Source organism: Lepisma saccharinum, chromosome 15 (genome assembly GCF_977018435.1).
Source record: "Lepisma saccharinum chromosome 15, izLepSacc3.1, whole genome shotgun sequence".
NCBI lineage: Eukaryota > Metazoa > Arthropoda > Insecta > Zygentoma > Lepismatidae > Lepisma > Lepisma saccharinum.
Window position 1 is genome coordinate 14729171 of NC_139243.1, and position 65883 is coordinate 14795053.

Below are 65883 nucleotides of genomic sequence, written 5' to 3' on the forward strand. Positions count from 1 at the left end.
ACACCTTCTAATTTTTACCTACACGTCAACAATATTAACTCCGTGGAGAAGGTTGCGCGCCAGACCCGTCGCCTCTCGTTTTTAGAGCGAGCTGGAGACTGGTGCGAACTACAGACTTCGGGCTCCACAAATAAACTGACGGGAGAGAGTTCGCTTACAGGTTGCGGCAAGGGCGTAACTGTGACCGGGGTCATTGGAGGTGGACTTATAATTTCAAAGACTGGGGACGTGTCTTCGTGGAGTGTCACCGTTGGAGCGGTAAAACCTGCATTTTCATATACATGCAAACTATGAAAGCTACATGCGCCTACGAGATCGGTCATACTTGAACAGGTCGTCGTCTGCAACGTTGACACAGGCAACAAGCGTACCAAACAAATAGGGGTAAATAAAGGCTTGACGAATGAATTCTTTAAAAGTTAAGGATTGCAATTGCGGGAAAAACATACTTAAGAATAATACGAAGAAAAATAACGCCATTCTGATAAGTCGGGCGCTAGAGCCCCAGTTCCACTTCCTTGAATGGAACAAAAATATCTCCGTCGCTTACTTAGTGAAGGCAGACCTTGCCGGAGTCACTATTATTTCTTTATTTTTCTTAGTCTCTGTCGTGGCACAATCTCTTTACAAAAAATAAATCATGGTCATTGATATATCGTTTAATTCAACGTAACTTGAATCGAAGCTAAGCAAGATTACTACTGGGGGGTGGCATTAAATCAAGTATGTCCGAACAAGCATTGAAAATTACCATGTACACAAGATATTCGTTTCCAGTGCCGGGTAAGGAAGGGGAAAGGAACAAAAGGGGGTGGGAATTAATTTCTTCCACCTGTAATAAAAAAAAAATAATATGCATAAAAATGTGAACGTATTTTTTAAAACCAGTTTTAGTCCATTCACACACCAAATACGGAGAATTGATTTCTCGCTATTCATTGAACGTGTGCTAAGCACACGACATAGTAACAAATCAATACAAAAGCCATTGGTGGCTTAATTCGTTCATCCTTCCTGTTTTAAACAGAAAGTGGCCCTTCAGGTTCGCGCTCGTCAGCTGGACATAGGGGACGCGTAGGGGGGGAAATAATAAGAGCCTTTTATCTGAATTGTTAACTTATCATCGTTGAGACTACTACACTGTGCACTACATATAAACACTCTTAGTGTTATTTAACATAAACTTTGCTTCTTCTGAGCCTTCTAGAATTCGGTGTGGGTGAATCACAGTGTCACACTGTGGTGATTGGCTCCAACTAATACTTTTTACAACAGTTTCGAATAATAGGTAAATAGTTATTGATTAGCCATTAATTTTTTTAAGTTAAAATGAACCGAAAAAATTGCCTGTCTGGACGGCGCTGCTTATTGACCGTTGATTGTAACAAAAAAGAGAGATGACCGGTTTGTAAGCTACGTAGGTCGGGGGGGGGGGGGGTTCTAATCCTGAATTTCGGACTCAGGCGTGGGGGAATGATACCGTTTCAGACGCTGTACGCCAATCTCCTCTTTACAGTAACGCCCCGCTTATTTGGATATTGGACACGATATGAATTGGGATTAACGCATTCTATTACAGTACCAGGCCCAGTGAAATGTACAGAAAATTTTCTAAACGTTCCGATGCGCTGGGTGACATCAAAAATAAGGACTTCATCGCCCTCATTAAAAGAGATTTGAGAATGTCGTCGGTCATAAGCTGGCTTAACGGCTTGATAGCGTGCTTGGAGGTGTTCCGCGGCCGGAGCACGAGCTTTGTTTAGGGTTTTAAGTCTCGTTTCATTCTCCACGCTTGCACAGACGCTCCTGTGTAACATTGCAGACCAAGGAGTGCGAGGTTCGAAACCATGCAATAGAAAAAATGCAGAAAAACGCAAGTTCTACTGGTGGGCGTTGTTATATGAAAATAGGGCGGGGGCAAGATACATGTCCCAATTCGTGTGAGCATTATTTACAAAGTTTTCAAGAATCTGTTGCAAGGAAAAATGTCCTCTTTCTTGGAGGCCTAGTGGATTATTGCGAATTTGAGGTTCACTCCTAGCTTTTCATTCAACTCCTGGAAAGCTTAGAGGTAAACTATGGATGGTCTCTGGGATACCAAACCGGAGTATAATCTCTTCATACAGAAAGTCGGCCGCCGTTTGAGCCGACACGTCGGGAGTCGAACGTGCGACCATATACGGTGTTGAAAAGTCAGTCGCCGCGAGTATATATTTATGTCTGAGCGGTTCTGAAGCGGGATAAGGGCTACTGAAGTCAATCGCAATGGATTGGAATGGTTTTTGAGGCAGATAAGTTAATAACTCGCCGGCCGGATAACCGGGCGGCTTCTTATTCGCTTGTCACACCGCGCATTCCAAGATTTTCCGCTGTATGAAGTTCTTCATAAAAGGAAAATACATTTCTTTGAGGGCTCCATTGTAAGTTTTGGAAAAGCCCATGTGGCCACCTCCGGTCGGCACTGAATGGAGAGATTCCATCACCCTGTCACGGAGGGCGGTCGGTATGCACAGAAGCTTCTGTGCGCCTGAGGCCATGGGATGGAGCTGATAGAGCAATTGAAGAGGGCGGGGGCTTGGCTGCCCTCCCCCTGTGGATCCTCCAAAATACGAATGAAAATGCCAAGGGTTTCATCCGCTCGCTGATGGGAGGCAATATCAATGTTTTTATTCTGCATGAATAAAACCTTGGTCTCTTCCAGTTCTCGCGCGTCCTCGGTCGGTTCGATACCAGTATCCCGGGACAAGGGGTCCACCGGATTTTGAGTACCGCGGCAATGGGAAACCGTAAAAAATATTCATCTATCGATAAGGACCAACGTAAGTGTTTAGGGGGGAGAGATTTAGCGGTGCGCAGATACGCTAAGCCAAGCGTCAGGTTAACCTTGCAGCAGGTTTTCGCATATGTAGATCCAAACGTGCGCGCAAGAATATAGTTCCACTGAGACGGGTTCTATTCCGACACAACTGCATACTTGCAAGAAAACAGTTATTTAATTTGTAAAATACAGACAAAATAATACATCCATTAGCAGGTGTGGACTTGATCGGTTGCAATCACTGTGCAGACGAACTTGGATCCGCAGATTCGCCAACTGGAGTTTGTATTGAGCTGAGGAATCCCTGAAGACCAAGTGCGAGTCGAGCAAGACTGAATACGTTGCAGAGCGCGTGGAATCCGTGATACCAGTGTTGCACATCCCACTATTTTAACCCTATGTTTATTGTGATTAATAATCGTGCTATACAGCGGCGAGAATGGCTGAATCAAGCAAGGTCTCCTATTCAGCGAGTGTTATTGTGGGCTTCATCCGAAGGGAAAAGCTCTTCAAATCAAGCAAGTTGTTTAAAATGCATAATCCTCCTTACGGAAACAAGATCAAAGTAAAACAGGGCGTGAGGTGATTTGCCGTCAATGGGCGCACGAACTGTATCCCGGGTGTTGAATGATTTGCGGTTTGAGTTTAGGAAGAGGAAACGATTGTTTGTTGTTTGACTACAAAAGAATGTCCCCGGTATTAAAAGATATCCCCGTGAGAAGAAACATGTTTATTATTTGGACCAGGCGTGCTTCAAGTGAGAAAGGGAGAGGGGAAGGGGGAGGCTTATTGTTTCACCCACTGGCGACAATGACATCTTTGTTGAAGGCGCATATATTTACTGTTCCGTGCAAGGAGAGGGATGGATGATTAGCAAGAAATGGACAGACCAAGATTTGAATCCTGGTTTAGTGAAGTGATTCATAAATTGTAACCAGAATAATAGCAGCAGACAATACACCTGATTGTATATATCCACAATAACAAATCATACTTTTTTTTTTGCTGGTATAACTTGAAGTGCGTGTGTCTTACAGTAACAAAGGTTTTCATAAACGTATTTTTTTATAAACCAAAAACAATAATTTGTCATTAAATTCAAGAGGGCCTGTTGTTGTTTACTTATATATCTTTGTTTATTTTTATTTTTGCGTGCTCGAAATATACACACATGCTCATGGGCGTCCGGAAGGGGGGGCAATGGGGTCGTTCCCTCCCTGGAAAATGAAAGTCAACCAAAAATTATGTATTTCACACATATAATTTCATTTTAGCCACAATAATATGTGTTAATTATTGCATTAACACAATAAATTCAAATTTAAGCAATGTTATTAGGGAACTACACTCTTTTGGGGGAAATGTGACTTGTTTGCCCCCCTGGGAAAAATACTCTCATGTTTCGAACATATTTCGCATTTATATTAAGTAATGACACATTTTTTTAAATAATTTATGCGCCGAAAGTACTTCTAATATGTTATGTTTCAGGAGACAAAAAGAAACACAAATATATTCCGCTTGACATGCATGCGGGTTTTGATGTGTTGTGCGGTTGGCAATACTGTGGATTTTCTCAGTGTCTGCGATGTAAGCAGCTCAGTGGTTGAGGCAAGACTGGCACGGAAGATTCTGTGCTCAGTTCCCGTGCGGATTGATACATAAAACCTGCTGCAAACTTAGCCTGACGCGCGGCTTAGTCTCGTGATCTTTCAATTTTCGTGAGCAGTACCCACAAGGAAGCCACGCCCCTTCAGAGTTTTGTTGCATCAATATCCCGGAAATCGCGGTAGTCGATGCATCAGTATAAAACCGAACTTCTTTGTCAGGCTTATACGACAAGAGAACGGGGGCCCTAATAAGAGCCTTTTTTAAGGCTTCAAAGGCGTCTTGTTGTTCCTTTTTGCCATTGAAAACGCTTATTCTTTCCTAAAAAAGCCTGAAGCGGAGCGGCAATGTCCTAGTAGTTTTTAATATACCGCCGGACGTAGGAAGTAAGACCCCAAAAGCGGCGCACCTGACGCACGGTTTTGGGCTGGATGTAGTGCGTAATAGAGTCGATAATCTTATCCGAGACAGAATAACCGAAACGGCCAACCCGGTTCCCGAGGGCGATAATCTGGCTATAACCGAACGAACATCTAGAAGGGGTAAGTTTCAAACCGGCCGCCTCTAAACACATGAACAGTTGTTCGAGGGTGGTCAATAAGATCGAGAACTCGTCGGCAAAACAGTACAGATCATCCATGTAGGAGGCAAACGTGGAAGGATCCATTTGTGCACAAGCCAAGTGAATGCACCTTGTTAACGCGGCGGGACTCGTGCTGGCCAACATTGCAGAAAAATTAAGTTCAAAATAGCCTTTTCCTGGCACTGTGAATGCCGTATACAGCTTGCTGTCTTCCGACAGGGGTGAAGATCCAAATTAGAATAGAAATGTTTGCCGCCCATTTGATATAGAGTCTCATTGAGATCGTTCATACCAATCGCATCAAATATGGTGTTCGAGTTGAGTGCACGAAGATCCTGCACCATGCGGTATTTCCCGTTACTTTTGCGCACGAGAAACACAGGCGAGTTGTAAGAGGACGTAGATTCCCGGATGACCCCTTGCCGTAACAGGGAGTCGATTTGGTCATTCATTTCTTTTCTCAAATGAATGGGCACCGGGTACGGCCTTGATCGGAAAACAACATCGTCTTTCAGGCAAATGCGGTGTACGTAATTTGTAGCTCGACCAACGTTAGTTTCGGACCAAGAAAAAACGTATCAATATTTATTCAAGAGCTGCAATAATTGTTGTTTTTGTACGGGCGTAAGGTCCGGAATTATGTCGAACTGCTTGTCAACCGGAGATACGTGACTTGTATCTTCAGTTTCTGACGTGACATTCACCTGAGCCGGGGTGGGAAATACCCCGGCGGTGTCACTCGCACATTCCCCGGTGGGCGACCGGTGCCCCGGTGTGGGTAACCGGGACGGGGAGTTCCCATGCTTCAGCAGCGCCGATACGCTGACCTTAGGGAATTGTGATTCTTTGCGTCAATGGATTGCTAATCCAGAGAAGGTTGGTCGGAGTATTTGAAATAGCCCGAGGTATTAATAAGCCAGATTTCTGTTGAAACGGCACGTCAGTTTCCAATAACGTGTCGGAATCGACGATACCATTCTTCAAACGCACGGGAATACAAAGGTGGGAGCGAGGGTTCACTATTATCTTTCGCACCACGACAAATTCGGGAGTAAGATTAGCCTGTATCATGTGCGCCAGTTTGAGAGACACGTTGAAAGCCCTGTGGGTAGTAGCCCTAAGATAAGATTTCACTGGAGATCCAAAGCGATACAGGGTGAGACGATTTCTATGGAAGTCCAAATTAGCCCTCTGTTTCGTTAAAAAGTCGTTCCCCAGAATTACACCCTGTTGAAAATGTGGAAGAACGCGAAAGGGATGTCGGAATTGATATCAACTTAAGGAAAACGTCAAGAGCGCGATCTCCTTTACCGCAAGGGGTGTGTTGGACACACCCTGTATGAGAGTGGGAATTTGGAAACGTTTCGCACTGGAACGTCCTTAGCACCAATTACAGAAATCATAGATCATGTATCAAGAATAAACTTCTGTGATTGTCCGTCCAGCACTGCACTGACGTAAATTAACTCGGAGTGGGGAAAAGTCTTGATGGAGAGACATTTAATCTTGGGGGCTACCTGGACGTCTCGTCTCCACGTAGCTACTGGCCGTTTAAATCACTATCGGTGGCCTGACATACATTCGAAGTGTGATAGGGGTACGAACACTGGTTGCAGCGGACTCTTTCGCGGCGTTCCTCTTGCTCCACCCGTCCGCGTCGCGACGCAGATGATTGAAAACTGGGAGATGGGAACCGCGAGTTCCCCGCCGCCACTGTTGGCGCTGGTCATGTCGGTCAGACCTATTGAAGTGATTATACTGGGGACGGAATTGGCCTTGACCGTGGTCAGAAAATGACCTATTATTATTATGATAGAATCTTCTGTTTGTCTGACCGCGATAATTCTTGGAGGGGGGGGGGTGTTAGAAGTCACTCCCTCTTCCGTCGCCGGGCAACTGCTGGCTGTGAGACGGACTGGATAGCTCATACAGCCGAAGAGTCAGACTCTTCAGCTGCTCTTCAAGGCCCGTTTCCTTAGGGACAGGTTGCGGGTTCGATGTGACCATCCGTTTCTGCTGGAGCGCGTCGAGTTGCGCTTGGAGGGCCTCACCCGGAGATCAAGTTCTGGGGATTCGCGTGTGCGCGCAACCTCGGGAGAGAGCACCGGCGCTTCCGGTCTCACGTGCGTGCTGTAAGATGGCGGTCGCAGTTGGGCGAGGAGGGAGTCGGTGTTCGCTTCCGATAATAAATCCTGGATTTTGCGCTTTCGAAAGAAATTGCAATTTCTCGAAAGCCTTAAAATTCTGTACAAAATCCGGGACGGAAGCATATTCCTTTTTATATGTCTCCCGGATAAACTCGGGCTGAAGGCCTAGGGTAAGGTGTTTAATTTTAGTGGCGGTGACTTCTCGGGATCAAGGCGGTGCAACATTAGGTGCTTGTCACGGAGCCAGAAAATTCCGTAATCAGCTGTGTTTTCAGCTGATCGTAGGTAAACACCCTACCGCCTGCGCTGTTTTCCAGGCTTAAACGAAGCGCCGGACCCGCCAACAGCGCCGGAACCATTTTGAGTTTCGTCTGCGTATTCCAATTGTTAAGGGTGGCGAGACTGTTGACATGGTCATAAAAGCGGCGAACATCCTCGCCGGCCATGCTGTTAAACTGCACGCCGTCAAGTATAAACGGGTTGAGAAACCCGGAAAAAGCCATCCTTGGGCGGCGCTGTGGGACTCGAACCAAGGTACTCGCGGGACACTCCCTCGTGTGACGATTAAGCAAGATGGGGCATCGAATTGGAGTTGATACGGCCGTAGGGCCTGTGTCATTAAGACTAGAATCGCGAGATGATCGAGCATCTCATCTAATTCATCCCGGAAGGGGAGAGAACGAAAGGTGTGATTAAGAGGGTCGTCTACCTCAGTGAACGACATGTAACATACTAAAAGGAATAAAGTCGAACAACAACAAAAAAAAGATAAAGTTACGCAATTTTAGAAAATAAGCTCAAAGAATAAAAACAATAATCTCGTTCATGCATTTCGCGGGGGGAAATGTATGAAAATAAACAGGCCGCGCAAAACCTCCACCACGTATAAAGTCTAAATATTTGGGGATCGTGAATAAGCTATGACAGCCTTTAGCCACTCGCTTGCTAAGCGAGAGGATCATTGTAAGAGAAAGGGGGTAGCTCTGAAGAGCAACGTCGACACTCAAACTGCAAGGGGACTAGCCCCGTGAAATAAGAACACACGGACATATATTTAAAAACACTACCATTGACTGAACAGGTGGGGTGAGAAAGGACATAAGGAATGTTCGTTACCTGAAGCTCGTTGGAAGTTCTCGTCCTTGTAAGTCCTTGCTTCGATGTGGTCGTACCGGGTCCAAGGTTCGATTCACGTCTGCGGCATGATACGATATATTGCTTTCTCCTGTTATTAGGCTTGGAACCATCAACATGTGCATTGCTTGTAAGTGTTTTTGGTGCATGTTCAACCTCAATTTTTTCTTCTCTCCTGTTACATTCTGTAATTTCTTTTGGCTGCTCTTGTTCTCTGAAGTTTCCTGTAGACACTGGCAAATGTGGAACTGACCTTGGGACATCTTTTGCCTGTTCTTTCACATAGATCTTGATCAGGTAGCTGGAAAAAATATGATACAAATGTAGTTTCACTTTCTGAGTGAATAATGAAAATGATTGACATGTGCAAATCAATGTAAAGAAAGGAGAGTAGAATTGACTGTTGTTGGTGATGTACTCATGAAAAGGTAAATACATGTATATTATTATGCAGACCTTTCAGCCATACTCGACCAAGACTCGAAACCAGGTCTCTGGCATTCCATGCCATTGGTCTACCACTGAGCTACCAAGCCAGCCTGTCTTCGCCTGATTTTTCTCTTCCGATGTTTTACCTGTGTGGAATCCTATCGAGCCTGCATTCCTCACTTAAAGTTCTACGTAGTGCATATCCCATTTTGTGCCTAATTTAATGTATATTATTCCTTCAAGAATGAATACATATTTTTTTATTTTTTTTTTACCATTTATTCAAAAAATATGAATATTTTTGATGTAATTTTCATTAGGTTGGCCATAATACTCTGTGCATATCAATAGTGTGACAATATGTTGTCATTTCCTCTCACATTTACATTCACTCAGTCTTCTTTTTCTTCTTCTTTCTGTTGTAGGGTAAACAAGAGTTACTACATCCATATCTATTTGTGACCAGAGATGCCCATTTGACTAAGGGATGCCACTGCACAGTGTCAAAGCTCAAGGTCAACCTCCAGCCTTACATGAACTCTGAACTCCATTTAGGCCTCATCTTCACTCTATGCTCAAGGTTGACCTCTGATCTTACATGACCTCACACTCATAAGGCTCTTGAAGGCTAGGAACCAGTCTGGGGGTTGAATATTTGTAAGAGTAATTCAATCACAGTAGTTGGAATTGGGGTATGCCTCAAATAATTAAGAAAATGTTTTTGGTGTTGTATTCGCCTGATATTTTCAGCCACACTATGTCCACTCCAATAAAATTTATTAGGCACAAATACATGTTACCCTTCTCTTTCTTTACAATGCTTTCAAGATTCAAATTCCTTGTAAACATGAATGCCATAGAAATTACAAATTGATTCTATAAATATTCTCTACATATTTACAGGTAAAATTAGAAAAAGTCATTGTAAAAGGCAAATTTGTTTTTAAAAATTTGATAATTGGAAAATGAAGTTTCACATATATCAGGTTTTCTGAGTTCTCAACATGCCTGTAAGTGCTCCTTTATTTCGGTCCCCAACTCCCAAAGTTCAAAATTCTGGATAAAGTATCCCGATATTTAAAATATTAGTGACATATCTTTTTTAAAAAACGATTTCAGTTAAGTAAAATGATTATCAATCCATAAGTCGGAATCCCCGATAGCGCAGTGGTTGCATCATTGCCTTGTACAAGGGTCGTTCAAGGTTGACCGGGACTTTTATTTCTGCAGAGGAAATAGGTAGCAGAAGAAACACCAAACTATGTCAGTTTTTCAAAGTATTCTCCATGCGTGCCGAGGCACCGTTGCCATCGTTCTGGCAGCTCCCGGATTCCTTTGGCGTAGAAAGAACTTGGTTGTTGTCGTAGCCACTGGAGGACATCGCTCCGCAGTGCTTCGTCTGTTGTGAATTTCTTCCCTCCCAGATGGTCTTTAAGGGGTGCAAACAAATGATAATCACTGGGGGCTAAATCCGGACTGTAAGGGGGATGGGGCAGAACTTCCCAGCTCATGTCGGCCAGAGTTGTTGTTGTCGCATTGGTCGTGTGAGGACGGGCATTGTCATGGAGAAGAATGACATTTCCAGACAACATCCCAGGTCTTTTCTTGCGAATGGACAGCACCACTCAACAATGTGGAGTAATACTGGGCATTAATCGTGCTCCCTTTGTCCAGAAAATCCACATGGATGATCTTTCCAGCGGACGGCTGCGTTTTGCTTTTCTTGGGGGTGGGGAACCTTTATGCTGCCACCCCATGCTGCATCTTTTGGTCTCTGGGTTTGAATTGTGCAACCATGTTTCATCACACATGATGATGGATTGCAACAATTCATCACCTTCTGCTCGAAATCGATTCAGAAGCTGTTCACAGACCGTCCTGCGTGTCCACTTCTGATCGAATGTCAGCTGGTGGGGAACCCACTTTGCACAGATTTTGCAGAAGCGTAAGTGGTCGTGAATGATTGTCTCAACACTCCCGACACTGATATTCACCTCGGCAGCAATATCCCGCACTATTACTCGCCGGTTCTTAAGAATCATTTGCTCAACACGTGCGATATTCGCTGGTGTGACTGCAGTCGGGCGAATGTGTCCATGCGCTTCATTTGTCACCAGCTCCCATCCTTCGCGAAACTGCTCACACCACTTGTACTCTTGTCCGCGACATCGTTTGTTCACCATACTGTGCTTGCAATCGTCTGAAAATCTCAGCTGGTTTCACTTTCTCCTTCACGAGAAATTTGATTACACACTGCTGCTCCACAGCCACAGACACACTGCTTGCCACCATGTTCACTGCAACTGCTGCGCATGCGCGAAATACGTCATGCCGGGCGCTAGTTACTCGCGAAGGAATACATTACGTCACCAGCATGTTTCATCATGATCCGGCTATTCATCGATTTTTTACGTACGAAAATCCCGGTCAACCTTGAACGACCCTTGTAATCAAGGGGTCCCGGGTTTGATACCTGGTGGAGGCACATATTTGTTCGGATCTCACTTTAAAACTGTAGGTCCACTCCCAAAGAGGCTTACTGTGCATAAAGTGGACTTAAAAACACCAAATCAGTCAATCAATCCACAAGTATCACATGTTTAAGTGAGCAATCTTAAAAATGGCCACCTCCATAAGCATAAGGATATCTACTCTTTTGTTATTACCTACTAGCAGCATTTGTCCCACACTGTGGCCGTGTGGTCTAAGACATCAGGCTTTGGGCTGAGGATATTACAAGGATTGTGGTTCAAGTTTCCTGGGGTAAGTGTAAACTTTTTTCATGAGATTTTGGCCAGTGCATGGGACCATAGGCACCCACCATCCTGAGAAAATTGGGGAGCTACGAATAAGTAGCCCAACCGAGTCATGGAGACCTACAACAACTTTGGTTTGTTGTGCTGACCACACAACATTCCATAGCTGGTTGGATGATCGCCCACCTCTGCTGAGGCATGTGGGAGTCAGGCAGACAGTCATTACGGAAGGCCGTAACCCTTACGGGCTGTTACAACACAGGCTGAATAAAACAGCAACTGTACTCAACACATTTTTTTTTTATATAAAAAGTCAAAAGAAAATCACTTTTGAAGATATTATCGATGTACATTAATATTTCTATTTGGTGTTTGTTGCCATTGAGAATCTCATGTTAATAGTAACAGAACCTATTATCTAGTGGCCGCGGTGGCTCAGTCGGTAACGCGTCTGACTACCATGCTAAAGGTCCCGGGTTTGATCCCCGGCCGGTTCAAATCCGGGAACTTTTCTAACGGTAGAAGCGGCCCCTGCGCCTACCCAGCGTCGAATAACATGGGTACCTGGGGGAAACCCTGGGGGGTAAAGGCGGTCAGGGGCGTGATGCTGATCACATCACCCCCACTCACGACCGGATCAAGAAAGTGTGGGGCGTTACCCCCACACCCCCTATACGCCTTCATGGCGTGGTGCTATGCACAGGGGAACACTTTACCTTTTACCTATTATCTAGTAAGTACAAGTGCTAAGCGATTATTTTGAATATCCATATGTTTGGTTTATTACTTATGCAAAAGTAGTAGAGCGGGCTGTATCACACAGAACAAAGCATCTTTTTTGTAAATGTAGACGTAGCTGTAAGAAAGATATTTTTGAAAAGAGTAACTCTAGCTGTAGAGAAGCTACTCTTAAAGTGTAGCCTTCTGATTACTGCTAATATATTTGCTAGTAATGGGCCGATACCGATATAAAATTAGAAATGGTCCTTGAAGAACCAGAAAGATGCATTGACCTCCTTAATAAATGTGTGTTTCAAGGTGACTGCAGTGCAAAAGTAAAAGCATATTGACATTTAGTTTTTAGAAAGCAGGGCATGGGGATTATCCATAAATATTTAAACAGAATGGCAGAATTTTGCATTAAATTATCAGATATTTATTGATATATCGGATCGGTAAAATAATTGGTAATTTTACTGATAAACCAATACACCAATATGCCTATATCAGCCGATGCTGAAAGAGTGCCGATTAATCGGTCCCATCCCTAACATTTGTTCAATACTGGTGCAGTACCAAAGCAAAAATAGTCACAGAATAAAATTGAATGCTGTCTACTTTATTAATTAGATACAAATAAATTTTATAAAAATTCATAAAAATGAAAAGTGGGCTGTATTTTATGAAAGGATGAACCTAGATTTATAGCCTAGTGTAGGTGCAAGAACATAGAGCTTTAGCTCTGACAGTCAAAATTGAATAGGCCAAAATCCAGACTTATTACTGAATGTGAATGTCGCAACTATACCGCATTTGTTAGAACCTGTCCCGTTTCCCGTGCTAGCGATCGCTCGACAGTTTCGGTGCCAATGAGAAACGAGGAAAAAATCGTCTGCTGGCCAACGAGGAGCGAATGGAAGGCAGAAGAGAGGTGCTTATGTAGACGATGTTGCGACGTTGCGTATTTTAATTGGCTGCCTGGCTTTGACTTTCCCCAGCATGGAGAAAAGCCAGCGACCATCTAGCGTGGGAACCGAGACAGGTTGTAACAAATGCGGTATAGAAAGCTTCGGAATCTTGCCACCTTTTGGTGTGGGGATACTTAACTTTGGGCTAGAAAGAAGGAAAGGAGTTGCTTGGTGAGGTTTATTGCCTTTGTGTGTTCTGTAAAAATTGTTCTTAATATGCTGAACAGTGACATATGGTAAATTCTCCAGTAAAAGGAGAGAAAGAAATGATGACATAAGTTTTTATTGATTAAGTCAAGAAACAAAAGATTCAGAAAATGACAAAATCTTTAGTATTTGTCAAACAGGCAGGAAATGATCACCATCAGAAAATGCATCTGTGATCACAGAATGACAGTTCCGAGTGTTCTACATCTTCCAGAAGGAACTCCACTGGAACAAGTGTTCCCTTTTTGTTCTTGGCCTCAACCAAAGAACTAGAGTGTCCTTGGACTCACACTCCTTGGTTGACAGGCTGTCAGTCAGTGACTGTGAAAACATGTCGAACTGATTGATTGATTGATTGAGTTAGTTTATTTTACTTTGTGTTTTGTGCCTCTTGGCTAATTTGCGAAGATGAGGATGAGTGATGAAATTGATGAATGGACATTCACAAACAACCAAGCCCGACCGGGATTCGAACCCGGGACCCTTGGCGTCGCAGCACGATGTGCTAACCACTCGGCCACAGGGTCGGGCAACATGTCGAACTCTTGAACACTATTGCACTGACTGAAACATGACTCACTCCCCCTACCCATTCAATTAGCAATCTTGTTCTTTGAAAGAACAGAATTGAAGAACAGAAGTGATATTCAAAAATACTTCAAGTAAAAAAGTATGCATCTAATATGGGACTCCCCCTTCGCAATATAGGCAGAATGAAATTACTATTGATTAATACTAATGATACACTTCAAAGATCAAGTAGAATTAACAACATTTATCTCGGAACAATATCTGAGTAAAAGAAAATTCCAAGAGGTACAGTGCAGCTGGGTTTTGGCAAAAAAAAAAAAAAAAAATCTACTGGTGCAGATCTTGGTTCAAAAGTGATAAAAAGGAACTCTACTAGATTGATATATAGGTTGGCCACTCTAGGATCGTGATAAAATTCAAGTATAATTCCCAGTTTTCAAGACAAAATTTTCCATAAATTCAAGGGTACAAGCAGATGCGTTCTCTATTTCAACATTATGTATTACTGCCTTTCCCAACCCACACACAAATATTAACAAAATAATGGGTCTGTGTGATTCCCTTGTATCCAAAAATTGTAATTTAATTCAATGAAACTGTATGGTGTATATATATAATATTTAATATATTCAATTTAAAGTGCGGAGTTTACATTTGCAGTTTCACGTACTCAGGCTTCAAATACATGTACAAACATTGTCATGAATTGTAGATTATATTAGAAATAAAAGAAATAGGGGGGCGTTTACCGGTTCGAATCTAGTCTTACGTTAATTAAGCATGGATGTTCCCTCATGTAAAAGAAATAAATGTACCAACATAATTACGACAAGGTATTGTACAACCTTAGTGACAATGAAGTTCGACCAGTCACAAATATAGGAGTGCGTTGTGAAAGAAGGAGAACACATGCATATGCTGAACATATTTTATTCAGCAGGCTACATGGAACAAAGGAAAACATAAATTTCCGCTGCAATGCAGCAATGTATGGTGTCCACACAAAATAAAACATTTTCGTCCATCTACACGTGACATTGAAGTTCGATCACTGTTAGAGGGGATCCTGTTTACCATGGTGTGACGCTGCCCCGTCGGCGAATAACTGTGGCAATGCGTCGTGGCATGCTGCGGACGAGTCGTTCAAGGTATTCCACATCGATGCGGTGCCATTCCTCCTGCAGGCAGGCGATAACAGCAGCCACTGTCGTGGGTCCCCTCTGTTGCACACGTCGCTTAAGAACACGCCACACATTCTCAATGGGCGAGAGGTCGGGACTCGATGGTGGCCATGGCAGAGTTCGCACGTGATGGCGAGTCAACCATTCTCTTATCAGCCGCGCTGTATGAGGCCTGGCATTGTCGTGTTGAAAGATGAGACGCCGCCTGTGGAACAGGTGCCTTCGCACTGTGGGAAGATGCCGCTCCAGTATGCGTGTATAGGCGTGTGCATTCACAATGCCCTCACAGACGTGTAGTGGGCCAACCCCAGATGCCGTCATGCATCCCCATACCATCACTGACGCAGGTTTCTGTACCCGACGTGCATAACATTTTGCTTCATTCTGTTCCTCCTTCCGACAAATGACTGTTTCCGTATTTTCCCGTACACAACATTGAAAATGGATTCGTCCGTCCACAAAACCCTGTTCCACTGCCGAAATGTCCATCCCCGGTACATTCGTGCCCACCGTAGTCAATTGCCTTTGTTCAACATGGAAAGGAAGGGTTTACGTTTCGCCTTGTACACTCGGTAACTGCATCGCTGTAGGTAACGGCGAATGGTTCTGGTTGACACTTCAATGTGAAAGCGTTCTCGAGTCCACAGTCATAATTCGGCCACAGAAACATGATTGTTGGTCTGGATATAGCGCCTAAATATCCGTAGGTCATGCACGCTCAGCAGGCGTTTTCGACCGGGGGCCTTACCTGGCTCTGTAGTACCCGTATTTTGGTGGTGTTTGATGATGCAGTGGACGGTTGACTTGGGTAAGTTCAGTTGGCGCCCTATTTCCCGTTCACTGAGTCCCTCCCGTTGCAACTCCACCACTCTTCTCCTCACGGTGTTGTCAATAGGTTTTTCCCTGGCCATGGTGATGATGCACTGCGGTTCCTCGGTGCACAGCACGCGCTTATATACGGCGGACTCCCTTATCGTGTCCATGACGTCATGCTTCCGTCGAATGCGCCACTATCTGGAATTTCCGTATGGGTCTGGTGCCTGGTCGAAGTTCAATGTCACGCGTATAGTTCCCCGTTTTCGTTCTTTACGTGACCTTGGGTGCAACATGCTGGGATCACGATTCTTGCCTGCTCACACACCTCCTCTTACACACATGCCTCACTTCTGCGGGTCACCCATTCCACCGCCTATGCATCTGTGCATTTAATCACGTATTCCTTTCTGGTCGAACTTCATTGTCACCAAGGTTGTACGTCGTGTCGACGGTCCAAGAGTTCGGCCGATGGATAAAGATGCACAGGTTCCTTATACATTGGTCTTCATTTACGAGCCAAGTTCATGCCAAAGTTATTATTACAATAAGAAATCAGAAATCAAGACACTGAAACATGTTATGACATAGTATTTAATGCACTGCTGACATACATACAACATCTTGCCACTCATCTACACAAACACCATGTGGACAAAACACTATCGCCGACCCATGATGCACCGGGTCAAAACAATTTAGCAGCGCAGACCGCTGATGGTCGACGTTGCACGTAAACACTAGTCTTTTAAGTGAGCACCATTTCGTAACAAGTTAAAAAGTTAAAAGTTCGAAGCTAAGATTCTAGACTTTTCGAGAGAGGAGAAAATATTTCCCTCTCCGAGCGTTAAGGTGCTGAAACGAGAGTCTCTATGTGAATTGGTGAACTGTCAATGTCTAAACTCTGAATATGTCGAACCGTGAATGTCCTAAACTGTGTCTCTAAACTGTGTATCTCAAGTCCTTATTCTTCCTTTTCCTTCGAGTTCCTGTTCCCGGAAGAATTGTTCCTTTTTCTCTATTGGTCATCGAACTTTTAACTCCTCCCACACTGGGTCATGTTTACACTGAAGTGGTGAGAATCACATACTCTGAAGGGCGTGAAGGGTGATAATCACGTAGCACAAAAACACAATAACGCCTTGTTTGAGAGATTACTTCGAGGAGAAAAGTATCTCGTTCTAATTAATTTTTATTGCTCACAACTCAGGGCACTTCGTTAAAGTTATGTGTTCTGTGGCTGTCTAAACTTCACTGAGGCGAAGAGATACATTTTCGGGCAGGGTTGTGCAGCGTGGCTCAATAAGTCACTTAACACCCTCAGTACAAGGCCACTGCAGCGCGCAACATGGAAATGGTGATGACCAATCGTTATCAGGCCAAGGGGGAACCACATTGATGCCACCCACACGGTCGGCGGCCATCTTGATGTCCGCCATCTTGAATTCAACTTCAGAATTTTAAATGGGAAGGGGGTCGTGCGACATATCAAAATGGGCTAGAATTTCACGAGAAATGCAATGGTGAAGGTTTTTTCGACGTATCTTTAACCAGTAAAAAGTTATGACTGAATTCTTGTACCAATTTGCTCCTTTTCGAGGTGTTAGAAAAATGCCTTAGCGCTTCGATAATGCATCGAGATCAAAGTGACGTCTATGGAGAGACGTTCGCATGCCATTGCACATTATTTTAATCGGATACATCCATGAAGAGCTGTCCATTATGAATGGTTGTCGCGAACAATTTACAGTGTGACGCTTCCATTGAATTAAAAGTCCTTCACAGTGACAAGGCTAATGTTTATGTTCATAAGGAAGTTTATAAACAGAATATGTGACCCTTGTCATCTGATAACTAACTTTGGACAAAAACTGGTTCATAACGTTCCCAAGTGTTCTGGTGTTCTTCCCTATTGAAAAAACTCTGTAAAAAGTACCTTCTTCTATAAGCAACGATGAAAAAAACTGTTTATTTAACAAATCCAAGTAGCCCTAAGCATTTAAGGTTCCGATGATGGAAAATTTACTAACCAATCGTGTTCCACACGGCACGCCACACCATTAACTTACCAACACTAACCATTCAGCTTTGATCTGTCGAAAATGGGTTATCAGATAAAAATCATCGAATATTCTGTTTATGAACTTCCTTATGAACATAAACATTAGCCTTGTCACTGTGAAGGACTTTTAATTCAATGGAAGCGTCACACTGTAAATTGTTCGCGACAACCATTCATAATGCACAGCTCTTCATGGATGTATCCGATTAAAATAATGTGCAATGGCATGCGAACGTCTCTCCATAGACGTCACTTTGATCTCGATGCATTACCGAAGCGCTAAACAAATTTTAAGGCATTTTTCTAACACCTCGAAAAGGAGCAAATTGGTACAAGAATTCAGTCATAACTTTTTACTGGTTAAAGATACGTCGAAAAAACCTTCACCATTGCATTTCTCGTGAAATTCTAGCCCATTTTGATATGTCGCATGACCCCCTTCCCATTTAAAATTCTGAAGTTGAATTCAAGATGGCGGACATCAAGATGGCCGCCGACCGTGTGGGTGGCGTCAATGTGGTTCCCCCTTGGCCAGATAACGATTGGTCATCGCCAATTTCAAATTCCATGCCGCAGTGGCCTTGTACTGAGGGTGTTAAGTGACTTATCTTGCAATAATCAGTCTTCAGATAGATTGTTCTGCAAAGGGAACTAACAGAGTACACATATTCAGAGAGAATTTTGTTATATTTTTGATGCAGCTTTCATTTCCTTCCTTCCTCGATAAAAATAAAACTCAAACTGTAAAAAACTTACCTTGGGGCATTTGTAAATGGATGAATTCATTTGGATTTACAATAGTTGCAATTTTTTACATAGAATTCACGCATAATTAGCCATCCTGATTTAGTATAGTTGCTGCAGAAAACATATATTTCAGTATGTATAAATGTTCTGAACGTGTATAATTGTTACAGTATTGTACCATCATCATCAAAAGGAGGGGACTATAACATTATTGGAAGGAGTCTCAACTTTGTCCTAATTATGATATTCAATAAATCTGAGGTTCAAGTAAAGTATTCATTCATTTTGTTGAAACTTGTTTACAGAAACTACACATGAATGCTATAGGAAGATCAAATTGATAATTTTAGTATCATGATTCCCTTTCTTTGTGTGCAGGTCACATTTTTTCCATTTGAATTTCCTTTGCTATGAGGTCTCGGATGTAAAATTAAAAAAGGTAAAGCGCTCCCCTGTGCATAGCACCACGCCATGAAGGCGTATAGGGGGTGTGGGGGTAACGCCCCACACTTTCTTGATCCGGTCGTGGGTAGGGGTGATGTGATCAGCATCACGTCCCTGACCACCTTTACCCCCCAGGGTTTCCCCCAGGTACCATGTTATTCGATGCTGGGTGGGAACCAGGGCCGCTTCCATCCTTAGAAAAGTTCCCGGATTTGAACCGGCCGGGGATCGAACCCGGGACCTTTATGAGGTCTCGCATGTATATTAAGTATCTTCATGGGTAAAATGAATGTTCAAAATTGAACAATTAAAAGTATTATCTTTGAAGTGAAACCTAATATGCACATAATATATGGAACTTTCTTTAACGTTGGGATTTAAAAGGTTCTTCATTGTGATCAATACTTAAAACTGTCTTTCAACACCAATCTGTTGAAGTATTCACAATAAAATAAATAACACAGTCATATGTAGCGTTTTATTACAAAAAGACAGGATATAACATACAGAGTGCAAAATACAAAACAAAACATATAATTTTCAGGTTCTGCCAGTTCACATGAACCAGTGAAATTATATGCTGATTTCTCAAGAATGGAAATTTTTAAAATATATTACATGTTATAACTTATAGAATTCTTCAACATGCATAAAACAATATATTCATTCTCATTCACTCGGAGTAACTCTAAAACAAACCCAAATTTCATTACAATTTCAGTGTGATTCAAAAGTGTGGAACCACCCATATAAGTACATCAGATAACACTGTACATAAATGGAACCATATGAAGTAACTGGAAGACCAATTGCTTCATCCCAGAGGTATGTTACAAACCCAATCCAACATCATGAATTCAACTTAACTTCTTCAAATAGGGATAGGGGGAAGTGACACATCAAAATCATGTGAAATATTCTGGCAAAGAGAATGGTGAAATCCATTTAACAATGTCTTTAAGCATTTTCAATTTACTCAATGTTAGGGATAAAGAATGCCATTGTTACGTGCATGCTATTCATCAATGTCTGTTCGTTGTTATGCAGTGAACCAAGATGCCATTGATCAAAGAGTACATCGATACTAGCTTACATGTGGTGGACAGAGTGCAAGGAAAGTTGCAGATCTCCTCAACTGCTGACACACTGAGAGGTCAATTGTTCATAGTGCAGTGGTGAAACTAGTCCAGAAATTGATGCAAAGGGAAAGTGTGCATGGTCACTATGAAGCAGCAACCATGTTTTGGCAATGCTTGTGAAAAAAAGTTCTGTAGGAATGCTGATATTGTTGATATTTAGAAGCACATCTGGAAAAAAAATTAAACATGAAAATTAAATTCATCAATTTTAAGTTCACATTAAATGTTACAATATTAATTTTTCTCAGTGCATCAGCAGCATGTGAGAGCCAGATCTTTTTACGAGCTGCATCAGTGGTTTTAAAATATAATTTTAACATGTTGTATTATGTAATCTGCTGAAATATGATCATGTGTACATTGGTGACAATGTGCACAGCTCGGACCAATAAAATCCCTCTCCACAATGATCACAATGTACAGGTGAAAGTGCTGCTATGACAGCTTCCTTCTCTGTCCTGTATCTTGGATAAGGAATAGGCATAAGAAATGGTTTGTCTGTTAAAACTCATATATCGGTATTGTCCTTCAACTACTGGTGGCATGTTTGAAAGCATGGTTGAGATCCCTGCTGGATATACAGACATTCCTCATGATGTGCAGACAATTGATTCTGGTAACGCAGATGTCAAGGTCCTAAAGAAAATGAGATGTGCACAGAGGTAAGAGATTTCTATTTAGAAATCAATTTAGAAACACGGATGGTATGATTTCTAAACATTCAATACAGATCACTGTTTGCAATACTTCCTTAACGACTTCCATTTGGAGTGTAATCTCCTCACAGCATAATAACTTTGTTCTTGCAGATAAAATATTTCATTCAAATAAAACACTTAATAGATTTGTGTTTTATGTGTGTGTCCCCATATGTACTCTGAACTTATAATTATAAGAAACTTTTGTCACAAATTCAGTTTTCCTTTGATATGAAACATCCTTATATGTCTATTAAAGTTATTTTTCCAGCCAAAACATTTGTTACAAATTGAACAATTAAAAGGCTTCTCTTTAGCATGAATGCACATATGTGAATTAACACATCTTTCATTTCCAAAACCTTTGTTGCAAATTGAACATTTAAAATATTACTCTTGACTGTCAAGCTCCATGTGTACATTAAGTGTACACCTCCAGACAAAACACCTCAGCAAATTCAACTATGGAAAAGCTTCTCCTTACTGTGAATGCTCACTTGTGCATAAAGTTGGCCCTTAGGAGCAAAACCTTAGTTGTAAATTGAACAAATAAAAGGCTTCTCATTTGAGTGAAGATTTATATGTACACTAAGATTCCTTTTGTGGGCAAAACATTTATTGCAAATTGAACATTTGAATGAACCCTTACATCCTCAGTAAGATAAACCTTACGGGTAAAAACTTACTGCAAATTGAACAACTGAAAGGCTTCTCTAAAGTGTGACCCCTCACATGCTCATTAAGAATATTTTTACATGCAAAATCTTAGTTGCAAATTGAACAATTGAAAGGCCTCTCTCAAGTGTGACCCCTCACATGCGAATTAAGATGAACTTTACGGGCAAAATCTTTATTGCAAACTGAACAATTGAAAGGATTCTCCTTTGAGTGAACATTCATGTGTACACTAAGATCTTTTTTATGGATAAAAAATTTATTGCACATTGAAAAACTGAATGGCTTCTCTTTAGTGTGAACCCTCATATGCTCATTAAGATAATATTTATGGGCAAAAGTTTTGTTGCAAATTCAATAATTGAAAGGCTTCTCTTTAGTGTGAACAGTCATATGTACACTAAGTTGCCCTTTACAGACAAAATTTTTATTGCAGATTGAACAATTGAAAGGCTTCTCTCCAGTGTGACGCCTCACATGCTCTTTAAGATGACTTTTATGTGTAAAATCTTTGTTGCAAATTGAACAATTGAAAGGCTTCTCTCCAGTGTGACCCCTCACATGCTTATTAAGATAATCTTTACGGGCAAAATCTTTGTTGCAAATTGAACAACTGAAAGGCTTCTCTTTTGAATGAACATTCATATGCTCATTAAGATAATCTTTACGGGCAAAATCCTTGTTGCAAATTGAACAATTGAAAGGCCTCTCTCCAGTGTGACCCCTCATGTGCGAATTAAGATGAACTTTACGGGCAAAACCTTTATTGCAAATTGAACAATTGAAAGGCTTCTCTTTAGTGTGAACAGTCATATGTACTCTAAGTTGCTCTTTACGGACAAAATTTTTATTGCAGATTGAACAATTGAAAGGCTTCTCTCCAGTGTGACGCCTCACATGCTCATTAAGATGACTTTTATGTGTAAAATCTTTGTTGCAAATTGAACAATTGAAAGGCTTCTCTCCAGTGTGACCCCTCACATGCTTATTAAGATAATCTTTACGGGCAAAATCTTTGTTGCAAATTGAACAACTGAAAGGCTTCTCTTTTGAATGAACATTCATATGCTCATTAAGATAATCTTTACGGGCAAAATCCTTGTTGCAAATTGAACAATTGAAAGGCCTCTCTCCAGTGTGACCCCTCATGTGCGAATTAAGATGAACTTTACGGGTAAAACCTTTATTGCAAACTGAACAATTGTAAGGATTCTCCTTTAAGTGAACATTCATGTGTACCCTAAGATCTTTTTTACGGCGAAAATATTTATTGCACATTGAACAACTAAAAGGCTTCTCTTTAGTGTGAACCCTCATATGCTCATTAAGATAATCTTTACGGACAAAATACGGACAAATTGAACAATTGAAAGGCATCTCTCCAGTGTGACGCCTCACATGCTCATTAAGATGACTTTTATGTGTAAAATCTTTGTTGCAAATTGAACAATTGAAAGGCTTCTCTCCAGTGTGACCCCTCACATGCTTATTAAGATAATCTTTACGGGCAAAATCTTTGTTGCAAATTGAACAACTGAAAGTCTTCTCTTTTGTATGAACATTCATATGCTCATTAAGATAATCTTTACGGGCAAAATCCTTGTTGCAAATTGAACAATTGAAAGGCCTCTCTCCAGTGTGACCCCTCATGTGCGAATTAAGATGAACTTTACGGGCAAAACCTTTATTGCAAATTGAACAATTAAAAGGTTTCTCTTTTGTGTGAACATGCATATATTTATTACACTCAGCTTCATGGACAAAAGTTTTCTTGGAATCTGAATAGTTAAAAAGCATCTGTGGTTCATGGGTTATCAGATCTCCTTTGTCAGAGGAAGTGTTGTTGGAAATGGGGGCTATACATTGCTTTCTCCTGTTATTAGGCTTGGAACCACGAACATATGCCTTGCTAGCAAGTGTTTTTGGTGCAGGTTCAGCTTCACATTGCTCTTCTCTACTGAAACATTCTGTAATTTCTTTTGGCTGCTCTTGTTCTCTTAAGTTTCCTGGAGACAGTGGCAAATGTGGAACTGACCTTCGGACATCTTGTAGCTCTTCTTCCACATAGTTCTTGATCAGGTAACTGAAAAAAATATGATACAAATGTAGTTTCACTTTCTGAGTAAATAATGAGAATGACTGACATGTGCAAATCAATGAAAAGAAAGGAGAGTAGAATAGACTGTTGATGGTGATGCACTCATGAAAAGATAAGATAAATACATGTATATTGTTATCTAGAACTTTCAGTTAAAAATGCAGGCTCGACCAGGACTCAAGCCCATGTCTCTGGCATTCCATGCCATTGCACTACCACTGAGCTATCGAGCAAGACTGGTTTCGCATCCATGGAATTCAGCCAAGCCTGCATTTCTCACTTAAAGTTCTACGTAATACATCTCCTGTGTGTGCCTAATTTAATGTATATTATTCCTTCAAGAATGAACACATAATATTTTCTAACTGCTTAGTAAAAAATATCCTTATTTTTGCTGTAATTTTCATTAGGTTGGCCATAAAGCTCTGTGCATATCAATAGCATGACAATATGTTGTCATTCCCTCTCATTTTTAAATTCACTCATTTTTTTCTTCTTCAGTCTGTTGCAGGGTAAACAAGAGTTATTACATCCATATCAACTTGTGACCAGCAATCTCAACATTGTCCTAATTATGGTATTCAATAAATCAGAGGTTCAAGTACAATATTCATTCATTTTGTTAAAACATCTATACAGAAACTACACATGAATCCTACAGGAAGATAAAATTGATCATTTTGGTATCATGCTGTTCTTTTCTCTTGTATTAGGTCAAACTTTTTTCACTTGAATTATCCTTTGTTATGAATTCTCAAATCCATATTAAGTTTGTTTGTGAGTAAAATCTATGTTTCAAGTTAAATATTTAACACTAGAACCGTGGAAGCAGTCATTTTGACCGCTGTTGAATTTCAAATTGCTGTTAAGATTTTAATATCTATTCGAATCATCTGAAATTCCTTGACTCTTTTTCTTTTTACATTTAGAATATATTTTTGATTTAAAAATTTAAAAAAAAATATATATATTATGTAGTTATTCATCGAAATACTTCCAAACGCGTGGGCGGTCAAAATGGGGGCTGTGCATTACCCACAATTTTTTATCCATAGGTAAATAGAAAAATTGAAACCTCCTTTCGGTAGATGTATTACAAAATTCGCCTTCATGCTACTGCCACCTGTTGTGTCATTTATTAGATTTATCACTAGGTGGCAGCAGCTTACAGGTGAATGTTCAATCTCTTTGTTTGAGCCGAATGGGGAGTTGCGAAACTTGGCAAGCACTGTCTTTGTTTGTCTTTTCTTAATATTTGTTTCTCACACACGTGAGTGATTATTGTGCTCTAAAAATGGCTGAACGTGGACTATCAGCTGAAGATATATCAAAGTATTTAGACTCAATTCAGGACATAGATGCTGACAAATTCTGGTAAATGCTGGTAAATTCATCTCGTCTAGAACAGTATTCTACAGTTCTTCTGAGTAGACACTCTGACAGCACACTCACTGTGTACCAAGGAAAAAGAAACAGAAACGTTCTAATTCTCAGTTCCATGCATTCAAACATGTGTATTTGTGGTGGTGAAACTGTCAGCTTTTACAACAGCACAAAGTTTGGTGTAGATGTAGTTGATCAGATGGTTCGTAAATTTTCCGTAAAAGCAGCATCGCGAAGATGGCCAGTTCATGAATTCTACAACACTTTGAACCTAGCCACTCTCAATGCATATATTTTGTCCAAGAATACAACTGGCGAAAATTTGGTCGTCACTTGTTCCTGATGAAACTTTCTGGAGAACTCAGAGAAGGAAGCAACTGAATCCCACAGCCCAATCTACAGATTGTGTCCTATGAGCCTCCAGGAAAATGACTGCATCGACAGTGCCAAACATCCAAATGCAGAAACAAGACATGAGACTTATGTGAGCAGTGTGAAAAGCAGTATGTGGAAAATGTGTAAAAATTGTTAAAAAATACTGCACCAGTTGCATTGCAGATGATGCCAAATAAGTAAATTTATGTTATTGCTTGAAATAATTTTAATTTTTATTTGTATTCAATTTTGTGAAAACAAGAACAGGTTCATGTATTCTTTTCTGTGAAATTAAAGATGTGTATTGAAAGAATTAAAAAAAATATTAGCAAACAAAACTATAAATATAACCCACTTTTCCATGGTGGCCAATTTGACCGCTGTCGCGATTCTAGCTATAAAAAAAAAGCCAGCGGTTCTAGTGTTAAAAGGCTTTTCATTTATGTGAAATCTCATATGCACGTAATACACTCGTCACAAAAAAATTGCAATATTGTTATATTAGGCACAAGTTTGGAATATTGTTATATTAGGGAATAGATGATAGGCACAGTGGCATATCTTGGTGAAAACACAAGAAGTCCAGCAGACACAGATAACATGTATTGTTGCATTCTAAGGCTGTACCTATCACCTAATGCCTAATATAACAATATTCGAAAATCTTTTGTAAGTATATGGAACCTTTAATGAGTGCTTTAAAAGTGTTTTCACTGTGATGAATACTTAGGTGTGCATTTCAACACAAAACTTCCAAAGTATTCATAATAAAAAAAAATTACTGTAATACAGATATATATATATAGTGTTTTATTATAAAAATTCAGGTTATTACACACAGAGTGCAAAAATAAAAAAAAACACAACATATTTTGAAGGTTCTGCCAGTTCACATTGACCAGCAAAATTAAATGCTGATTTCTCAATAATTTAAATGTTTGAAATATTTTGTATTTTGTACTTACAGAATTCTTCAACATATATAAACCAATATTCTGATACACAAACAGTAACTCTACAAAAAATCCAAATTTGAACACAAAATACATGGTGATTCAAAAGTGTGGAACGATCCATATAATTTCTGCAGACATCAATGAACCATATGCAGTATGTTCAAGACCAATTGCTTCATCCCTGATGCATGTTATACACCCCATGCAACATACTGATTCAAATTTTCATTCAAATTGGAATAGGAGCAAGTGAGACTTTAACCTGCTGTGACTCACCGGTGAGCGCTGCGCTTAATTTTGGTTTGAAATGCTTGTAATTCGAGCTTCATGGAAGTGTGAGAGCTAAACTCTCGTCTACCTTCCTTTCTGAGTATCCCCATGCAATAAAATACCACAACCTGAAATATGAGTCATCGATAATGCTCTCTGAGCCATCTTTGTTTTTCATGTGTGTGTCAGAGACGAGAAAAGAAAGGAGCATGAAGCTCACTCGCGAGTAACTGTATTTTCATGTGGCAATGAGTTACAGTTGATTTTATTTCATTCTTAAATAAAGTAAGTGAAGCATTAAAAATATATTATTCATAAATAAAATATACATATATTGCATAGACTTCCTGATCTGACTCAAATTTAGCAACCAAAATCATTACAAATACGAAACTACCTTGGTTGAGTGCCACGCTCACCCACAAGTAACAGCATGGGAGATCTGACCACAAGTAGTGCCAGGTTAAATCAAGTGAAATTTTCTGCCTAATAGAATAGTGAAATTCATATTACAACATCTTGAAACATTTTCAAGTTATTCAATGTTAAGAATAAATTGATTGATTGATTGATTTGGCATTTTAAGTCCACTTTATGCACAGTAAGGCTAATCGGGACTTGACCTACAGTTTAAAGTGTAATCTGAACCACTTGTACCTCCACTGGGTATCGAACTCGGGACCCCTTGATTACAAGGCAGCAGCGCTACTACTGCACCATCGGGGAGGCTCCTGTTAAGAATAAAGACTGCCACTCTTACTTGCATGATATTCACAAATGTTAGTCCCTTGTTATGTAGTAAAACGAGATGTCATTGATCAAAGTAGAGAACATTAACATTAGTTTACATTGTGGTGGACAGAATGCAAGGATAGTTACAGACCTCAACCACAGACACACTGAGAGGTGGCCAACCAATTGTTCATAGTGCAGTAGTGAAACTTGTCCAGAAATTGAAGCAAAGTGAAAGTGTGTGTGTGGTTACTACAATGCAGAAACCATGGTAGAGTACTGCATTGGTCCACTTTCGCTCGCTCTAACTCAATCAAATATCCCATGCTCGAATATATAGAACATGAAATATCATTTCAATGTGACAATAATTGTACAAATATGTGTGTAAAATTTGTGTTGGTAGTTTCAGCCCATGATCATATATTCATTTTCATATATTGCTATGTATTGGTAAGATAGACTAAATTACACTTTAACTTGGAGATGATGACTATGTTCACATTAGTTTCAATTTCACTGCGTCTCTCACTTCACGAAGCATATTTGAAGGTTCACCATTACAAATGACAAATGACGGATGTAAGTGAAATATTGGGCTTCGAGTGTATACCAATGGCTTGCTTGTTCGAGCATTATTCGCTCGAGAAGAGAAACAGTCGATTCCGTAAGCCATCTAGCATCATCAGTGGGAACTATTAGAAGATCTAGCAAAAAAGCCTCGATGCAGCACTCTAAACCACAGTGTTGGAAGTGCTTGTGAAAAAACTAAGAATGATCACTTGACACTTGGCACAATAAGGGGACCCAAGATAAATCTCCATGCGTTTATCACAACGCCATGAATGGTATGTTGTTTGAAAGGTTATGGAACACAAATTCCACACATGTAACATTCGAGCCCATCCCACCCACAAGATAGGGGGGGAAAAAAATAAGAAACTTGAAAATTTATGATTTTTCCTATTGTTCTGTGGTATTTTGTTGGCTGGCAACAATGTCATAATCCATGCACAACAAAAATTGTCCAGTGCGTATGTATAATATATGTAAGCACTGCACACATCTATGCATGATAAGGTGACCAAAAAAAGGAATAAGAGTATATGCATTTGAGGCACCTGTCGCATGCCGACTGGTGCCATGTGCCAGACCTCATTTTATACGGCAGATCTAGGGTTCTGTGGTCATGTGGTCATCTAACCCACCCTCGATTTCGCAAGGAATTTTTTTTCCCATAAAGATTATGTGTTGCTAAGTGTGAAGAAAGAAATTCTGGAGGCGGAAAGAAGTATTTAGTACTGTACAGCCGTTTATAGTTGAGATATAGCCGTTTGAAGTTACGAGGTGGAAGCTTACTTGCGGCCATGTTAGTTTGGTAGCACCCATACTAAATGTCATGAAAATTGATGTCAAAATTTCCCGCCGATTCCAGACTCTGCCCCTGGGGTAATTAACCTGCTACCTGCAACCACTATAGCAGCAATGACTCAGCTCCGCTCCGGCTACCCGCCTGTCTCTATAGAGTTCTTTTAGAAGGCATGTTAGAAACTGGATGAAAACCTGCCCCCAACACCATTTTCCACACTGGCAAATGAAGGTGCAAAAAAGTTAATGCTAAAATTTAACCTCAGAAGGTAACTTACCTCTTTCTTCCAAGGCCAGTCACTGAATTGCGGGTCGAAGTTAAATTTCAAAGTCCAAAAGAGAAGTAAGTCGTATGTCAATAGTCTTTCTTGTCCTTTTCCACAGAATACTACCCTCTTCTTGCATTCCATCATAAAAATAAGAAGTCGCAAATTATTCCATCCCACAAGTCATTCAGAAAATACAACCCTCCCCGTTACGGCCTGCAGTTGCCAAAAAAATGTGCACTATGTTCCACAAGATAACGTATTTACACACTCTGAGGATCACAAATCAATTGTAATGTCTGAAATGTCCAACCCGCAAATATATCACAATAACATATCGCAAATTATCCCATTCGACCCGCGAATACATCACAATAACATATTGCAAATTATCCCATTCCACAAGTCAATCATAAGAAGAAAAAGAGAATATGTAGACGTGCGCCTGTGACTTGAATCCATAATGCACAGCCATGATGGAAGCCCTGGAAAATTGTATGAACGTTACGTAGGTAAGGAATGTAAATATCAAAAAAAACGTTTCATAGCATGTAGAACTAAAAAATTACTTTCCGAACTCCAGAATTTCTTTCTTCACACTTAGCAACACATAATCTTCATCAGAAAAAAAAAATCCTTGCGAAATCGAGGGTGGGTTAGATGAACACTGAGACAAATCTAGTTTATGTACGCGATATATTGTTGCCAACATGTTATAATTTTGTTTGCATGTCTGAATTCATTTGTTATAGACCAGCACTCCTGGTGATATAGTATATAACTATCTCATTGCAAATGGCAGATTGTAATTGTGTCCGTGCACTGTGCAGTTTTCCTCACACTTTGTTGTGAAATATGTTTAGCCGTGGCTGTGTGAACTCTCCAAACTAATTTTGTTATATGTGTGGTGAGTTTACAATTAAGAAACACCAGAGGAACCTAACAGAGTTCATAAAAAGGGTGTACTATGCTTATTTTGGTGTTAAGTTAGATTATGCAAACAAACCATGGGCTCCACAAAAAGTATGCTACTTGTGTGTGTAGAGGATTTAAGATTCAGCATTCCAAAGCTATGGAGGGAACATAAGGACGACTGCTACTTTTTTGTTCCTGTGACTTGAAGGGCCACAATTCTAAAAATAAAAAAATAATTGTCTATGAAAACCTTTGTTCAGCTATAAGCCCTGTTTCTCATGGCCCAGGCATCCCCATTCCTGAGCCAACTAAGACATTACAAGTTGATGATAGTGACGCCACAGACATAGATGCAGGAAAGAATGATACAGACTTTTCATGTGACACTGAATTCGAAGGACCTCAGTTGTTTACTCAGTCAAAACTCAACGATTTAGTTCATAATTTAGGTCTATCAAAGCATAAAGCTGAAGTGTTATGCTCCAGGCTGCAGGAAAAGAATTTAGTAGCTGGTGGATCATCAGTTACGTTTTATAGGAACAGAGATCGCGTATTCTCTTCCTGTTTCTCACAAGAGGGTACAACAAAGATGAATTGAGATTTTTCATTGACTCTTCAAAAACAAGCCTACTTTAAACAATGGCAACAATATCACGTCAATACCTGTTGCGCATTCAGTGCAATTTAGAAAAACATACAACAATCTCCAGCTCCTATTAACAAAATTGAAGTACAGAGACCATGAGAGGATTTGTGGAGGTTTGAAAGTGTTATGCAAGTTTCTTGGTCAACAGGGCAGATACACCAAGTATCCATGCTTCATCTACAGGTGAATGGGACAGTAGAGTGCGAAGTGAAGACTGGGAACAAAAACACTGGCCACCAAGGAATACCATGCAACAAGGAGAGAAGAACATTTTGCATGAAAGTCTCGTTGATGTGAAGAAAGTTCTCCTGCAGCCTCTGCATATAAAACTGACCATCATGAAACAGTTTGATAATTCACTCAAAATCTGGGACCTGTTTCACGTACCTATGACAGAGGTTCCCAAACCTATCACAAGCCAAGTTAAAGGAAGGCATTTTCGTTGGCACTGACATAAGAAGACTCATGTCAGATGACAACTTCCCACTTACAATGAATAATGTGGAGAGAGAGGCTTCGAATGCCTTCCAAAGTGTCGTTCAGAACTTCCTTGGAAACAACAAAGATCCAGATTATGTAAACATCGTTGAAAATATGCTGGCAAAGTTCAAAGTGTTGGGATGTAACATGAGCCTCAAACTTCATCTTTTACATGCTCACTTGGAAATTTTTGCTGAAAACCTTGGTGCTGTGAGCGAGGAGCAAGGAGAACGCTTCCATCAAGACATAAAAGAGATGGAAAGAAGATACCAGGCTAGGTGGGACACTCATATGATGGGGACTACTGCTGGATGCTCCACCGTGACATTCCAGAGATGCCACATAAGAGGAGGAGCAACAATCACAGCATCCAACACAAGAGAAAACGGATGTAAAAAGGGAAGCAACAAAATTAATATCTTCTCTTTCATGTACATTCATACCTGTACAGAATAACTGGAGCTCTTCTCTGTTGAACTTTCTATTTTTAAAATTAAACCTTCCATTTGAATTATTCAGTATTTTTTTAACCGTCTTTTACCCCCCAGAAAATAAATGACTAGTTTTTTCATGATGTAAACACCCTGATCGGAGTTCCTAACATGGCCCCAGCTTCAAGTCGCGACATAGGGGCAACGCCAATCTTGTATTTTCTTACTTCGGAAATTACACTCATACGCAAAAGTTATTATATATATATAGTACCAAATATCGATGCCTGTTGTGGAAAACTGGTGGGGGATGGAGAAAAATTGATCTCATTTTTGGTTTGATCACCCCGAAAAACTTTATATTTACTACAAAGTTTGAAAAAAGTTTTTGTGACCCTTCAGTTTGTTGGCTTGTGTTATCAATCCATAAGTAGGCCTCTACGATGGCGCAGTGGTAGTGTCATTGCTTAGTAATCAATATCGATATCCGGTGGAGGCACATAGTGGTTCAGATCCCACTTTAAAACTCCCGAAGAGCCTTATTGTGCATAAAGTGGACTTAAAACACCAAATCAGTCAATCAATCCATAAGTATCACATGTTTTTCTGAGCAATCCTAAAAATGGCCATCTCCATAAGTTTCAGCAAATGCATTTGTGCGGCCATCTGGTCTAAGACATCAGGATTTGGACTCAGGGTATGGAAAGCATGGTGCTTCAAGTTTCCTGGGGTAAGTGTAAAAACTTTTATCATGAGATTTTGGATAGTGCATGGGAAAATGGCCACCCACCATCCTGAGAAAATTGGGATGTTATGAATGTGTAGCACAACCCAGTCATGGAGACCTACCACAACAACAGGGGGTCTGTTGTGCTGACCACACAACATTCCATAGCTGGTTGGATTATTGCCCACCTCTGCTGAGGCATGTGGCATTCAGGCACACAGTCAGTAGGTAGGCCTTGACCCTCACGGGCTGTTGCACCACAGGTTGAGAAAAAAAAAAGGAACTGCATTCAGCGCAATATTTTTAGTATAAAAAGCCAAAATTAAATCATTTTTGAAGATATTATCAATGTACATTAATATTTCTATTTGGTGTCTGTTGCCATTGAGAGTCTCATGTTAATAATAACGGAACCTGTTATCTACAGAAATTAAAGTGCTAAGCGATTATTTTGAATAATCATATGGTTGGTTTATTTCTTACGAAAAGTAGTAAAGCGGCCAGTATCACATAGAACAAAGCATCTTTTTGGTAAATCTAGATGTAGCTGTAATGAAGCTACTTTTAAAGTGTAGCCTTCTGATTACTGCTAATACATTTGCTCAATACTGGTGCAGTTCCAAAGCAAACATCGTGACATGATAAAATTAAATTCTATCTATTAATTAGATACAAATAAATTTGATAAAAAATCATGAAAATGAGAAGTGGGCTGTATTTTATGAAAAAATGAACCTAGATTTATAGCCTAGTTTAGGTGCGAGAACATAGAGCTTTAGTTCTGACAGTCAAAATTGGACAGGCCAGACTCCACACGCAGTACTGAACGTGAATGCTGAAACTGGAAAGCCTCTGAATCTTCCCACCTTCTAGTGTGGGGATACTCATCTTTGTGCTAGGAAGAAACAAAGGAGTTGCTTGGTGGGGTTTATTGCCTCTGTGTTCTGTAAAAATTGTTCTTAATATGAAGATGGTAAATTGCTCAGGAAAATCAGAGAAAGAAATGATGACATATAAGTTCTTATTGTTTAAGTCAAGAAACAAAAGATTCAGAAAATGACAAAATCTTTAGTATCCTTCAAACAGGCAGGAAATGATCACCATTAGAATATGCATCTCTAATCACAATGTAATAATAATGTAATACACAATGGTGTAATACACAATGGTGTAAAATTATTTTAATAAACATACATGCACCAACGGAAGATAAAGATGATAATACTAAAGATGATTTTTATACAGAGTTAGAACAGGTCTTTGATAAATTTTCTCAGTATGATATGAAAATTCTGTTAGGTGACTGTAATGCACAGATTGGCAAAGAAGATACATTTAAACCCACGATTAGTAAAGAAAGTCTTCATGAATTAAGTAATGATAATGGTATAAGATTGATTACTTTTGCAACCTCAAAGAATTTAATTGTGAAAAGTACCACTTTTAAACATAAAGATATCCATAAATATACCTGGTCTTCTCCAGATGGTAAAACTCATAATCAGATAGATCATATTCTCATTGATAAGAGAAGGCATACTAGTATAATTGACGTTCGTACACATAGAGGTGCTGACTGTGCCAGTGACCATTATTTAGTAATTGCTAAATTAAGAGAAAGACTCTCAGTGATAAATCATAAGCAACAAAATCTAAAAGTTATAAAATTTGATACAGGAAAGTTTGCTGATGAAGGAATTAAGAAAGATTACCAAATTAAACTGTCAAATAGATTTGAGGTTTTGCAGGATTTAAATGATGATGAAAATATAAATGAAACAGACGTAAATAAGAATTGGGAGCACATACGTAATGCAATAGAATCAGCAGCTAAAGAAACTATAGGATACCATAAACCGAGAAAAAGTAAGCCATGGTTTGATAATGAATGTCATAATCTAATAGAAATAAGAAATCAGGCTAGACTTAGGTGGTTAAATAACTCGGATGATGCAAATCTAAGCAATTATAATACAATAAAGCGAGAAGTTAACCGCACGTTTCGAAGTAAAAAAAGAGATTACTTGAAAAGCAAAATTAACGAAATTGAAACAAACAGCAAAAATAAAAATATCAGAGATTTATATAAAGGTGTAAATGAATTTAGAAAGGGGTGGCAACCTAAAGTAAACTTGATAAAAGATAAAGACGGTGATTTTCTAGCTGACCCAAGCGATATTCTAAATAGATGGAAGAACTACTTTAATGACCTTTTAAATGTCCATGTAGGAGATAAATCAGAAGTAAATGAAGTACACACAGCAGAACCTTTAGTTCCAGAACCTAACTTGACTGAAGTTAAAGATGCTATTAAAAGGCTTAAGAATAACAAAGCACCTGGCATTGATTTAATACCAGCTGAGTTAATTAAATATGGTGGAAATTCATTAATATGTCAAATTCATAAATTAATTTGTTTAATATGGAATAAAGAAGAAATCCCTCAACAGTGGAAAGAATCCATAATTGTTCCTGTGTTTAAAAAAGGTGATAAAATGAACTGCAATAATTACCGTGGAATTTCTCTACTCTCAACAACATACAAAATATTGTCTAACATTCTTTTAACAAGACTAACCCCATATGCTAATGAAATTATAGGTGATTATCAATGTGGATTTAAACGTAACAGATCAACTACAGATCAAATTTTTCACATCAGACAGACACTTGAAAAAAAGTGGGAATATAATCAAAATGTCCATCAGGTATTCATTGATTTCAAAAAAGCATATGATTCGGTCAAAAGAGATAAATTATATAATATATTAGTAGAGTTTGGAATACCTAAGAAGCTTGTTAGTATGATAAAAATATGCACCAGTGAAACAGAAAGTAAAATTCGTGTGGGTAATAATATGTCTGACAAATTTATAATTCACGATGGGTTAAAACAAGGAGATGCATTATCTCCATTGCTCTTTAATTTTGCCTTAGAATATGCTGTAAGGAAGGTAAAAGAAACTAAAGAAGGACTAAAATTAAATGGTGTGACTCAGTTGTTAGCATATGCAGATGATGTAGACTTACTGGGGGATGATATAAATACGATTAAGAATAATGCTAAAATATTTTTCAAAACTGCTAAAGAGATAGGTTTGGAAGTTAACAAAGAGAAAACTAAATATATGCTTACAGGCCGAAACCAAGTGTTAGGTAATAATGAAAATCTAATTATTGATAACAACTCGTTTGAACCAGTTTCCAAATTCAAATACTTAGGAGTAATATTAACAAATGAAAATTATATTAAAGAGGAAATAAAAAGTAGGCTTAATTCAGGAAATGCATGTTACTTCTCTCTTCATAAACTTTTGTCTTCTCGTTTAATATCTAAGAAACTAAAAGTTAAAATATACAAAACAGTAATTTTGCCTGTAGTATTATATGGGTGTGAAACTTGGTCCCTTACATTAAAAGAGGAACATAAATTGAGAGTATTTGAAAATAAGATCCTTAGGAAAATCTTTGGACCTAAAAGGGATGAGGAGACAGGTGAGTGGAGAAGGTTACATAATTTAGAACTACATAATTTGTATTCATGTCCAGATATTATTAGAATAATTAAATCAAGAAGACTTAGGTGGGCAGGCCATGTGGCACGAATGGGAGAGGAAAGAGGAGTTTACAGGATTCTTGTTGGGAAACCAGATGGTAAGAGACCTGTAGGAAGGCCAAGACGAAGATGGAGGGACAACGTCGAGATGGACCTAAAGGAAATCGGTAGGGATGGAAAAGAGTATATAGATCTTGCTCAAGATAGGGACAGATGGAAGGCCTGTGTTGCTGCAGCCATGAACCTTCGGGTTTAAGAAGGCTAGAGAGTTAGTTAGTTAGTTAATCACACAATGCCAGTTCTCGAGTGTTCCAAACCTTCCAGAAGGAACTTTACTGGAACAAGTGTTTCCTTTTGGTTCTTGGCCTCAACCAATGTCCATGTACTCACACTCCTTGGTTGACAGGCTGTCAGTCAGTGACTGTGAAAACCTGCCAAACTCTTGAACATTAACAATTTTCTTCTTTGAAAAGGAAACTCACTCCATTTGTCTGCATTCGAGAACAGATCATTTTGCCTTGGAAAATCCATGTTTTTTAGGGTACAGAATTTAAGAACAAAAGTGATATTCAGAATACATTAGACTCTCGCTAGTCTGGCCATTCCTTGCACATATGGGTGCCGGATTCGCGGAAGTGCCAGATTATTGAGAGGGTCGGCAACTTATCTAAAATTTCGAGTTTCTGCTTGAGGACAAGCATAACGTGTTTCCTTTTAGAAGCCATAATACGTATTGAACTTTACTGTAAAAAAGTCACAATTTCAAATACTGTACGTATGTATAGCATTGTTTAACATTTTTAACTAACAACATTGTTGAACATGATAACTCATTGTTGTGCGCATCATTTCTGCTTGAGTGACTACAGGCCAGATGTAGGCCGGACTACTGAGGGCCGGATTAGTGAGAGTCTTGTGTATACTTTATGTAAAAATATATGTATCTAATATGGAACTCACCCTTCACAATATAGACAGAATTGAACTACTATTCATTAATAGTAATGATACATTGCAAAGCTCATGTAGTGATAAGAACATTTATCTGAACAATATCTGAGTAAACTCGGTATTGCAAGAAAAAAAAAATACTGGTTCAAAAGTGATCAAGAAGGAATCTACTAGATCAATATTCTGGGTGGCCACTGTAGGATCATTATAAAATTCAAGTATAATTCCAGTTTTCAAGACAAACTTTCCAAAAATTCAGAGGTACAAGTAGATGCTCTCTTTATTTCAACCTTATGTTCAGTATTACCGCCTTTCACAACCCACACACAAACATGCACACATATACTGACAAAATAAAGGGTCTGTGAGATTCCATTGGATCCAAAAAATTCTAATTTAATTCAATGTAATGGTATGGTGTGTATATATGCTATTTAATATATTCAATTTGTGTGGATTTTAATTTACCATTTCACATACTCAGGCTTGAAATACATCTACAAACAGAAGTCATAAAAGTTACGGAATATACTATTCTACAAAAAATTGTTTATTGTATAAGAATTTCAAACTCAAATTTACACAATCCACTTCATGGTATCTTGCAATTATCTGTTCTCAGATAGATTGTTCTGCAAAGGGCACTAACAAAGTAAACAGATTGAGACAGAATTCTGTTATATTTCAACGCAGCTTTCTCTTCTATTTTTCCTCGATTAAAATAAAAGCTAAACTGTGAAAAACTTACTTCGGGGCATCAGCAAATGTATGAATTCACTTGGATTTACAAAACTTGCAATTTTTTACATACAATTCATGATTAATTAGCCACCAGATTTAGTATAGTTGCTGCAGAAAACACATATTTCAGTATGTATAAATGATCTGAACATGTATAATTGTTACACTATTGTATCTCCATCACCAAATGGTGGGGGACTATAACATTATTGGAAGGAGTCTCAACTCCGTCATAATTATGATATTCAATAAATCTGTGCCATTGATTAAAGAGCACATTGACACTAGCTTACATGTGGTGGACAGAGCAAGGAAAGTTGCAGATCTCCTCAACTGCTGAGACACTGAGAGGTGGCCAGCCAATTGTTCACAGCGTAGTGGTGAAACTCGTCCAGAAATTGATTCATTCAAAGGGAAAGTGTGTGTGGTCACTATGAAGCAGCAATCATGGTTTTGGCAATGTTTGTGAAAAAAGTTCTGTAGGAATGCTGATATTGTTGATATTTCGAAGCACATCTGGGAAAAAGTCAAAACATGAAAATTAAATTCATCAATTTTAAGTTCACATTAAATGTTACAATATTAATTTTTCTCACTGCATCAGAAGCTGGTGAGAGAAAGATATTTTTACGAGCTACATCAGTGGTTTTAAAATATAATTTTAACATGTTGTATTATGTAATCTGCTGAAATATGATCTTGTGTACATTGGTGACAATGTGCAAAGCTCAGGCCAATAAAATCCCTATCCACAATGGTCACAAAGTACAGGTGAAAGTGCTGCTATGACAGCTTCCTTCTCTGTTTTGTATCTTGGATAAGGAATAGGCATAAGAAATGGTTTGTCTGTTAAAAATCAAATATCGGTATTTTCTTTCAACTACTGGTAGCACTTTTGAAAGCATGGTTGAGATCCCTGCTGGATATAGACACATTCCTCCTGATGTGCAGACAATTGATTCTGATAATCCAGATGTCAAGATCCTAAAGCATGTGACAGTGCACAGAGCTAAGAGATTTCTATTTAGAAATACATTAAAAACACTCATGGCATGATTTCTAAACATTCAATACAGATTACTGTTTGCAATACTTCCTTAATTACTGCTGTATGGTGTGTAATCTCCTCACATGTCCCCATATGTACTCTGAGGTTATAATTACAAGAAAATCTTGTCACAAATTCAGTTTCTCTTTGATATGAAACATCCTCATAGGACTATTAAAATTATCTTTCCAGCAAAAACATTTATTACAAATTGAACAATTGAAAGGCTTCTCTTTAGCATGAATGCACATATGCGAATTAAGACGTCTTTCATTTCCAAAACCTATGTTGCAAATTTAACATTTAAAATGTTACTCTCGACTGTCAAGCTTCATGTGCACATTAAGTGTACACTGTACACCTCCAGACAAAACATCTTTCAAAACTTCAAGAATGGAAAATTCAACAATGGAAAAGCTTCTCCATAATGTGAATGCTCACATGTGCATTAAGTTGGCCCTTTGTTGTAAATTGAACAAACTAAAAGGTTTCCTTTTCAGTGAACATTCATACCCAACTTACCTTGGTGCATTTTCAAGTATATGAATTCAAATGGATTTACAAAAGTTGCAATTTTTTACATAGAATTCACGCATCATTATCCACTCTGATTTAGTATAGTTTCTGCAGAAAACATATATTTCAGTATGTGTAATGTTCTAAATGTGTATAATTGTTACAGTGTTGTACCAACATGATGGAAGGGGGGGGGGACTAACATTATTGAAACTAGTCTCAAATTATGATATTCAAAAAATCTGAGGCTTTAATAAAGTATTCACTCATTTTGTTGAAATTTCATTACAGAAACTACACATGAATGCTATAGGAAAATAAAATTGATAATTCTTGTATCATGCTGTCCTTACTTCTTGTGTGCAGGTTACATTTGCATGACATTTGCTATAAAGTCTCATATGTATATTAAGTTTCTTCATGGGTATAATCTATGTTCAAAATTAAACAATTAAAAGTATTCTCTTTGATGTGCAACCTAATATGCACATAATATATGGAACCTTAATGTTGGGATTTAAAAGGTTTTTCATTCTGATGAATACCTAAAACTGTGTTTCAACACCAATTTTTTGAAGTATTGACAATAAAATAAATAATACAGACGCATATAGTGTTTTATTATAAAAAGACAGCAAATTACATACAGAGTGCAAAATAAAAAACAAAACATATTTTTAGGGTTCTCCCAGTTCACATGAACGAGAATAGAAATTTTAAAAATATATTACATGTTATAACTTACAGAATTCTTCAACATGCATAAAACAATAAATTCATTCTCATTCACTCACAGTAACTCTAAAACAAACTTGATCACAAATTCAGTGTGATTCAAAAGTGTGGAACCACCGATATAATTGCTTCAGATATCACTGTACATGAATGGAACCACATGAAGTAACTGGAAGACCAATTGCATCATCCCTGAGGTATGTTACAAACCCAAGCCAACATCTTGTATTCAACTTAACTCCTTCAAATGGGAAAAGGGGGCAAGTGACACAATCATGTGAAATGTTCTGGCAAAGAGAATGGTGATATCCATCTAACAATGACTTTAAGCATTTTCAATTTACTCAATGTTAAGAATAAAGACTGCCATTGTTACGTGCATGCTGTTCATCAATGTTTGTTCCTTGTTATGCAGTGAACCAAGATGCCGTTGATCAAGGAGCACATTAACACTAGCTTACATTGTGGTGGCGAGAGCGCAAGTAAAGTTGCAGATCTCTTTAACTGCAGACACACTTTGTAATGACCTATTACCTCGTGGAGTTCTATTATTATTTAACAAATATCGTTATATAATGACTCATTATATATTAACTCATGTTCATTACAGTTTTACTTAATTTACAGTTAATAATTAAAGTACAAGTTCATGAATATAACATTAATGCCTTCAGCCAATTTCTTAATATGGCGACCATTATAATTCTTAGCTTTATATACTGATATATCTAGAAGTATAAATAGAGGCAAATTTAAGCAATTTTTATATATTCAACACCAATAGTTAGATTTGCTTTTAAACGTTCTAAAGATTGACGTAAGTCTCATTTCAATCAGTTTAGTGAAGCCTAAGTTATTAATTTTTAAGTTAAATTTCTTATATTCATTCGTAGTTTCATATTTTTGGCAGACACCATTTTTCTCTCTCATTATTTCAAAGCCATTGTTGATTTGTTACAATTTTTGTGGAGTAGAAGATCATGTGTTGCCGTTTGCATTGTTGCCACCACATTTAAAAATTCACTGTGCCAGATGAATGTACCTTTCGTTATGTTACTGTTCAAACATATACAGATGAATGTACCTTTCATTATGTTACTGTTCAAACATATACATAAACATTTTTATCCACTTTCTGGTATTGAAAATTCATAGTGGCTGGTACCACTGAGTCAGTGGAAGAATAGTAACTTTTTTTCCAGAGAGCCATTGGGAGTTCATTTGGAAAAGCACTCAAGAGAAAGAGGAAAATTAGGCTTACGCCTCTTGCGTTGTAAACGGTCAAAATTGTCTTATTTTTATTTTGTATTACGCAATATACAAAGGCTGTCGCAGAGAAGGTGACACAGATTTTTCCTGGCTTGGCAACACTGCCTATGGTTTTGGCACTAGTCGCGTAGTGTAGGATGACTCATTCTGTTTCTGTAGCAAGTTGTCACATGTTGCAAAACCAAGTTAGTGAGCAGCTGTGATGATTTACTTGAAACGTGTTTCATAGATATCTCTAGGTTTTTGTGTATAACATTGCTTTTCACAATGAGTATTCAAGATGAACAGGGACATGCCATAAAATTTTGTTGGCGTTTAGGGAAAAGTGCTGCAGAAACATATGCAATGTTTCAACAGGTATACGAGGGTGGTTCAGCATGCTCGACCCCTGACCCATTTCCAGTGATAGTAGAGACTTGTAATTTTATATGTAACATTGTTCATTCTTTAGACTAATATCCACAAAGTTAAAAGAATTTACAACAATTTCTCTTTTTGTTAAAGGTAAGTTTATGATCAGTAAGAAGTGTAGCCACATGTGAAACAATGGAAAATCTAACACCGAAAGACATCCATGAAGATATGGTGGGAACTCTTGGAGACTCTAGCCCCTCATATGACCTAGTGAAGACATGCTGCCATGAATTTAAATGTGGTCGGCAGACCTGTGAAGATGAGCATGGTGGTGACCCATCTGCAATGGTGACCACACCAGAAATCATTACAAAAGTGCATGACATGATTTTGGCAGACCGGCGAGTGACTGTCCACCATATAGCAGACACATGTGGCATCTCAACTAGCAGTGTACGTTCAATTATTCATAATCATTTGTTAATGAAAAAGATCTCTGCACGTTGGGTCCCGAGAATGCTGACGGTCGACCAAAAGAGGACACGTTGTGTGACAAGTCAGAACCTGGAGGTCGCTCTTTTCCTATACAGAAATTAGTCTCACCTTATCTGCCACAGCCTTTGTACGTGCGTGAATGATTCTAATAAATTCTAATTAGAACATAATGTGTTTCTGTTTTCAAAGTTCAATACTTGTGGAATACCAGGATCGGGAGAACAACCACGTGGAGCTCAATGGACTTCACAAATTGATAAAAGGAGAGGGAATGCAGTATTTCTGCCCAAACCCAGGGATGTTACCAGCATGCTCTGCTGAGGTAGTAAGGTAAGTTGTACCAGTCAAGGCAGTGCTACTAGGGTGCAGCATATGTTTGGCACCTAACGTTAGGCTCGAGAAGAGAGAAGATTGTCCTTTCCCCCAATTGTGTTAAGTGTTTCCCAGTGTTTTTGTCCTCCAATTCAATGCCACTTCCCCTAGAGATGGATTGGAAGAATCTCAGAAGTCAAACACACTGCGGAATACAGGAGACGACAGTGGCATGTTGCAGCACTGCCTGGACCGAAGAATCGGGATCCGGGTGCTAAAATTGTGACCTTTTATTCCACACTGGGTGTGTGGCAAGAAAAGAGACTGCTGTCGGCGAGAATGACAAGGAGTTGTTGTGTCAAACGTGCTTTGAACAGAGAATGCGGTCAGTGGAACCTCTGGTAAATTCCATGTCAGTGGTGCTTGATTGGATAAAGGCTGAGATAGAGAGACAGGATCAGATGATTGCTGTCATTGCAGAAAAGGAACGTGAACAGTAAGAACATGAGTGTGAGGTAGAAAAGGAACTTGAGCGTGAAAAGAGAGACCGACAATGACATAAACAGTTTGTCGCCAATATGACTCAGAAGGAACGTGAGCGCGAACAGAAAGAATGCAAGTGTGAGGAACAGAAGGAATGTGAGCATGAACAGAAAGAACACGAGAGAATGAGGAACAGAAGGAACATGAGCGTGACTAGAAGGAATGTGAACATGAAGAGAGAGACCGGTAGCGACATGAACAGTTTGTCACCACATTATCTGAGAAGCAAAAGGAAAGTAATGAACAGATAGCGAGAAAGCTATTTGATATTATGAAACAGCTGAGTGCTCTCCCTGTCCAAATCCAGCTTACTTCTGAACACATTGGCCAAGTTGTAGAGGCTCAACAGGGCCTAGTGTCAAAGCAGACTGTTCTAGAATCAGATCAAGTGAGCTAACTTTCACAAGACATTTCTGGGCAGGGGACACAATTGCAAGAGACTGTGACTGAGACACACACAAACTTACAAAACGATATTGCGGACCTTCGGCAGCACGTGATAAATGTAGTTGTTTGAAAGGGGACTGTTACTCCTCCGGTAGGCAAAAATATCGAACACCCTATTACTCCATCGGCCCGTCATACTGCAGGAATGTATGTATAACAGCAGCCCTTGCATATTGAAAGGGATCACCAACCTTCTGGGTGCAAGTCCTTTGTACCTGCCTGAGAGAGAGTTCATGTTGGACAGAACTACAGTGACGACAGACGAGTAAGTGATGAAGTGTGCGATTTAGATAGTGTCCCTTTAAGAGTGAAATCTTCGTTTGCCCCGCATGACAGGCATAAACCAATTACCAAAATTTTGACAGCAACATTGAAGAGCACTCAGCCGAAAAGTATCTGACAGACCTAAACCTTAGCTTCCACATAATGCATGTGCGATATGAGTGTCAAGTAGGTATGCTGACACGACTTTGTGGGAATGGATAAACATTGGCTTTCGCCAACTGTGAACAGTTCCGAAAATATGAGGACTTTTGTGAACAGTTCAGGGCACTGTTCGCTTCCCCGGAAGCTAAACAATGACAATTTGCTGCTTTGCCCCGACGTCATTATTCTAGGCAAACTAATTTGTCCATGGAAAGCTACTCCTGGAGTACCTATGCTGCTTTCAAGAACCTGTCTCACAGTTTACGGGAAAATGAAGTGGTGATGTTGATAATTGAACAGCTCCCTTTTCGAGTGCGGCATCTGTGCTTTGCTAATGCACTAAGGAACATTCGTGACCTGACAACATTCCTTAAAAGTTATGAAGTGTGTGAAGAAAGGATGGGCTGGCAAACAATATGACAACATGGGTGGCATACAATGACAGGAAGACTCAAACCTTCGTCAACAAAATAATCGAGCGCCGCAAGTAAGGATGGTAAGACGAAATAACCATCGCAATGATCAAAACCAGGGGTCATTTCATCTGTACAATGCTTATCGGCGGCAGAATCAACAGAACTGGACGTCTCAAACAGATGAGTGGTCAGGAAGAATGAGGCAATGGACACCACCTGCACGTCGATGGCAGTGATACAGACAGAGCTACCAGCGGTGAAGATCAGATTCTCCCCATTGTAATCCCATGGTGAACGCTGAAACCACCACCGACAAGCTCCTGTTAAGTCCCGAACAGCAACAGGCCATAAATGACACTCAAAACTATTACTGGAACATGAATCAGGCAGGTGGGAATTCTGCAGAAAACTCTCACCTTGCTTAATTGATCAGCTCCATGTTGGGCAAGGGCATCTGAGGAGCTATGTCACGTTAGTGATTCGGAACCTGTTGGAGTGACCACGACTATTAATTTAACCAAAAACGAAAAGGCTGTGATCCGATGTGCCGTATTTAAAGTTCAAAATTTATCTCCGAATAGCACCACTCCTATCGTGCAAAGTAACATCGCTGGACTTCCAGTATCTTGTGTAATTGATACTGGGAGTGAGATATCTTTGTTGAATTATGAAATTTGGGAATGTTTAGTGCAGAAATTTAGCAAAATGACAATTGGAAAGAAACCACAAGTTAGGCTGACAGACTTTACAGGAAAACAGCACGTATGTGTGTGTGGTAAATAAAAACTTACAATATCATTTGATGCACAGGAAGTTCAAGTAGACATTTTTGTGATTAAAAACATTCTGGCAGATATGTTTTTAGGAGTTCCAAGGCTAAGGTGAACTTCCAATCCAATCAGTTGATACTTTGCCTCATTGATGAATCATCCTTGTCTGAGAATATAGTTTTTAACGTGGGTATGGTTGGGCAAAGGAAGACTCCGCACCACATTCACTATGACGAGTGGATGGCTAGTGTAGAGTATTTGAAGTGCAAGGTGGATGAAAGTCTTACTATGAGTTTTGCAGAACAGACTGAATTGTTCGAGTTAATATTAAAATATTAACAGACGTTTTTTGACAGACCAGGAATGGTCAAAAGACTGGAATGTGAAATAAATTTAATTGATCAAATTCCTTTATTTAGGAAGCCTTATCTGATTCCCATCGCTAAATGTGCTGCACTCAACAAAGAATTAGAACAGTGGAAGGAGTGGAAAGTTTTATTGCACCCTTATTGTCATAGAAATCATAAATTATGGTCTGATTTCATCACTGATATTGTTTTGGCTCTTAAACAATGCGATCTCACAAGTCAAACGACCCTTGCCTGATAACTTACAAATGGATGCATTTTGTCTGAAGAAAGGAAATCCTCAAGTGCAAGTGAACTTATTTATTCAATTGTTGTTTTCTTATTTTCATTATTCAATACTGTTGAACAAAAGGAATTCATTGTTCTGCTAAATCTTGCATTTAAATGCCAAGAAAGATAGAACTCACGTAAGAAGGACATCTGTTTATTTCTCTTCGATGCAAGAATGTGCATTTTATGTAAAAACCTGTAACAATGAATACAGCTTGCGACTGTAATCTTCTGTAAATATTTCAATATTTTTCTTTTTGTTATCTTGGTGGACAAGCAAGAATTGTAACAATGCTTAAATGGTAACTTTTATTCTTGTTTGGCTATTGTTGACAAAGAAGGGACAACTCTTTCCTTTGTAATTGCTTTCTTTTATTGTTGAGCCACTTATCTTTAAGAATCATATTTGCTTTCAATGTAAGATAAAAGAGAGGATTGTGTCGGTGAAAGAAAACACAAATTATGTAGTGCAGACTCAATATTAAGCTCTGTGCACACACGTAAATTCTTTTGCAATCTTATTTTGTACGAGGTTTCCTGGAAAAGTTTCAGCAAACTACCACAAACAGTAGCGCTAGCTCCCAATTTCCTTACAATGGTGGGTTGCCACCGCTCCTATACACAGGCCAAGAACCCAGAGACTGAACGTATGCTGTCCCACAGTTGGAATACAAAGCACAGCGGCTTAGACCACACTGCCACGTAGGAGGAAGTTCAAACGTATACAATTTTTAATGCACTTTCTGGTATTGAAAATAAATAGTGGCTGGTACCACTGAGTTAGTGAAATAGTAGTAACGTCTTTCCACAGAGCCATTGGGAGTTCGTTCGGAAAAGTGCTAGAGAGAAAGAGGTGCTTCGCGTAGTGGGAAATTACACTTACACCTATACATATATGTTTATACATAAATTGCCGAGAATCGCTACACCTTGTAAACAGACGAAATTGTCTTATTTTTATGTTGTATTACGCTATATACGTGCATGAGTGATTTTAATAAACTCTAATTAGAACATATTACAGTTTTTTTTTTATTTTAAAAGTTCAATACTTGTGGAATACAAGGATCGGGACAAAAACCACCACGAAGTCAATGGACTTCACAAACGGATAAAAGGGGAGGGAATGCAGTATTTCTGCCCGAACCCTGGGATGTTACCAGAATGCACTGTTGAGCTAGTAAGGTAAGTTGTACCAGTGAAGTGAAGCGCTACGAGGGTGTAGCAACTGAGAGGTGACTGGCCAATTGCTTGTAGTGCAGTGGTGAAACTTGTCCACAAATTGATGCAAAGGGAAAGTGTGTCTGGTCACTACGAAGCAACAACCAAGTTTTTTTTCAATGCTTACGAAAAAAAGTTCTATAGGAATGCTGATATTGTTGATATTTAGGAGCACATCTGGGAAAAACTCAAAACATGAAAATTAAATTCATCAATTTTAAGTTCATTAAATATTACAATATTATTTTTCTCAGTGCATCAGCGGCTGGTGAGAGAAAGATCTTTTTACGTGCTATATCAGTGGTTAACAAGTTGTATTATGTAATCTGCTGAAATATTATCATGTTTACATAGGTGACAATGTTCACAGCTCAGGCCAATAAAAATCCCTATTCACAATGGTCACATGTACAGAGGAAAGTGCCTGCTAAGACAGTTTCCTTCTCTGTTTGGTATCTTGGTTAAGGAATGGGCATAAGAAATGGTGTGTCTGTTAAAAATCAAGTGTCAGTATTATCTTTCAACTACTGGTGACATTCTCAATTGGGAGATGAGATGCGGTAGTAGATAAATACGGAGAAACTAGTACTCATTTTATCTACTAAACCCTTTCTTCTTCCTTGTTCTATTAATAGAGGACAGTAAAGCCAAGTTCCAATGAGCATGGTGGCAGTGGCCACTGAAATCAATGGAACAAGGAAGGAAAAGCATTTTGCGGATAAAGTGAGTGCTAGTATTTGCTGGTGAAATGTTTGAAATGTTTGCAGACAATGGGTTCTGATAACGCAGATGTCAAGGTCCTAAAGCATGCAAGATGTGCACAGAGTTAAGAGATTTCTATTTAGAAATCAATTTAGAAACACTGATGGTATGATTTCGAAAGATTTAATACAAATAACTGTTTGAAATACTTCCTTAATGACTTCTGTTTGGTCTGTAATCTCCTCCCATGCATAATAACATTATGTTTGCAGACAATATATTGGATTCAAATTAAGCAACTAATATATTTCTGTTTCATGTGTGTGTCCCCATATGTACTCTGAAGATATGTTTACAGGAAAATCTTGACACAAATTCAGTTTCTCTTTGATATGAAACATCTTTGTATGCCTATTAGTTATTCTTCCAGCCAAAACATTTGTTACAAATTGAACAATTAAAAGGCTTCTCTTTAGCATGAATGCACATATGTGAATGAACACATCTCTCATTTCTCAAAACCCTTGTTGCAAATTGAACATTTAAAATATTACTCTCGACTGTCAAGCTTCATGTGTACATTAAGTGTACACTTCCAGACAAAACATCTTAGCAAGTTCAACTATGGAAAAGCTTCTACTTAGTGTGAATGCTCATTTGCGCATTAAGTTGGCCCTTAGGAGCAAAACCTTTGTTGTAAATTCAACAATTAAAAGGCTTCTCATTTGAGTGAAGATTTACATGTACCCTAAGATTGCTTCTGTAGGCAAAATATTTATTGCAAATTGAACATTTGAATGGCTTCTCTTGAGTGTGAACCCTTACATGATACTTAAGATAAACTTTACGGATAAAAGACTTACTGCAGATTGAACATTTGAAAGGCTTCTCTAAAGTGTGATTCCTCACATGCTCATTAAGATAAACTTTACGGGTAAATGACTTACTGCAAATTGAACAATTGAAAGGCTTCTCTCCAGAGTGACCCCTCACATGTTTATTAAGATAATATTTACGGGCAAAATCTTTGTTGCAAATTGAACAATTGAAAGGCTTCTCTTTTGAATGAACATTCATGTGTACACTAAGATCATTTTTACGGCTAAAATATTTATTGTAAATTGAACAATTGAAAGGCTTCTCTCCAGTGTGACCAATCACATGCATATTAAGATAAACTTTACGGGCAAAATTTTTGTTGCAAATTGAACAACTGAAAGGCTTCTCTCCAGCATGAACCCTCACATGCATGTTAAGATAAATTTTATGGGCCAAATCCATGTTGCAAATTGAACAATTAAAGGCTTCTCTCCAGTGTGACCCCTCACATGTGCATTAAGGCTAACTTTATGGGCAAAACCTTTGTTGCAAATTGAACAATTGAAAGGCTTCTCCTTTGAGTGAACACTCATGTGTACACTAAGATCATATTTACGGCTAAAATATTTATTGCAAATTGAACAATTGAAAGGCTTCTCTTTAGTGTGAACCTTTACATGCTCATTTAAATGATCTTTACAGGCAAAATCTTTGTTGCAAATTGAACATTTAAAAGATTTCTCTTTTGTGTGAACATTCGTATATGTATTACACTCAGCTTCATGGGCCATCAGATCTCCTTTGTCAGAGAAAGTGTTGTTGGAAATGGGTGCTATACATTGCTTTTTCCTGTTATTAGACTTGGAACCAGGAACATGTGCCTTGCTGGCAAGTGTTTTTGGTGCAGGTTCAGCCTCACATTTCTCTTCTCTACTGAAATATTCTGTAATTTCTTTTGGCTGCTCTTGTTCTCTTAAGTTTCCTGCAGACCCTGGCAAATGTGGAACTGACCTTGGGACATCTTGTAGCTGTTCTTCCACGTAGTTCTTGATCAGGTAGCTGAAAAAATATGGTACAAATATAGTTTCACTTTCTGAGCAAATGATGAGAATGACTGACATGTGCAAATCAATGAAAAGAAAGGAGAGTAGAATAGACTGTTGATGGTGATGTACTCATGAAAAGATAAATACATGTATATTATTATTTAGAACTTTCAGTGAAAAATGCAGGCTTGGCCAGGACTCAAACCCATGTCCCTGGCATTCCGTGCCATTGCACTACCACAGAGCTATCGAGCGAGACTGGTATCACTTCCATGGAATTCAGCCAAGCCTGCATTTCTCGCTTAAAGTTCTACGTAGTACATCTCCAGTGTGTGCCTAATTTAATGTATATTATTCCTTCAAGAATTAATACATAATATTTTCTAAACAGTTTAGTAAAAAAATATCCATATTTTTGCTGTAATTTTCATTAGGTTGGCCATAAAGCTCTGTGCATATCAATAGTTTGACAATATGTTGTCATTCCCTCTCACATTTAAATTCACTCATTTTTTTCTTCTTCTTTCTGTTGCAAAGTAAACAAGCGTTATTACATCCATATCTACTTGTGACCAGGAGTCTCAAGTTTGTCCTAATTATGATATTAAAAAAATCAGAGGTTCAAATACAATATTCATTCATTTTGTTAAAACATCTATACAGAAACTACACATGAATACTACAGGAAACTAAAATTGATCATTTTGGTATCATGTTGTTTTTTCCTCTAGTATTAGATCACACTTTTTTCACTTGAATTATCCTTTGTTATGAATTCTCAAATCCATATTAAGTTTCTTCATGAGAAAAATCTATGTTTCTATGGAGTCATTCCATGCCAAATCAACACAGATATGCAATTTTTAACCTGACCATCTCCGATTTTCATGAAACTTGGGGATTTGACACTATGCATAGAACTTAGTAACTATGAAAATTTTTAGTCTCGTGCGTCTTGTAATTGTTAAATTATTCAAGGTCAAATTTGCAGAAATTGCCTTTTTTAAGCCCGCTTAGCTATACTAAATGTGCTGTAACTCCGCCACTATTTTGCCTAGAAAGCTCAAATGAAGCTTATTGTACAGGGAATTGAACAAGCTTTCCAGTGATATACAGGGTCCGGCGGAATGAATAGCCTGATTTGAGTCACGTAGTATGGCGTCGCTGTTGCGCCTGCGCAACGACGTGTGTGCGCGCTGCATTGAGGAAGGACTGCCATTTGTAAGTATGGCCTTGTGGAGTTCGGAACTTCGAGCATTCGCCGTTGAGGCATATTTAAAAAATAACGAGTCTCCAATCACCGTGCAGCGACTCTTTCGTCGCCATTTCCAGGTGGGCCGACATCAGAACGTCCCGGATCATAGGACGATTGTACGGTGGGCGCAACAATTAAGGACTAATGCATCGTCAACAAAAAAGAAAAGACCGGGGCGACCAAAGACACAACGAACCCAGGAGCGAGTGGAGGAGGTCCGTCAAGCACTCATCCGAAGTCCTCGGCATTCTGCTGCCAGACATGCCTTGGCGCTAGGAATGTCAGATCGTTCCCCGCGGCGCATCATCCATGAATACCTCCACTTCCACCGCTACAAAATGCAGGTCGCACAGAAACTAACCGAACAAGATAAATATGCCCGATGAACCTTTGCGTTGCGTTGCTTGGAACTTTTAGCAGCCGAGCCGCAGATGCGAAACAACAGACTTATGATGTCAGATGAGGCGCATTTTGATCTGCACAGTGGTGTCAATAAACAGAATTACAGATACTGATACTGAGCGCCATTTAATCCTCGTTGGCTGCATGAGCAACCCCTGCACAGTGAACGTATGACGGTGTGGTGTGGTGTGGCATCGTTTGGCATCATCGGTCCATATTTTTTTGAGGATCTTCATGGACGTGCGGTAACGGTTAATAGCGATCGCTATGTCCAAATGTTACATGACTTCCTCCTTCCAAGGGTGAACAATGACATATGGTTCCAACAGGACGGAGCAACAGCTCACACGGCCCGCCGGTCCATGACTGTCTTGCGCCGTCATTTTCCTCGTCGATTGATTTCCAGATTTGGGGACATTCATTGGCCATCACGGTCGCCAGATTTGTCAGCCCCTGACTTCTTCTTGGGGGGCTACCTGAAAAGTTAAGTGTACGCTACACGTCCTCATACCGTGGCTGAACTGAAGGCAAGGATACGTACAGCTGTGGAGGCGATCCCATTGGACATGCTGGAGCGGGTGATGTGAGCTTTTGTTCGCCGCCTGGAAGAATGCGCTGAACGTGATGGCGACCATCTGTCGGTCGTTATCTTCAAAACCAAGTAAAATGGCATATATGGTATGTAATGGCATCTATTATTCTTTGTTTTCAATGTGTGTTTCAATAAATTATTCGATTTGTTTCGACGTTCTGTCCTTTTTATATCCTACTATTCATTCTGCCGGACCCTGTATAACAAGCCTACCTTTGGATAAAAATATAATTTTGTCACGTGACCTTGACTTTTGACCTTGAATATCTCAAAACATGTCATCACCAAAAATTGTGAAAAAAATATATTTGATCCCTCATACCATACTCTAAAACATACCAAAAAATTATTCTGGGACTGCAATGGGATCAGAAGATACAAAATAATATGTGTAACTATGAAGAGTCAAATGTCCCTTAACACTCCCTACAAAATGGGAAGGAGTTATCCTGGGTATAATTGGTCATAAAAGAAATAGGTTAGGCACAGGGAGATCCCTAGCCGTGTGTGTCAAACGCAGATCCGGCATACTGTTGACCGCCATATTGAATTCAACGCAAAGATTTCAAAGGAAAGGGGGTGATGTGATATATCAAATGAGGCTAGAATTTCACGAGAAATGAAGTGACGAAGGTTTATCCAACATATATTTAACCAGCAAAAATTTATTACTGCATGCTTGTAACCATTTTCTCCTTTTCGAGGTGTTAAAAACAAAGCATTGGAATGCTCCTAACGTGTTAGGAACTCATCGAGATCACGCAGACATCTTGGGAGAGAAAGAAGTATACGCACCATTGCATATGATTTTAATCAGCTACATTCACCAAATAGTTGAATAGTGAAGGATATTGGGAAAAGTATCTCAAACAATTACGTGACACTTCCTTTGGAATGAAAAATTCTTCATTGACGAGGCTAATTTTTATGTTCACGGTGAAATTAATAAAAATAATATGCAATACCTGTGATTTGCTCAGTCAAATGGTTGTTGCTGGTAAGCTAATTATGTGGTATAATGTATGGCAAACGGAAATGGTTGGTCCATATTCAACAACGGAACCTTAAATGGTGAGGGCTTCTTGGATTTGTTAAGTGAACAGGTTTTTTCACCCTTGCTTACGGGATATGGCACTTTTCGAGAGTTTTGAAACAGGACAGAGTGTGACCACACTATGTGGACATTTTCGCAATTTCTTCATGGTAATTTTCTAGGTGGGTTGATGGGCACACGGGGATCTATTAAAAGGCCTGCACATTCCCCAGATCTAACATCTTAGGAGGACTTTTACCTTCAGAAACATTTGAAGAGAATGGTGCATGCACTAAAAGTCCCTGATATTGACCATCTGAGAGAAGACATAGTTGCTGCTTGCGATGTTGTTGCACATGCTACATTGCCAAATGTTCTATGCGAGTGTGAGTGACGTCAACGAGTGTGCTCACAGGAACATTAACAACATTATAATGTGCATATATCATAAGTGAAAGATATGTGTATAAATTTTTGCTGGTTAAATATATGTTGCATAAACCTTCGTCACTTCATTTCTCGTGAAATTCTAGCCTCATTTGATATATCACATCAACCCTCTCCTTTGAAATTTTTGCGTTGAATTCAACATGGCGGTCAACAATATGCCGGACCTGCGCTTGACACACACGTCTAGGGATCTCCCTGTGCCTAACCTATTTCTTTCATGACCAATTATACCCAGGATAACTCCTTCCCATTTTGTAAGGGATGTTAAGGGACTTTTGACTCATCATAGTTCATGTAATGGGGCTTTTATCAGTCACATAGTTACACATATTATTTTGTATCTTCTGATCCCATTGCAGTCCCAGAATGATTTTTTGATATGTTTTATAGTATGGAATGAGGGACCAAATATATTCTTTTCACGATTTTTGGTGATGACATGTTTTGAGATATTCAAGGTCAAAAGTCAAGGGCACGTGACAAAATTATATTTTCATCCAAAGGTAGGCTTGTTATATATCACTGGAAAGCTTGTTCAATTCCCTGTACAATAAGCTTTATTTGAGCTTCCTAGGCAAAATAGGGGCGGAGTTACAGCAGATTTAGTATAGCTAAGCGGGCTCAAAAAGGGCAATTTCTGCTAACTTTGACCTTGAATAATTTAGCAATTACAAGATGCACGAGACTAAAAATTTTCATAGTTACTAAGTTCCACGCATAGTTTCAACTCCCCAAATTTCATGAAAATCGGAGATGGTCAGGTCAAAGGCTGTGTTGATTTCGAATGGAATGACTATGTTTCTTCATGGGTAAAATCTATGTTTCAAGTTAAATATGTAACACTAGAACCACGGAAGCGGTCATGAATTTCAAACTGCTGTTAAGACGTTAATATCTATTTGAATCATCTGAAATTCCTTGACTTTTTTATGTTGAGAACGTATTTTTGATATAAAAATTTTTAAATAAATTTATTATGAAGTTATTCATCGAAATACCTCCAAACACGGGGGCGGTCAAAATGGTCGCATATGCATAGGTAAACAGAAAAATGGAAACCTCCTTTTGGGAGATGTATTACAAAATTCGCCTTCAAGCTACTGCCACCTGCTGTGTCATTTATTAGATTTAACACTAGGTGGCAGCAGCTTACAGGTGAATGTTCAATCTCTTTGTTTGTACTGAATAGGGAGTTGTGAAACTTAGCAAGCACTGTCTTTGTTTGTTGTGTTTTCTTCATATTTGATTCTCGCACACGTGAGTGATTATTGTGCTCTAAAAATGGCTGAACGTGGACTATCAGCTGAAGATATATCAAAGTATTTAGACTCAATTCAGGACATAGATGCTGACAATTCCCATGGAGGTGAAAGTGAAGAGGATCCCGATATTGTTCAACTAGAACAAGACATTGAATCCAACCATTCGTCAGAATATGAAGAAAATGAAGCATCACCTGTTTCTACATTTCACCGGGGAGCAAAAAGAAAACCCACAGTGTCTCCAGGTGAGTTTCCTTTTCTATCTGGAATGATATAGAGTGCTAAAAATAGAAGCGAATGGACTGTAATTCATGCAATGTAAATGTTCCTGGAAGACGTACAGCATATAATGTTTTGCAAGAAAAGCCTGGCCAATAAGGATTTGCTAAATGAAATATTCTTGAAGGAAAGGTTTCAAGTGCATGTTATTTTTTTGTGAGTGAGAGGATCCTTCGTCGCATAAAATCTTGCACTGAAGAAGAAGCTCATCCTCAAACTGGAGGAAATGACTGGTCTGTTACATTACAGGGAACTTGATTCATTTATCGCAATTTTGTATGATAGCGGAACACATTGTGCGAAAACTCTTGAATTAGACAGTTTGTGGGACAGCACATGGGCACCACCATTTTTTCGTGAAACCATGGTTGGGACAGATTTCATGAAATAATGTGATATCTGCACTTTGATCATAAAACAACAAAGATCCGAATGCATTAAAAGTAACAAGTTTGCGCATGTGTCCAAAATATGGAATTGTTTCATTGAAAATTATGGCAGAAATTACATACCAGGAGCATACATCACTATAGATGAACAGCTATTTCCTACAAAAGTTACGTGTAGATTTTTGCAATACATGGCAAATAAACCAGACAAGATCGGCATTAAATTCTGGCTTGCAGTTGATGTCGACAGTAAGTACCTGAAAAACGGTTTCCCTTATTTGGGTAAAGATGAAGATCGCCCAGCAGATCAGCCTGTTGCAGAATATGTTGTACTTCGCTTGATGGAACCCTTTGTTGGAAAAGGAAGAAATGTCACAACCGATAATTTCTTTACGTCATGGAATCTTGCTGAAACGCTGAAAGCTAAGAACACTATCTTGGTAGGAGCAATAAGATGTTCAAGAAAAGAAGTGCTCAGCAGGTAAATTCATCTCTTCTAGAACAGTATTCTACAGTTCTTCTGAGTAGACACTCTGACAGCACACTCACTGTGTACCAAGGAAAAAGAAACAGAAACGTTCTAATTCTCAGTCCCATGCATTCAAACATGTGTATTGCTAGTGGTGAAACTGTCAGCTTTTACAACAGCACAAAGTTTGGTGTAAATGTAGTCGATCAGATGGCTCATAAAGTTTCTGTAAAAGCAGCATTGCGAAGATGGCCAGTTCATGAATTCTACAACATTTTGAACCTATCCGCTCTCAATGCATATATTTTGTAGAAGAGTACAACTGGCGAAAATTTGGTCGTCACTTGTTCCTGATGGAACTTTCTGGAGAACTCCAAGAAGGAAGCAACTGAATCCCATAGGCCAATCAACTGATTGTGTCCTACGAGCCTCCAGGAAAACGACAGCGTCGACAGTGTCAAACATCAAAATGCAGAAACAAGACAGGAGAGTTATGTGAGCAGTGTGAAAAGCAGTATGTGGAAAATGTGTAAAAATTGTTAAAAAATACTGCACAAATTGCATTGCAGATGATGCCAAACAAGTAAATTTATTGTTATTGCATGAAATAATTTTAATATTTATTTGTATTCAATTTTGTGAAAACAAGAACGGGTTCATGTATTCATTTCTGTGAAATTAAAGATGTGTACTGAAACAATTAAAAATATATTAACACATTCGGGTCTGGCTCATAATACAGCATTGTTACCTCTGGTCTGCGGTTTTTGGTTGTTTCTCAAAAAATCATAGAAAAAATATTTTTAATTTGTTTTTATTTACCACATATTTCTTAAATCTACAAAACTTCCTCTTTTCAATGAACAAAAATTGGTTAAATTTTATTTTCATTTTCAGACGTTTTTTAATATTTTTTTCAGCAATGTTTTGTGAAGAAGAAAAAAGTAAAACATTGTAACAAATGTTAATATGGAGATATTTTAATTTCGTAATCTGGAAATTTCAATAATTAACTACATAAACTATCAATACATCTTTAGAATCTTGCATAAGAATACTTCTTATGTGCACATAAAAAAAATAATTACAAATTACAAGTAATTATCTTTTGTATGAAAAAGTGGTTGGGGAAAGGACCAGATGATGTATCAGTTGGTTCTGCGTCATGTGTAAAAATTAAACAAATAAATAAATAAACTAAATAAATAAAATAAATTTTCATTTTACATACAATATACAAAATAATAAAAGGAAAAACTAAAAGTACATCAGTGCATGTAGGAGAATCAAACAAGAGGCAAGATGAATAGACCCAAAAAAATTACCTCTTCTCAGTTCATTCATAAAATACTAGAGTTTGCAACACTGTTTATATTGTCGACAATAATTATTACGAGTATAACCTACCTTCCAAATCTTCAAATTCATCTGCATCATGAAAATCGTCGCTAACTTCAAACTCTGAGTCGGAATCCTCTATGCAGTCTGGATCTAATGACGCCATTCTAAACAATGCACAGTACATCAACCCGACAACAAACAGTCGCAGATAAAAATAGCACGAGTCACCTAGCGGTTGGAATTTCAACAGAGGGGCTTGAATGAACACGCGCATGAGACAAAGTACGAGCATAGCCAGTCGTTCAATTGGCAAAGCGATTGCATACCGCAGGACGGGCTATGCCTGTCGTTTGTCCACATTGACTGTAAGTGCACTGCGGGCTATGCCCGTCGTGAGACCCCAATGTGTTAACAAACAAAACTATAAATATAATCCACTTTTTTCATGGTGCTCAATTTGACAGCTGTCGCGATTCTAGTTATAAAAAAAGCCCGCGGTTCTAGTGTTAAAAGGCTTTTCATTTATGTGAAATCTCATATCCACATAATACACTCGTCAGAAAAAATTTGCAATATTGTTATATTAGGCACAAATTTGGAATATTTTTATATTAGGAAATAGATGATAGGCAAAGTGGCATATGTTGGTGAAAACATAAGAACATCCAGCAGACACAGATAACATGGATTGTTGCATTCCAAGGCTGTGCCTATCACCTAATGCCTAATATAACAATATTCCAAAACTTTATGGAAGGAGTGTATATGGAACCTTTAATGTGGGCTTTAAAAGGGTTTTCACTGTGATGAATACTTAGGTGTGCATTTCAACACCAAACTTCCAAAGTATTCATAATAAAATAAATACAGATATATACATATATAGTGTTTTATTATTTAAGAAAACAGGTTATTACACACAGAGTGCAAAAAAAAAAACACAACATACTTTGAAGGTTCTGCCAGCTCACATTAACCATCAAAATTAAATGCTGATTTCTCAAGAATTGAAATGTTTGAAATATATTGTATTTTGTTACTTACAGAATTCTTCAACATATATAAACCAATATATTCTGATACACACAGAGTAACTCATGATCATCTATTCATTTTCATATATTGCTATGTATTGGTAAGATAGACTAAATTACACTTTAACTTGCAGATGATGACTATGTTCACATTAGTTTCAATTTCACTGCGTCTTTCACTTCACGGAACATACTTGAAGGCTCACAACTACAGACAAATGACGGTTGTCAGTGAACTACCGGGCTTCGAGGTGCACCAAAAGTTATAGTGTGATGAGAAATATAGCATACACAGATACAGACCAACAGTGAAAAAACTTTCTTTACAATTCAACCTGTGCTTTGGTAAAACTTGTCCATCACCTACCATTTTGTCACAACTTCCATGAATCTCCTTCTACTAGCCAGGGATTTGAAGGAAATCGCAAAGTTTCACTTGCGCATCCTGTGTCCCTCCAAATCAATTCACAGCCATGAATGGTATGTTGTTCGATAGGAAAAAAAATAAGAAGAAACTTGAAAATTTATGATCTTTCCTATTGTTCCGTGATATTTTGTTGCCTGGCAACACTGTCATAATCCGTGCGCAACATAAATAGTCCAGTGCGAATGTATAATATATCCATGTGTAATATATGTAAGCGCTGTCCACGTCTATGCATGATAAGGCGACCAAAAAAAGGAATAAGAGTATATGCATTCAAGGCACCTGTCGCATGCCGACTGGTGCCCTGAGCCAGACCTCATTTTATACAGCAGACCTAGGTGTCCATGGTCATCTAACTCACCCTCGATTTCGCAAGGAATTTTTTCTTCCTATGAAGATTGTGTGTTGCTAAGTGTGAAGAAAGGAATTCTGGAGCGCAGAAAGAAGTATTTAGTACTGTACAGCCGTTTATTGTTGAGATATAGCAGTTTGAAGTTGCGAGGAGGAAGTTTACTTGCGGCCATGTTCGTTTGGTAGCACCCATACTAAATGTCATGAAAATTGCTTTCAAAATTTCCAGCCGATTCCGGGCTCCGCATCTGGGGTAATTAACATGCTGCCTGCTACCGCTATCGCGGCAACGCCTCCGCTTCGCTCCTCTCCGCTCTGGATACCCGCCTGTCTCTATAGAGTTCTTTTGAAAGGCATGTTAGAAACTGGCCGAACCACCTGCCCCCAACACTATTTTCCGCACTGACACATGAAGGTACAAAAAAGTTAAGGCTAAAAATTAACCTCAGCAGGTAGCTTACCTCTTTCTTCCAAGGCCAGTCACAGAATTGCGGGCTGAAGTTAAATTTCAAAGTCCAAAGGAGAAGTAACTTGTATGTCAATAGTCTTTCTTGTCCTTTTCCACAGAATACTACCCTCTACTTCCGTTCCATCATAAAAATAAGAAGTCGCAAATTATTCCATCCCACAAGTCATTCAGAAAATACAACCCTCCCCTTTACGGCCTGCAGTTTGCAAAAAAAATGTGCACTATGTTCCACAAGATAAAGTATTTACACACGCTGAGGATCGCAAATCAATTGTAATGTCTGAAACGTTCAACCCGCCAATACATCACAATAACATATTGCAAATTATCCCATTCCACAAGTCAATCATAAGAAGAAAAAGAGAATATGTAGACGTGCGCCTGTGACGTGAATCCATGATGTACAGCCATGATGGAAGCCCTGGAAAATCATATGAATGTTACGTAGGTATGGAATGTAAATATTAAAAAAATATAAGTTTCATAGCAGGTAGAAATCCAAAAATTTCTTTCCGTGCCCCAGAATTTCTATCTTGACACTTAGCAACACATAATCTTCATGAGAAAAAAAAAATCCTTGAGAAATGTAATCGTGTATGCAAACCCTTGCTCAGCTATATGCCCTGTTTCTCATCGGCCAGGCATCCCCGTTCCTGAGCCAACTAAGACATTACAAGATGATAGTGACGCCACAGACATAGATGCAGGAAAGAATGATACAGACGTTTCATGTGAAACTGAATTTGAAGGACCTCAGTTGTTTACTCAGCCAAAACTCAACAATTTAGTTCGTGATTTAGGACTATCAAAGCATAAAGCTGAACTGTTACGCTCCAGGCTGCAGGAAAAGATTTTATTAGCTGGTGGATCATCAGTTACGTTTTATAGGAACAGAGATCACGTATTCTTTTCCTGTTTCTCACAAGAAAGTACAACAAAGATGAACTGAGATTTTTCATTGACTCTTCAAAAACAAGCCTAATTTAAACAATGGCAACAACATCACGTCAATACCTGTTGGGCATTCAGTGCACTTTAGAGAAACGCATGAAAATCTCCAGCTCCTATTAACAAAATTGAAGTACAGAGATGAGAGGAGTTGTGGAGATTTGAAAGTGTTATGCAAGTTTCTTGGTCAACAGGGCGGATACACCAAGTATCCATGCTTCATCTACAGGTGAATGGGACAGTAGAGTGCGAAGTGAAGACTGGGAACAAAAACACTGGCCACCAAGGAATACCATGCAACCAGGAGAGAAGAACATTTTGCATGAAAGTCTCGTTGATGTGAAGAAAGTTCTCCTGCAGCCTCTGCATATAAAACTGACCATCATGAAACAGTTTGATAATGCACTCAAAATCTGGGACCTGTTTCACGTACCTATGCCAGAGGTTCCCAAACCTATCACAAGCCAAGTTAAAGGAAGGCATTTTCGTTGGCACTGAAATAAGACGACTCATGTCAGATGACAACTTCCCACTTACAATGACTAGTGTGGAGAGTGAGACTTCGAATGTCTTCCAAAGTGTCGTTCAGAACTTCCTTGGAAACAACAAAGATCCAGATTATGTAAACATCGTTGAAAATATGATGGCAAAGTTCAAAGTGTTGGGATGTAACATGAGCCTCAAACTTTACTTTTTACATGCTCACTTGGATATTTTTGCTGAAAACCTTGGTGCTGTGAGCGAGGAGCAAGGAGAACGCTTCCATCAAGACATAAAAGAGATGGAAAGAAGATACCAGGCTAGGTGGGACACTCATATGATGGGGACTACTGCTGGATGCTGCACTGTGACATTCCAGAGATGCCACATAAGAGGAGCAACAATAGCAGCATCCAACACAAGAGAAAACAGATGTAAAAAGGGAAGCAACAAAATTAATATCTTCTCTTTCATGTACATTCATACCTGTACAGAATAAAACTGGGGCTTTTGAGTGTTGAAATTTCTATCTTTAAAATTAAGCCTTCCATATGAATTATTCAGTGTTTTTTTAACCGTCTTTTACCCCCCAGAAAATAAATGACTAGTTTTTTCATGATGTAAACAACCTGATCGGAGTTCCTAACATGGCCAAGGCTTCAAGTCGCGACATAGGGGCGATGTCAATCTTGCATTTTCTTATTTCGGAAAGTACACTCATACGCAAAAGTTATTATATATATATAGTTCCAAATATCGATGCCAGTTGTGGAAAACAGGTGGGTGATGGAGAAAAATTCATATCATTTTTGGTCTTATCACCCAAAAAAACTTTATATTTTCTACAAAGTTTGAAAAAAGTGTTTGTGACCCTTCAGTTTGTTGGCCTGTGTTATCAATCCATAAGTGGGCCTCTATGATGGTGCAGTTGTAGCGTCATTGCCTAGTAATCAATATCGATCCCACTTTAAAACTCTAGTCCAGTCCCGAAGAGCCTTACTGTGCATAAAGTGGACTTAAAACACCAAATCAGTCAATCAATCCATAAGTATCACATGTTTTTCTGAGCAATCCTAAAAATGGCCATCTCCATAAGTTTCAGCAAATGCATTTGTGTGGCCATCTGGTCTAAGACATCAGGTTTTGGACTCAGAGTATGGAAAGCATGGTGCTTCAAGTTTCCTGGGGTAAGTGTAACAACTTTTCTCTTGAGATTTTGGTTAGTGCATGGGAAAATGGCCACCCACCATCCTGAGAAAATTGGGAAGCTATGAATGAGTAGCACAACCCAGTCATGGAGACCTACCACAACAACAGGGGGTCTGTTGTGTTGACCACACAACATTCCATAGGTGGTTGAATTATTTTCCACCTCTGCTGAGGCATGTGGCATCCAGGCAGACAGTCATTTGGTAGGCCTTGACCCTTACGGGCTGTTGCACCACAGGTTGAGAAAAAAAAAAGCAACTGCATTCAGTGCAATTTTTTTAGTATAAAAAGCCAAAATTAAATTATTTTTGAAGATATTATCAATGTACATTAATATTTCTATTTGGTGTCTGTTGCCATTGAGAGTCTCATGTTAATAATAATGGAACCTGTTATCTAGAGAAATTAAAGTGCTAAGCCAATTATTTTGAATATTCATATGGTTGGTTTATTTCTTATGCAAAAGTAGTAAAGCAGCCAGTATCACATAGAACAAAGCATCTTTTTGATAAATGTAGATGTAGCTGTAACGAAGCTACATTTTTGAAAGATTAGCTGTAGCTGTAGAGAATCTACTTTTGAAGTGTAGCCTTCTGATTACTGCTAATATATTTGCTCAATACTGGTGCAGTACCAAAGCAAAAATAGTGACATGATAAAATTAAATGCTATCTATTAATTAGATACAAATAAATTTGATAAAAATTCACAAAACAGAAAAGTGTGTTGTATTTTATGAAAGAATGAACCTAGATTTATAGCCTAGTTTAGGTGCGAGAACATAGAGCTTTAGCTCTGACAGTCAAAATTGGACGTAAATGCTGAAACTGGAAAGCCTCTGAATCTTCCCACCTTTTAGTGTGGGGATACTCATCTTTGTGCTAGGAAGAAACAACGGAGTTGCTTGGTGGGGTTTATTGCCTCTGTGTTCTGTAAAAATTGTTCTTAATATGCTGAACAGTTATATACGGTAAATTGCTCAGGAAAAGCAGAGAAAGAAATGATGACATATAAGTTCTTATTGCTTAAGTCAAGAAACAAAGATTCAGAAAATGACAAAATCTTTAGTATCCCTAGAAAAAGCACGAAATGATCACCATCAGAAAATGCATCTGTAATCACATAATGCCAGTTCTCGAGTGTTCCAAACCTTCCAGAAGGAACTCCACTGGAACAAGTGTTCCCTTTTTGGTTCTTGGCCTCAACCAATGAACTATAGAATCCATGTACTCACACTCCTTGGTTGACAGGCTGTCAGTCAGTGACTGTGAAAACATGCCAAACTCTTGAACACTATTGCACTGACTGAAACATGACTCACTCCCCCCCCTTCCCCACCATTCCATTAACAATTTTCTTCTTTAAAAAGGAAACTCACTCCATTTGTCAGCATTCGAGAACAGATAATTTTGCCTTGGAAAATCCATGTTTTTTAGGGTACAGAATTTAAGAACAAAAATGATATTCAGAATACACTAGACTCTCGCTAGTCTGGCCATTCCTTGCACATATGGGTGCCGGATTCGCAGAAGTGCCGGATTATTGAGAGGGTCGGCAACTTATCTAAAATTTGGAGTTTCTGCTTGAGGACAAGCGTAACGTGATTCCTTTTAGAAGCCATAATATGTATTGAACTTTACTGTAAGAAAGTCACAATTTCAAATACTTTACGTATGTATAGCATTGTTTAACATTTTTAACTAACAACATTGTTGAACACGATAATTAATTGTTGTGCACGTCATTTCTGCTTGAGTGACTACAGGTCGGATGTAGGCCGGACTACTGAGAGGGCGGACAATTGAGGGCAGGATTAGCGAGAGTCTTGTGTATACTTTATTAAAAATATATGTATCTAATATGGGACTCACCCTTCACAATATAGACAGAATTAAACTACTATTCATTAATAGTAATGATACATTGCAAACCTCATGTAGTGATAAGAACATTTATCTGAACAATATCTGAGTAAAAGAAAATTCCGAAAGGTAGAGTACAACTCGGTATTGGCAAAAAAAAAAAAAAAATTACTGGTTCAAAAGTGATAAAGAAGAACTCTACTAGATCAATATTCTGGGTGGCCACTGTAGGATCATTATAAAATTCAAGTATAATTCCAGTTTTCAAGACAAACTTTCCGAAAATTCAGAGGTACAAGTAGATGCTCTCTTTATTTCAACCTTATGTTCAGTATTACCACCTTTCACAACCCACACACAAACATGCACACATATACTGACAAAATAAAGAGTCTGTGAAATTCCATTGGATCCAAAAATTCTAATTTAATTCAATGTAATGGTATGGTATATGTACTATTTAATATATTCAATTTGTGTGGATTTTAATTTACCATTTCACATACTCAGGCTTGAAATACATCTACAAACAGAAGTCATAAAAGTTACGGAATATACTATTCTACAAAAAATTCTTAATTGTATAAAAAAAAAAAGGTAAAGTGCTCCCCTGTGCTTAGCACCATGCCATGATGGTGTATAGGGGGTGTGGGGGTAACGCCCCACACTTTCTTGATCTGGTCGTGAGTGGGGATGATGTGATCAGCATAACCCCCTGACCGCATTTACCCCCCAGGGTTTCCCCCAGGTACCCATGTTATTCGATGCTGGGTGGGCCCCGGGGCTGCTTCCGTCGTTAGAAAAATTCCCGGATTTGAACCGGCCAGGGATCGAACCCGGGACCTTTAGCATGGTAGTCAGACGCGTTACCGACTGAGCCAATTCTTAATTGTATAAGAATTTCAAACTCAAATTTACACAATCAACTTCACATCTTGCAATAATCTGCTGTCAGATAAATTGTTCTGCAAAGGGCAGTACCAAAGTAAACGTATTGAGAGAGAATTCTGTTATATTTCAAAGCACCTTTCTCTTGTATTCTTCTTCGATAAAAGTAGAAGCTAAACTGCGAAAAACTTACTTCGGGGCATCAGCAAATATATGAATTCACTTGGATTTACAAAACTTGCAATTTTTTACATAGAATTTATGCATAATTAGCCACCTGATTTAGTATAGTTGCTGCAGAAAACACATATTTCAGTATGTATAAATGTTCTGAACGTGTATAATTGTTACAGTATTGTACCACCATCATCAAGAGTTGGGGGACTATAACATTATTGGAAGGAGTCTCAACTCCGTCATAATTATGACATTCAAAAAACCTGTGCCATTGATCAAAGAGCACATTGATACTAGCTTACATGTGGTGGACAGAGTGCAAGGAAAGTTGCAGATCTCCTCAACTGATGACACACTGAGAGGTGGCCGGCCAATTGTTCATAGCGCAGTGGTGAAACTCGTCCAGAAATTAATTCATTCAAATGGAAAGTGTGTGTGGTCACTATGAAGCAGCAATCATGGTTTTGCCAATGTTTGTGAAAAAAGTTCTGCAGGAATGCTGATATTGTTGATATTTAGAAGCACATCTGGGAAAAAGTCAAAACATGAAAATTAAATTCATCAATTTTAAGTTCACATTAAATGTTACAATATTAATTTTTCTCAGTGCATCAGAAGCTGGTGAGAGAAAGATCTTTTTACGAGCTACATCAGTGGTTTTAAAATATAATTTTAACATGTTGTATTATGTAATCTAGTGAAATATGATCATGTGTACATTGGTGACAATGTGCAAAGCTCAGGCCAATAAAATCCCTATCCACAATGGTCACAAAGTACAGGTGAAAGTGCTGCTATGACAGCTTCCTTCTCTGTTTTGTATCTTGGATAAGGAATAGGCATAAGAAATGGTTTGTCTGTTAAAAATCAAATATCGGTATTTTCTTTCAACTACTGGTAGCACTTTTGAAAGCAAGGTTGAGATCCCTGCTGGATACAGACACATTCCTCCTGATGTACAGACAATTGATTCTGATAATCCAGATGTCAAGATCCTAAAGCATGTGACAGTGCACAGAGCTAAGAGATTTCTATTTAGAAATACATTAAAAACACTCATGGCATGATTTCTAAACATTCAATACAGATCACTGTTTGCAATACTTCCTTAATTACTGCTCTTTGGTGTGTAATCTCCTCACATGTCCCCATATGTACTCTGAAGTTATAATTACAAGAAAATCTTGTCACAAATTCAGTTTCTCTTTGATATGAAACATCCTCATAGGACTATTAAAATTATCTTTCCAGCAA

General features: G+C 38.8%; 1 protein-coding gene across 1 annotated transcript; it reads right to left on the reverse strand.

The window, feature by feature from the left end:
* Positions 1–19648: 19648 nt before the first annotated feature.
* LOC145999127 (uncharacterized) lies at positions 19649–49387 on the reverse strand. Its single transcript, XM_083136063.1, has 2 exons — positions 49278–49387; positions 19649–23743 (listed from the first exon to the last, which is right to left on the reverse strand). Exons 1-2 carry the CDS (start codon positions 49385–49387, stop codon positions 22015–22017), a joined length of 1839 nt encoding a protein of 612 aa, XP_082992189.1. The 3' UTR covers positions 19649–22014.
* Between the last annotated feature and the right edge of the window lie 16496 nt (positions 49388–65883).

Bases quoted from the DNA above. Each gene is read 5' to 3' on its own strand.
- LOC145999127 (XM_083136063.1), bottom strand. From the start codon at position 49,387: ATGTCAGTCATTCTCATCATTTGCTCAGAAAGTGAAACTATATTTGTA. The intron at 23,744-49,277 runs GTCAGTTCCACA...TATTTTTTTCAG, and splicing joins CAGCTACAAGATGTCCCAAG to TTACCTGATCAAGAACTATG.